Below are 72,089 nucleotides of genomic sequence, written 5' to 3' on the forward strand. Positions count from 1 at the left end.
AAATTTCATCATCAACATAGTAATCAAAATATACTCAAACTTATAAAAAATCAAATCAAACAAACAAGTAATTCAATCAAAATCAAGAATCAAACATGAAATTGCATTAAAGAGTAAAGAATTCTTACAAAACTTTGATCAAAATCAAAGAGGAAGAAGATTGAAAGTAGCATTCATAACATCACCAAGTTTCTCTCTCTAAAATCTAAGAACAAAGTTTCCAAATCAAGAGCTTCTCTCTCTAAAATTCTAGTCAAAATCTAATTCTAATTCCATTCTAATGTCCTTCTCTCTCTAGAAATGAAGGAAATCTATATATAGTAAAACTAACTAAGGAGAATTTAGTTAGACGTCCAAAAGAAACCTCAATTGGCACGGCCTCTCATCCCTAAGCGCAACCGCAACAAAATGGGTACGGAACAGGGGAGAGAGAGCTGCGCGGCTGCTCCTCCCTCGCGTGCGGCTGCGCCAGGGAGCGGGGGAGAAGGCTTCGTGCGCTCGATGATGCTCCCATGCATTCCACATGATGCATGTTGGGGAGGCAGTCACTTAAGGCCTTTATAGTGGGTTCAACACCGTCTTTAATGTCCACGTGGCATGAGAGCGCGGCCTTGAAGACTTGACTCTTGCACTCCAACACCTTTGAGCTTCAAGAGGAAGAACTAGGTTGCATTCTTAGCTTTGTATGCCCCGAGAGAACGCCAATGAGCTTCTTGAACATCACCATTCTCCTAAAATCAAAGAAAAGCAAACAAGTAAAAGAGAAAATGCAAAATAAACTAAAAAATGCAAGAAAGTAAGGAAACAACTAAAGAAAATGCAAAATAGACAAATTACAAGTAAAACTAGAGAAAAGGAGATAAAAGAGATAAAAAAAAGCAATGAAAAATCATCCTAAAAGAAGCTAAATGAGTGCCATAAATGACACTCATCACGCATGCATCTAATTAGTTGGGAAAAAATTCAAAGAAATATGTAGAAATCAAGAAAATCAAAAGATTGCAAAAATCGAAACAAATTGAAGCAAAACCGACTCAATCGGCATCATATATAATAGAAAACCTAACCAAAAGGTCGGGCGAGTGATTGTCAGTCGGAATTACATCCGAAAAAATAAAACAAAAGATCGTTAAATTATATAGAAAGTACTCGGCATGCAGGCCCAAAATAAAGACAGCTCATATAATGGCCAAAGAGAGAAACTAAGGCTACTGAGGTGGAGGGGTTGGCTGGTCTTGGCCGGAGGTAGGCACTCCCTCGGATTAACCAGGTCAGCCGGAGTGGAAGTTTGATTGAAGTCAGTCAAGACCTAGTTGTCCTACTGAGCCACTATCTCTACATCATCCTCCTTTCCATTTTCCTCCCCTTCCTCCTCATCATCTTCTGAGGCAATATTGGCCCATTGTTTGAACGGAGGAGGAGCTGCCTGACCAAGGACTTAGGCGTCAAAAACCTTTGTGGCATATTCATACCGCAACCGGAATTACTGCCAAGCGGTGTTTGGATGAATGATCTGCCAAGCCAAATTCATACGCTCTTCGTAGTCCTTTTCAATCTCCGCCACCAACCGGCTTTGCTTCTTGGTAAGCTAATCCTTGTGCTCATTGCGCATTTGAATCATTTCGTCCTTGAGCCGATCGACGTCTGCCCGAAGTTTGGTGTTTTCGGTGTCAGCTCCCTCCAGCGCTTTGAGGTCAAATTTTGCGCTCTTTAGTTTAGGTCAAGGTCGCTAACCTTCTTGTTGGCCTCCTCAGCCGCAGCCGTCAGAGTCTTGACCAGCTCCTCCTATTTCATCTCTTAAGCTTTAATTTCAATTTGAGAGATGGTATTTTGATATTGAGCAGAGTTGAGAGCATTCTTGGCCCTCTTATTAGCATCATTTACTTCCTCAGACTTCTTCCTAAACGGAGCGTTAAGTCCGTCCACTCTCAACATTGCCTGCAGAGCACAACTAACAAGACAGTGGGTAAGTCAAGACATTAAGAAAGCTCAACAAGCTAAGAAAAAGCTAAGTTACAGCCAGCAGGGAGCAGATACGGTCCAGATTGACCATATGCAGCGCAGGAATCTTCTCCTTCTTCGACCGGGTGATGGTCCTCAGCATTCGCTTTGAATACTGCTGGATGTCTGACCTCTATATGGAGAGATCTGCACCAAAAAGAGTGTATTGTGTAATAGCAGCATAGGTGGCACCTATATTGTGCCAACTGCAAGATGAATCCCCCGATTGAGTAACATGAGATTTGAATTTTTGATACTCAAGCGGCCATGGGAGTTCCGGGCCAGTCGGCACAGTAGAAGCCGTCTGGGTTGTCCCTGTCTTGCTCACTCTAGAACTCCTCCCAGGTTCCCTAACCCTGCCCCGCTTGAGCATTTTGGAGATGGACCTGGGAACGACCTGCTTCCACTCTAAAAAGGAACACAAGGGGGACAATCGGTCAGAACTTGCTTGATAACAGTAAAACTTCACAAGTTAAAGAGTCAGGCGGAGCTTACCCCGTCGTTTTTGGTTTCCAGCTAGGCTTTCCTCTGTTCTAGCAGATCCTTCCGGATCTGAGCAGCCAATTTAGCTGGCGTCTTGTCTGCGTCAACCATCTCTAAACCTTTTGCTGCGAAAGGAAAACAGAAAATTAAAAGACAATAATAAACTTAAATGACGATAAAAGGCTGGTTATGAGACCAAACGTACATCTCTCAAACATGGTGCTAAGCCCACAGGCGGAGAGAAACACCTCATTTTTAAGTCAATCCGGGTTAGGTATCAAGTGCCTGGGGAAGATTATTTCAGTGCCATCGTCAAGGGGCATAGTCGTAGTTTTAAAGAGCTCCGACTCCATTATTTCGTCCCAGGCCGTTTTAAGGATACGTGGACGTGCACATTTCCTTCCCAATAGAGATGGCTCCTTATTATACCGGCAGAGGAAGTGGTTGTGTCGCACAGACGGGGAAGAGATCAAGTAGAACTTGTTTTTCCAGTTGCTCCATTTTGACACTTTATCAAGCGTCATCATATACTCCGGGTATGTAGTCAGAGTATACCAAGCCCCCCAACCGCCTGGCGCGTGGCTTATATAATGCATATGAGTAAACGCCTTGAAGCTAGGCGTCACATTTTGCATCTCGCAGGCGGCTATGTAACATAAAATGCTCACCCACGAGTTTGGTGTGAGCTGCAAGACGCTTAGCTCGTACCCCTTTAAGATTGCTATAATTCCTCTGTGGAGGGGGAAGCGAAGGCTGGCCTTTATTGCTGATGAATAAAAGTTATACCGCAAGTGCACGGTGTCTGTTGTTAGCAGAGACTTAACAAATACGGGTTGAATCCCACAGGGAGACAGTTTCTATTAATTTTTGCCCAATTATTATAAACTATTTCAATAAACGAAGAGTGAATTGATGATCAATTAACTAAACTAGGATGAAAATGAAAATAAGGTTGTTCTCAAATAAATAAAGATCTAGGGCATACGTTCGGTCCACCATGCTTATACCAATCCAAGAAATGCAGAAAATCCATTAATAAATAAACTAGGTTGATTAATTAAAACACTTATTAATCCTACGGTCAGGAATTAACACTTACGAATTAACATATGTAGTTCGGTCGCTAACATAATCAAATTCGCCAATTGTAATTGAGCCTCTAAAGATACGATCTTTCAATTCTAATTTTTATTAGCTAAATAATCAACTCATGATATTGGCCAATTACATGAATCAAATAATAAAGCACAAATCAATTGGAATTATTCAAACCCTAATTCATAAATAATAAAGCACAAATAATCAAGGTATAAACATGGTTTCCCTCACTTAGCCCTAGAAAACGACTACTCACTCATAATTGATATAAAAAAAATAAAAGAGATAAATAAACTTGAATTTATAATTAATAAAATAAAGAACGAAAGATTCAATGAAATACCTCAAAGATTAAATTAATGGAGAGCAATAACTCGGGTTACATAATGGAGAGAAACTCAAAAAGCGTTTAATCTAGCAAAATAAAGCCTTAGAAGCCAAATAAAATCCTCTCAAGTATTTATATTCAAGCCTAATTCTAAGCTAATTAAAATAGAAATAAATAAATAAATACATAAGCTAAAATGTTATTGGACAATAAGCAATGACGTGGAACGTGAGAAGTCAAGGCTACTCGTGGCTCATCACCACTCGACCAAACCTGCGGCTGCAGGGTGGTTCTCGTGCCCTGGCAATAGCGGCAGCAGCCTTCGAGTGGCCGCAGGACAGGCCCGCAGCAAGATCCCGCGGGTGGCTGACTACATTGCTTAAATTCAAACGCTTATAACTTCTGTTCTAGGAAGCTTCTTGGGGAGTGTGACCTATAATTAGAAAGATCTTCAAGTCTAGTTTCCAACGCAACTTGAATCACTTCAATCCGATCTGTAGAACTCGAGTTATGGTCAAAACAGTGAGCAAAGGTAATTTTTGATACCATGCAAGCCTTTGTTTTTCTCCGTTTCTAACTCAAATTCGTTTCCGAAAAGTCCATAGCGACTCTCGTGGATGCCATATTAATTTTCCATGCATAAAATCCTTAGATCCAACATCCACAAGCATGAATCCTACGATTAATGAACTCGATCTATCGATTTCCATTCAAATATCATCCGAATCATTTCCAAACACTTCGAAAGCGTCCAAATGACTATGAAATCACCTGAAACATTAAGAAATACACAAAAGAAGTGTAATAGAGCGATATATGATGACTTATGCAAATATGACCCTAAAATCAACCGAAAAGACTAAGAAAAAGGTATAAAATCTAACATGAACGTGCCTAAGAACCCTATATAAATATGATTCATCAATTGCCGCCTCATAGCAGCCGAAATAGTTGTCGGGGTGATCCAGATCACCCTCCCATATGACAGTCGCCTTTGTAGGCGGCACTATTATCTCCCAGTTTTTCCTTATTGGGTACTTGTCCTTGAAGGCTTTAAAACTAGCCTTAAGAGTTGTTCTATCTTTGGAAGCCATCCAGACTTCTATAGGATTGTCCATAAAGGCCCCTTTGGACGTCTTAGCCTCATCACAGTCGGCATCCGCCTGGTGAGAGCTTGATGCCTCTGACCGTTGAGTGGCTTCCTCACTGTCTTCTGGATCAGGTTCTTTATCATTAGAAGCAGAGACAGACTCTTCACCGATTGACTCCTCTAATATTCTATCACTGGGAGTGGTGGGGGCACCCGGAGGAGAATCTACTTGCTCATCCGACTTTTCATATTATCCGTCTGGGGTAATCTTATCAGCAGACACTTCCAAAGTGTGCCTTCTCCTTCTTGGCTTTGTAGCCGTCTGTTTTACCCTTGCCATTGTATCCTGCACAGACATAGAGACGATGGGATTCGGGGATGAGAAAAGCATGTCCATCCATCCAGAGACGGCACCACCAGTCCTAGACTCAGCCGTACCAGGAAACCGGCTGACCACTGTCCTAGGCTATGTCGTGTATGTTGATAGTGAATGCATTTATTGAAAAACTATATGCACAAACGGAAAGTAGTTTGAAAGAACAGAGAAGAGGAGAGATGGTTACCTTTAGAAAATTTGTTGAAACACGTCTCAAGCGGTGACCCGTTGAGTCAACGTAAAGGCAGACAGAAAATTCACAAAACCTCCTACAGGCGGTGATCAGCGTTTCTCTCTCTAAAAAACTCTCTTTCTCTCTCTAAAATTAGGAAATGGTCAAAGATGAGAGAAGATGAGGGGGGGTAAAAGGTTATTTATAGAGGGGTAAAAAGGGGGCATTCCCATAATTTCCTCAGAAGGTGACACAGTAATAACCGTTCACCAACCCTAGAGTGACGCGTGTCACAGGCGCCACGTGGCACGCCACGTCACCCCTGTGAGGGGAAAATGTTTTGGGTAAAAATACCCTTGTCACGTGGCCCAATAAAAAAGGAACACGTGTCAACCCAGGACAGGTCTAACATGGGGCACTCACATCCTAACACGTGGCATCCCTAGTCAGCAAGTAAATGGCGGCCTTAAGTGCCCAATTTCCTAGAAAGACCTATGGGGCGCATATTCCAATGACCCTATAAATAGGGAGATTTCCCCCATTTCTGGGGCACATTCATTTATTACAATCACCTGAATTCTCTCACATCAGAGAAAACACCTGATCTCGAAATCCGAGAAAATCTCACTTTAACCTTTTCTGCACCTTTTTACATACTCTGTACACGTTCTAATTTGATCGTCGGAGGCAGAGCTCAACCACCTAGAGTCTCCGTTGTTTTGCAAGTACAGGCAGCTGATCCCAGTCTTGGTGTTGTAACTATCCCAAAGGACACAGAAAACCCCAAAACACTAGAGATTCTTAAATAACTTCTGGATCAGTTAATGGTTAGAAATTTATTTTAAAAAACCGTCTCTTTTAAGTTACACTTTTGTCGATCCCCTATTGTATCAAATGTTTTGAAAACGATTATTTGGGCATTGAGTTTTTCAATTCGCTCTGGTTAGATATTAGTTCAATTTGATTTGAAATTTCGCTAAATTATAAAGCCACTAAAAGTTTTAATACCTCCATTTCATATTTTTTACAACTTTGGAATATTTTTCATCTCACAAATAATACTCTAAAGTGGTAAAAAAAATATGAAACGGAGGTACATTAACATTCGACATTTATCCATGGATATAAAAAGGTTCTAATAACAAGTTTACATTTCATTTCATGACCTTATAAAAATATTTATCCATAATAGATTTCATGTTATATTTAGTAATTGCACAAATCCATAACACAATTCCTTCATTTAATTCATCCAATCCCATACCTCATAATCAATACAATTAATATCTACAAACCAAAATGAGATTATTTTAATATTTCATCTGTTTCTAAATAATTGACACATTTAACTTGACACAGAAGTCAATCCACTAGTTTGACCTTAGATATATATTATTAAATGTTAGTAAAAAAAGTATAAAATAATTTGATATTACGTAGTATGAAACTTTATGTTAATATTTATTTAACAACTATTTCATGATAAAATTTATTTATTGTATGTTATTTAAAAAAATAGTTAAAATAGTTATATAAATAATTAAAAAAAAAGTCAAATATGACAATTATTTAGAAACAGCGAGTGTAGGAACTTCATAAGTCATTTCAATTCATAATACATTTATACATCTTGAACATTTTTTTACACATCCTGAACATGAAGCATTGAGGAACCGAAGAACTGATTCTCCAGGCCACACGAATAGGTTTCATAATAATATACTTTTTTTTTAGCAATGTACATATCCTAAAGAATAGGTTTCGAGGTATGTTAAGGTATTCATTTTCTGTAATTTACGATGTTCTCTTTTCTGCATATCTTCGCATGGTAGTTCTCTGAACTCAGCTGTATCTTGCCCCCAATGAATCTAAAGAAGAAGCGCGTATTTATTCTTTAATGTCCCATTTTATATCATCTTTGAAGGGCCCAGATTCACGCAATACCTTCATCACAAGCATCATCTGAGGAATAATCAACAGATCATTAAACCCAGAACATAAATAAGATGATTTCGTTTGGTTGTGGCCATCAATTCTTGTATCTAATAACATAATAAAATTACTACATCCGTTTCATAATAATCGCAATACTTAAACTATATTTTTTTACAATTATAAAAAAAACATTTGTTAGCATGTAAAATATTTTTTGAGCACTGTAGGTATATTTTCATTACGTCAACCTTCTATAATTCTTTCTAATATAGAATTACAAATATTACTGGTCAAAGTTGTACCTTGACATATTTATCAGTCAAAATGTAATGAAAATATCATAATGTTGTGATTATTATTAAACGGAGAAAATATCATTTAAAACCATCAACCCACATTTACCGTTCTACTATTTTTTTATTCTCAGCCTCTTTACTTGGGGGGGGGGGGGGGGGGGCACTTGGTTCAACTCATTCTAAACTCATGCTCCCTCAATATTCTTTTTTTGGCGCCATGGACCCACTTTATGTGAGATTTATTAGTCAAATGGGGCTATAAAAGAGGGATGGAGGGAGTGCTTCATACCTTTACTTAAACCAAATACACCCTTTAAGTACTTGATGGTAAGCAATGGATTACAAAACCCTTCACCCAACCAAGAATACCATAGTAGACTTCTCCAATATGCTCATGGCCAAATTTGCTAAAGGAATACCGGGTACTTTTTTTCAACCATAGTTATTGTGGATAGTTTTAAAAGACAACTCACAGATTAACATTGTTTTAAATCTAATACAGTAACTTTTTTTAAAGATGTTACAACCAATAAATCCTGTAAGAAAATACAGAAACTATGTACACTCCTATCCTCCAAAAGGTAGAAGATAACTTAAATGTTTGGATGGAGAAAATTGGAAGGAAGTGAAGAAAAAAGAAGGGATTTATCCACCCTTTGGATAAAATTTGGTAGGAGGGAAGGGAAGGAAAATGGAAGGATTCATTTTTCCTCCCTCTTTAATAAACTAAATCCTTCCAATGTTGGAAAGATAAAAAGAAAATGTAACCTTATGTTCTCCCTCGTACCTGCCTTCCTTTCCTCCCCTTTTCTTTTTCTTCCCTCCCTTCCCTTTCCCTTTCACTTTTCCATCCAAACCAGTGACAAGGTAATTGGAAGAATATGACCATCCATGGGCTTAATCATGGTTTAAAAAAAAAAGATAGGTAATGATATAGGCTGAGAATAAATGATGCAAGAGTAGCTTTCACATCCAATTTAAACTCCGAGGAACACTTTGTTAACCCACTAACAAAAATGAACCGGTGAAAACTTAAGCTGAGATAAATATATTAAATGTGATAATACCTGGTCTGTTTCCCGCACAAGAAAATCTTTGATAGCTTTTCGAAACTCTTCATCAACAATATAATGGCAGCTGTAAGTTGTTACAGGTAGGTATCCCTGCTGGATTTTGTGCTCACCCTGAGCTCCTGCTTCCACCTTGTCCAAATTGAATTCAATAGCAGCTTCTATTGCCTACAATACCAACAATGTTATGGACAGACTAATTTTAATTACTGAACAAAATGATAGCAACATTATCAATAAGGTTAAATAAAAAAAAGTATAAATCCAATGGTGGCTTAATAAAAAGCGGCTCAACAATTTATTAGATTTATATCTGAACAGTCTAGCAGGCCAATGTAATCAGCCATTGATTGTACAAGTTAAGTTTCATGAAAGAGCAGAAAATTTCCATGCATTGACATCTCTTAGGTATAAGTGATACCATTAACAGCTTCAAGATTTTCTAATGTATTCCCGCTATTGATCCCTATTACAGTAACAAAATCAAATCAATTTCCTTTTCCAACCGTCCCAGATTATTTTTTACACTTCAAATTAGTTTGAAAAAAATCTCAATATCAGTGTGATGAACCTGGTTGGTGGGGCCACCAAATCAGCCACCTATGCAAGTTTACACACAAAGGAGGAGGCACCTTGAGAAACAAGACAAAAAAGGAGCAGCAGCCAACACTAAGTGACAAAGTAGTTTACTGAAGCACTATGACACTATGGATTGCGCCGACACAAAATGTAGGACTGCTTTTGAGTAGAATGTTTGTAATATTAAAATGATAGGGAATTGTAGTAGGATGTTATGTAAATTTTGATGAGAAAACTTTGAGAGAGTTGCAGCTTAAAGCTACGATAGGAGACTGATAGCCTAAAGCTATCCACCATTTGTATCCCCTGTTTCATTGCAATTCCAGAAAATGAAGCTACAAGTATCAATAACTATATACTAAAAAACACACCAGCAATGACACGTGTCATATTCCGGTGCGTCTTTAGTTTTTTTTTTTTTGAAAAAAAAAAATCTATTTAAAAGATTTGATATATCTTTCCATACAAAAAAAAAAAAAAAAAAAAAAAAAAAAAAAAAAAAAATTAAATCTTAACACTATTTGTGACTTATGGACTATTTTTGTAAGAAAGAAATATTTTTTACTACGTTTATCACAACAAGATTATAGAAGAATCTACATGCTTAAACAATGAAATGCGAATATCAAACCAATTAATACTCTATAAGTAAATATGGATACTTCAATACTACTTACCAAGAACGACACATATGAATTATAATTAGTAGATTTTTTCCTGCGATTTTTATTGTTTTCCAACATTCAATAAATATGAACATTACATACGAAAGTAAAAAAAAAAAATAAAAAAAAATAAATAAAAAACTTATATGGTATAAATAATGTGAATTTAAAAAATAGTTATTGAATATTACCGTGCATGCCTACATGGCACGGAATCTAACCTAGTTTCAATAAAAAGAAGTTAAGGTTCCACATTCTAAGAAACAATCCTCACTATCGACTATTGACTTTGTGTGCTATGCATAAATTTATTTTCCACAAATTGTATGTTTTGCAATACTGTAAAGTCTATTAAAGAAACATATGATGAATGTCATTGATTAACAAGGTTCATGGAGGTGTAATTCAAATTAAGCATTTCATCAAATGACAATACAATATATAACAAAGTTGCTTCTTTGATGTTGCTTGCTGCTGACACACTTTGCTTCGGTTGGTTGGTGACAATGTGACACGTAAATTTTAGCTTCTTAGATACTTTTAGTCTTAAAGCTATTATGAGTGTTGAACATATATTATATAACAAAGATGATAATGAAAAGTCTAGGTTACGATTCCATTGGAGGAGGTAGATAAAACTCATGGGATTAATATATTTTACATTCTTGCAAGCTCTCTTCACTCATTTATGATGATAAGAGATGTCGATACTAAAAAAATTCACAACTTCATTGTTGGGAAAATGGGTGTTTAAAAGGGTCATGGGCGCATCACATTACTATATATCTTAATTCCTTCTACAATGTGGTGCATGGGCTCATCACATTACTATTATTTCTTGTGCAGGGCACAGAGAGCTAGCATTAACTCTAGTTAGCAAGAGGAAAAATGTAATAAACCTCTTCATTGTTTAGCTCACTTGTTGAACCAAGGCAAACTCATGTTACGTCTTTTACTAATACATGCCCTCAATTTGTATCTATATTTGTATTGTCTAAAGAATCATTCACATATAGACGATCTTGTGGCTTTTGAAAGTTTATAGTGATCGATGGTTCATATGACTTCTTTAGAGTACGTCTCAAAATGATTAAAATTCTTGTAAAAGAAATGCTTACTAAACTAGCTTAGTTTGGGATGAATATGGTGAGATTTCCCCTTCTTTTTCTTTTAAAAAAGTAAAGGCAAATAAAACTATGTTTGAGGACAGGAAGAGGATACACATCACAAGAGTTAGTGCTTACTTGAAAAGCACGGGATTCGCAGACAGTTTGCGTGCTCTTATACTACACAGCAGAACGAAGTCGCAGAGAAGAAGAGTCGACATCTTATCTTAGCGAAACTGCATGATGAATGCGAAGAATATGGAGCCAGCTGAATGCATGATGACCGAAGCCCATGTCATCAACAGATTGCCTCAAGCGAAACTTGGCTTTCTCTCGCCATACTAGGTTTTGTACAAGAGAAAGCCGACTTTTTCACATTTCATAGTATATGGGGGCGTTTGCTATGTCTTTGTGCCCGACCAGTTGAGGACAAAGTTGGAAAAAAGGGTCTTTAGTCCTTACTTATTCAAGTAAGTGAATAGGAATTACCTTGTAGTCAGAAAGAAGAAAGCCAAACAAGCCGTTTCACCCCTTACTAGAAAGCGTCCCGCGAGGATGCCCTCCATTACACTAGCCTTAAGCTAATGGCAGACATAAGAAAGCATTAGTCTAATAGCAGAAAAGTCATAAAGCTAAGGTCTTCTCCTGTCCTCAATTTTATTAGTCGTTGTCTCCACTAGCTGTAGAGCGAAGCAAGGCATTCCAGCTAAAAGCAGCAGCAACTAGAGCATCCTGTCTGAAGGCCGAGGACAAGAAAGCAAGTCTGCTAGTCTGAAAGGGCTAGCTAAGACAGGCAGCTAGGCGGAAGGCAAGGAAGGCTAGTCCGACAGCCGCTGGCTGTGAACGAAGAAAAGTCAACTAGCAATGCCAGCTTCTAAAAGATTATGATTTGAATCAATATTTCCTTCCAAGGCCAGTTCTTCTGGAGTTCCATTGCATTAATGAATCCGGCTGGAAAGAAAGACCTACACCTACTATCGCTTACAGCGCCTTCTTCATTTTTATTTCATAAAAAAAGTAAGCATGGGTTCCAAACCTTTTGATATGCGGTCTTGCTATTCTTTGTTTGTCTTGTGCCTGCGCTATCAAGTCACGTGCCTAGGTTCCAAAGAATGAATCTTTGAATACGGTAGAGGAGCGAAAGTAGCCGGCGACAGTGTAAAGCTATAAGGTGTGAGCTTTGCTCACACACACCGGCTGATAGAGGGCAAGATCACATTCACTTGCTTGTCGCCCGGCTCCATAGTAAAAAAAAAAAGTAAAAAGTAGGCCCGCTCCCATAACCCCACGGGAGGGTAAGGAATCCAATTAAGGATGGATGATTACGCTTCTTCACCTTTGACGCCTCCATTTGAAAGCAGGTTCCGTAAGTCCAAGCCTAAACAAGGCAAGCCAAAAAGATGATTTTCTTTTCCCTCACATCGGATGTTGTCCTTTATGGGTGCTTTCTCTTGATATAAGCAGATCAAGAGGGCCGAAGAAGACCGAGAGAAAATAGCGTTTATCACCATATTAGGTAGGAGGGCACATTCTGTTACAAGGTGATGCCGTTTGGTCTAAAGAATGCCAGGGCGACGTACCAGCGAGCCATGACTGCGCTCTTTCATGATATGATGAACAGGCAAGGAACTTGTGGGCTTTGATGCTTACTTTTCTTTTTTGAAAAAAAAAGGTAGTTTAAACTCACTTACTTGATAGAGTATGGTAATTCCTATTTGCTTACTTGGGTATGGAAGCTTAATAAAGGAATTTTTTTCCATGGGCGGCGGGAGGGGAAGCTAAAGTAAGCGACTCAGAAAGGTCAGGTGGTTTTACGTTTTACATCTCAGATTGCACATGTAGTCCAAGTGGCAAGGCATTGGTTTTTGGAGTGGAACAAGTGCCTTAGATACGAAGTCCAATCAAATCAGTGACAATCGTTTGAATGCATTCTCGGAAATCGTCGCACCAGATCGTAACGCGGCATCGTAGCTTCTTGCCTCGCGCCAGCCTCGGTCTTGAAAAGCCGGGTGGAGCTACAAATAGGAGGATGGAAAGGGAAGGGACCAAGCTCAAAGTCAGAGGCGAGTTGAGAGACAAAAGCTTGGATGTTGTGATTCCGCCTTTCCAACAGCGAGTGAAACTCCGTGAATGAGCAGAACAGAAAGGGTGTTTAAACCGGGAGTTGAGTAAACCTTCGTCAGGAAGGTTCTCTTTGAGGAATCGCCATTCTTCACTCAAAAAAATTCAGAAGACCTTTGTTCCCCTTTTTGCCTTTTTTATAGCTCGAGACAAGTACAAAGAAGATCAAAACCGGGCAACCCCTTTTAGTCAAGCCTAGTTGAAATGCCAGTCAGGAAAGCTCTCGGAAGGTTAGGAAGGTCAGGCCAAGCTGGCTGACCCTTCCTTGCTTTCAATCTGTCTTGTGCCACTCTAGCTTTCACTCAAGCCATTCTATTCTTTGAAATTTCACTTCTTATCTCGAGCCGAAAATGGAGTATTCCTTGCCTAGAACCCACACCCGTGGAAATAACGATTAACAAAAGATTTTTTCGATGCGAAGAATAGTCCCGCTCCTATAAAAATTATCCACTAAGTCCACGCTTTGAATAGCCTTAGTTTCTAGTAAAAAAGATCCCTCTTTATAATGAAGTTTTAAATAACTCATTGATAGTGGGCATCAAGTGAATGAAAGGGGGACGCCAAAAAGGGAAGGTCGGACACAAAGGAGCGTCTTCAATAAGACCAAGGGCAGTGAGGGCGATCGAAGTGAGAAAAGATGGCATATTTCAAACCAGGAGTTCTTTTTTCACTTTCGAGCGTGATGTAGCTATATGTTATATTAAGCCCATCCATCCGATTCGACATCCTATTGTTTACTTGTGGACTATTCTTGTGTAAGTCATTTTTAGTTTTTGACAAGCGTTTTTTTTTATTTTTTATCCCCTGGTTTTATAGGTCAAAATTTCCCTATTTATGTTAACATATTTGTGCTACATACTTCTTCCGTCTTCTTTAATTTACTCTTTAAGTGGCGTGCCATGGGACTATAGGTCAAGTAAATAATAGAAACGGAGGAAGTAAATACCAACGAATTATGCAACCATTAACTCTTGGCGACAAAAGTGCCTGGTCAAAATATTCTTCACTATCAGGATTATCAGGTTTTAAAATCTTGACAAAAGGATACACCACAAGTGCATTGCCAGAATACTAAAAACTAAGTGGATGACACAGTGATTCTACTATTAGAAAAGAGCTAAGGCAAGCTGAAGAATCAACATTATACTACAAATATGATAAATTGATTACAGGCCTACAATGGAATAAGTATAACATTAACAGGAACATGGGTGGACTTAAACACAAGGGTTCAACGAGGAAGAAATAGATAAACAGAAGAGGAAAAAAAAAAAGGATTCTGAACCGTCCTTAGAGGTCTATGTAATAACAGAACAAATTTCAGTAGCACCGGTAGAAAAGCTGAAAAGGGTAGCATACTCCCCAGACAGAGTAAAAATTAAAAATGACTCGGAAAAAAGTGGCATATTCCCCATTAAGAGTAAAAATTGGAAGTGACTCAGAAAAGGTTGGCATACTCCCATCAACAACAAATCCTAATGCTTGTACAACTAACACATGTATAAGAAAGTAGTAACAGACAAAGATAGTACAATAAAAATTCTTAAATTAACATATATCATTCCTGTAATAGTCTCTACAATGATAATGCACTGATTGGAAGGAGCTGGATGGTTAAAGAAATTCATGCAAAGACTCAGAATCACTATATCACATTATGTCTTTACCTTTGACAAAATTTGAACTTTGATATGGAAAAAAAAAATGCAACCTACAGGATCAATTTCGAAGGGAAATATCACATATTCACATGCCAAGTTAAGTTAAGCAAACCTGGTAGTAACATGCTTCGAAATGCAAACTTGGATAATAAGATTCTGGAAGACAACCCCATAGGCGTCCATATATGGTACCACCACCAATAAGATAGAGCCCCAGCAACAAGCTCATTCTGTTCTTCAGCAGTAACTAGAAGCACTTGATCTCCCATTTTTGATGCCATGTTGTGAAAAAAATCCCTTGTCAAGTAAGGAGTACCCCACCTACATATTAAGTGTAGCATAAAGATGACTTTTCTCCTTATTTGAAGTATAATATTAAATGACTTAAAAGTTAAACCTGCACAAAGTTATTTTAAATAGAAAAGCAATTCCTGTAGGAAAAATGCAAGGCCATGAACTCTACTTGTTGTCAGTAGTATTCTTGTAGAATTGATAGAAGGTGTCCCAGTGTTTTGCCTGAAAAATGCAGATTTCAAAATCAGATAAAGTAACTTAAAGCAACCTGCAATAACAGCAAAGGAGAATATATTAGTTATTGCATGCATGGCATGATAAAACTTAAATGCTACCACAATAGTTGAGTGTCCTAGTTTTCTGGAAAATTAACACTTATCTCCCTCCATTCATTGACACTTTGACGGAATAAAGCCATAGTAAGGATTCATGAATTAGAAAATAACCCAAAAAAAAAAAAAAAATTCATCAGGTCCCACCATGATGATGTTTTCAGCTTTTGAAGAGCCCAAAAAAAAATCTAATGAAGAGGACAAACAGAGATAAATAGTGGCTGAAAGTTCCATACTTCTAAGGCTTTTTTTACCTCACTCATGTGCACCCAGGAGAATTTTTTAATAAGAAACCACCCATCCTAAGGCCAAGTTATGCATGCTTAAATTGACAACCTAGGTTGCACGAGAACGGGTACTGATACGGGTACGAAATGGATGCGTAAAAACATCAACCCCAAAAAAGGGGACACGGGTACGTGATGTTAAAATTCATATACATGACCTATACTTAAAATCATAAGTGGAAATATAACAAAATTATCAAATTAATCAGCATAAAATACTTGCCTAATTGACTTGTTTTTCCTCTCTAGTTCTATATTACCATTTGATCCCCTCATTAGATCACACTATATCATATTAACAATATCATAATACTCTTAGTTCACATATAACAACGTGCTTATATGAAGACACCCCTATTTTAACTATTACCTTATTTACTTAAAATAGCTTAGTTTATTAAAAATAATCTTGTAAAGACAATTTACCTCTAATTGGGATGTTACATTAAAAGGTCAAAATAAAGCTCAATGGAACAAATTCTGATTTAGGCTTTGTTCTCTCCACCCATTCTTATTACTTGTTCAAGTAAAAAACAGACCATATTAGAAAATTTTAGACATGGTATAAAAATGCAGCTGTTACGTCGCAAACCGGCCGGTTTGTAACGGATTTTGAACATACCGATCCGATATTTCCCGTTTTAGCACGGCGTTTTCCAAAAGGCCGAGATTTCGGTCGATACACTCGATACGAAATGAATCTCGGCCGCATCGACGTTGTTGACTTAAAATTTGGTTATTTTCCATAAGAATTATTCACTTTATAGACTAAAAGAAAGGGAAAAAAGAATATAAATGGAGAGACTCCATTAAAACCGACGAGTTTCTTAAATCAGAACCAAGGAAACAGTGAGAAAGTAATAAGTGGGACAGCTGTAAAGAGGTTTTCACGCGTAATTTGAAGTAAATAGTACAGAGTAATGGGAATGAGTTTGGTAGGCTTTATTAATTTTATCTATACTATGTATTAAAAGGCGTTCCTTTTAAAGGAACGATGCCACGTGGCATTCTTCAAATTATGTGTGCTATATCACAATGTCACGTCATCATCCAAAGTATATGCACCACGTAAGCTAGCCACTTCATTTAACAAAATAAAAATAAAATATGCTTTGAACAAGATTTGAACCCATAACCTCCAATACATGTAGGTAATACATTTACCATATCAACCAACTATTATTAATGCTTCAAGTTTCATATAATATTATATATCCCTTTTATTTATTAAGTAAAATGGAGGTAATATAATTCATCTATTTTTCACAAGAATAGAATATAAATACATATGATGTAAAAAAAAAAGTGACATCTGAGGCAACGCTCGAACCACCACTGCACACACTAACTATACAAATAGTTGAACATAATTGCTAAATTAAAGCAAGAAGTATACAAACTAGCAACCCGGGGTACACTCTAGTTGTATAGTAATAAGTTGGTGGGACAATAGTGGGCCAATGGTCACTTGCTATAAGCCTATGACAGGTGGCCTTTTATGTTATTTGTTTTTAATAAATTGTTGTCACTGGGTAAATAATAGGCAAAACAAGCTTTGGAGTAATGCGGACGTATGTTTTATGGTTTAAAGGTCATAAAGTGTAATAATTCAATTTAAAGCCCATATAAAAATAATTAAAAAATCCTAAATTATTATTTAGATTAATAAATTTTAAATAAATTTCTACCGCTACAACCGCGAGCCGATCCACGATCAACGCATCAGTACCACCGTTACCGTGATACCGCGACCGTTCCCCCAATCGCGACCAAAACTCTCGACATAATAACAATCCACCACCACCCACTTTCTGCCACCCCTGAGGTGAGCACACCGCCGCCGCCGTAAACCACCATAGAAGCACCTCTGTTCGATTCATAGACCCGAACCCAAACCTCATTCGAGCCTTCTCATACTCCCCTTTTTCATTCCTCCTCTTCATCCTCAACACCCTTGACCACTCTCTCACCGCAAATCACTCTAACACCGCCGTGACTGGCTTTACACCCACGTCGTCCCTTTCTACCTCGCCGACACCTTTCTCGCCTATTGCAACATCCATGTTGCGCTTCACGAAGGGACGGGAATGGGTTTGGGAATTGGGTTTAGGGATTGGGGGTTGGTTTAGGGACGGGAATGAGGAAAGGGAGGTGAGGGGATGGGGTAGCCGACAACAAAGGAGGGAGGAGATAGACAGCCACCAGCCGCTGGATGGGGGAGGGGGTTGGTAGTGGGTGGTGGCTGGGATTTTTCATTATTTTTTTTTTTTTTTAGTTTTTATTTTGTTTTATTTATTTTGATGTAATAATTTAATTGTAAATTGAATTTTTTTTTTAAATAATCAATCAAAAAAATCTTTATTATTTTTTTTTAAAAAAAAAGACCAATCACGTAATGACACGTGTCATACTTTACCTTGACAACTAAGTTTGGTCAGTTGTGAAGTTGTTACGGTTGTTAGGAAACTATAACAGAATAGTAATTAGTTAGATTACTTCCTGATAATCAAACTATAAATAAGCTAGCTTGTATATTGTATTGATCATCCAATCATTAATACAATCTTCTTTCTCTCTCTTATCCTTCTCTCTAATCTTTCTCTCTCTCCTACCTTCCCTGTTTTCTAATGTTAGTTACAGTTGAGCAAAGCTCCTGCAACATTGGTATCAGAGTCATTTCTGCTGCCACTCTACCCTTTTCACCATTGTTGAAGAAACACAGAAGCTCAGCTCATGCACTTAAGGTGCTTGTTGAAATGCTTGAGTGAGTTTTCAAGAATTAAACCCAGAAATTTTTCTCAAAATTGTTCAAGGCCTAGTTCGTTTCATTGTAAAGAATTGCAGTTCTGGCTCCTGCAATGTCTAAGAAAGTGACTGCAATGGAGGAACAATTACAGTTGCAAGAACAAAGGTGGGAAACTCAACAATCTCATAACAAGATGCTGGAAGAATCTATTCAGAAGATGATGCAGTCATTCAATGAGATGAATGAGAAATTGAAGATAGCTGAATTGAAGAGGAATTCTGCAAAGTCTCCAAGAAGGTTAGAATCTCCCAAATCTTTTGATGATGGATTCAATCCAACCAGAATCCAAGGGTATGTTCCTAAACTCGAATTTCCTAAGTCTAATGGAACAAATCCAAGAATGTGGATTAAGAAGTGTAACAAGTACTTTAGTTTGTGTAAAATTGTTGATCAGAAAGTTGATTTGGCTTGTTTGAATATGATAGACAAAGCTGAAAATTGGGTTTCTAGCTATTTGGCTATGAGAAAAAATGTTGATTGGCCTGAGTTTATAATTGATTTGTCGGCAAGATTTCGGGATGAAAGTGGAGTAAATGTAGTAGAGAAATTTAATAAGCTTCAGCAAAATGGTTCCATTGAAGAATATATTGATGATTTTGAAAATATGAAATCCCTGATGTTGCAACAAAATCATGTGTTACCTGATTCATACTTTCTTGATAGTTTCATTGGTGGACTAAAGGCTAGTGTGAAACCTTTTGTGAGAGCTTTTAAGCCACATTTAGTTGCTGATGCTATTGAATATGCTAGATTACAGGAGGAATCTTTGAGCATTAATCAAAATAAGCCATACAAATCTTCTCCTGCAGCTTTTGTTTCTCCCAAAACTCAAAATTATGTAGCGCCATCCAACCCCTGCTAACAATCAAAACACATATAAAAGACCCTACAAATATATTCCTGCTGATGTGAGGCAAGAAAAGATACCTAAGGGTTTATGCTACTATTGAGATCAGCCTTATGATAGAAATCATAAGTGTAATTTCAAGGAGCCTCAACTTTTACCGTTGAGATTCCCGAGTGTGACGGGTTTTCTGATGATTCCAGTGAAGATGATGAGTTTGATGAGAATAATTCTCTTAAAGAAGCTGCTGTAGTGTTGACGGAACCTTTTATTTCGGTCAATGCTCTTTCCAGTAACCAAAATTTTCATACCCTGAGAATTAAAGGCCTGGTACAGGGTAAGCCTCTGCATGTTCTCATTGTTTCTAGAAGTACTCACAACTTCTTGGATCTATCTTTAGCTCAAAAGTTAGGATGTAATTTGCCGTCCATGTCTCCTGTTGCAGATGGTAATTATATAGCTTGTCAGCACAAGTGTGATGGGTTTAAGTGGGAGATGCAAGGTGAGTATTTTAGCACAGATGTAATGTTGATTTCTTTGGGGAGTTGCGATATGATGTTAGGGATTCAGTGGTTGACTACTTTACGTCCAATTAATTGGGACTTTAAGAAGCTATTAATAGAGTTTTCTCTAGGGAATAAGAAGTTGAAGCTTAAGGGTATCCCTCTTGCAAAATTGAGAGTAGTGGAGGGAACACCATCGGATAAACTTCTGCAATATGCTGCTCAGTTATGTCTTTTACAAGTCAGAGCTACTTCAGATTCTTCTGTAAAAGAACAAATTAAACTGCAGCATGTCCAGGGTGCAGATCAGATTGAACATCCTAAATTGGTAAAGCTCAAGCAAGATTTTGTCATAGTGGTTGAGGAACCAGCTGAATTACCTCCTTCCAGAGTCATTTTTTATCATAAGATTCCACTTGAAGTTGGTGTTGGTCCTGTAAACATTAGACCATATAGATATTCTTTGAAACAAAGGGATATCATTGAGCAGTTGATCCAAGAAATGATGGAAAGAGGCATTATTCAAAATAGCTCAAGTCCATTTTCTTCTCCTGTGGTGTTGGTGGGAAAGAAAGATGGTACGTGGAGGTTGTGTGTGGATTATAGAGAATTGAATAGAAGAACTGAAAAAGAGAAATTCCCTATTCCTATGATTGAGGAGCTAATTGATGAATTAGTCTGGCAGCAGTGTTTACTAAGCAGTGTTTACTAAGCTTGACCTTAGGGCAGGATATCATCAGTTGAGAGTGCATGATGATGATGTATTCAAGACGGCTTTTAAAACTCATACTGGTCACTATGAATTTCTGACCAATGCTCCTGCCTCTTTTCAGGGATGGATGAATAAATACTGTCTTCAAGCCACTTTTGAGAAAATGTGTCTTAGTTTTTTTTGATGATATATTGGTATATAGTCGGGATTTAATTGAACATTGAAAGCATTTGGCTTTGGTATTTAGTTTGATGCAGCAAAATATGATGTATGCCAAGGCTAGTAAGTGATGCAGCCGACAAGGTAGAGTATTTGGGTCACTTTATCTCTGCTAGAGGTGTTGAAACTGATCCAAAGAAAATATCTGCTATTGCAAGCTGGCCAGTCCCTTCTACAGTCAAAGAGTTGAGGAGCTTCTTAGGACTTTCTGGTTATTATAGAAAATTTGTTCGAAATTATGCTGTCATTAGCAAGGCATTGACAAATATTCTTAAAGAAGGAGCTTTTGTTTGGAGTGAAGAGGCTCAGGAATCTTTTGAAGCTCTCAAATTAGCCTTAACTACTGCTCCTGTTTTGGCTGTTCCAGACTTTGCCGTACCTTTTGTGCTGGAAACCAATGCTTCTAAAGTGGGTATTGGTGCTGTTCTCATGCAAAAAGGTCACCCTCTTGCTTTTATCAGAAGATCCTTGGGTCCAAGCTGGCAGAAATTGTCAGTTTATGAAAAGGAACTGTTAGCTATTGTGTTTGCTGTTAAAAAATGGGAGCAATATCTGATTGCTGGTCATTTTATAATTAGAACAGATCAGAAAAGCTTAAAATGGTTGCTGCAACAAAAGATTTCAGCTCCATTTCAATAGTTTTGGCTATCGAAGTTGATGGGATTTGATCACGAGATTCAATACAAGAGTGGCAAAGAAAATGTAGCTGCAGATGCACTTTCAAGAGTTCAAGGAGCAGAGATGTTATACATGTCAATTTCTGTAGTTTCATCTGATGTGGTAGAATTAATCAAAGCAAGTTACCAGCTAGAACCCAACTTGGTGTCTATTTTGCAGCAATTACAAAGCTGTGAATGGGTTCAAAATTTCAGAATACAAGACCAGATGTTGCGAAGAAAAGACAAGATATTGGTTGGACCAGATGAGAATCTCAGAGGAAAACTTTTGCAATGGTTACATGCCTCACCAGAATCTGGTTACTCAGGGAGGGAAGTAACTCTCAAGAGAATCAAAAGATTATTTTATTAGAAGGGCCTTACTAAGGATGTTAGAAGATTTGTGAGAAAATGTCCAATTTGTCAAACTTTTTAGTATGATAATGCTGCAAAACCAGGGTTGTTACAACCTTTGCCTGTTCCCGAGGAAGTCTGGATGGATATCTCTATGGATTTCATCAGTGGCTTGCCTAAGTCTTTGGGTAAAGAGGTGCTTTTAAGTGGTGCTTTTTGTAGTAGTGGATAGACTGAGAAAGTATGCTCATTTTATTCCTTTACCTCATCCTTTTACAGCAATACAGGTTGCTGAAACTTATTTAGACAAGGTTTTCAAGTTACATGGGTGGCCGAGAAGCATCGTCAGTGACAGGGATGCTATTTTTTTAGCCAATTCTGGAAAGGGTTGTTCTCCTTACATGGTACAGAATTTATGATATCTTCAGCTTACCATCCAGACAGAAGTGGTGAATAGGTGTCTGAAACTTATTTGAGATGCACGTCTGGTATCAAAGCCGACCTTCGTAGTGGTGGCCCACGGAGTTTGTGGCCCATGGAATTGGTGGCCTAGAAGAAGCCAGCCGTGACCAACAAGGACGTCGGTCCTTTAAAGAGGGACGAATGTTATAGGGCTGTCCATTGAAAAGTATAGGACTTGAGTCCCACATCGGTCATATGGGGGGCTGATGTGGGGTTTATATAGGTCAATGGGCTCTCCTCCCCTTGAGCTAGCTTTTGGGGTGGCTCTCCCATTGTCCAATATCAAAAACACCAGATCTCGAAATCCGAAAAGATCTACTTTTACTTTCCGGACTTTTTACCTCACTTCGACCGTTTCTAACTTGATCGTCGGAGGCGGAACTCCGCACAACCGGAGCTTCCGTTATTTTGCAGGCGAAGGGGGTGACACAAAAAACCCCGAAACAGAAAGATTGACTTATTTTGAGCTAGTCATGCAAAAGTTGACTTATTCTTGACAAATTTTCCTTTTTCTTATACATTGATATACAATTAAAGTCAAAGTTTAGTCAAATTAAACAATCAACTCATACCAAACCTTAATTAACTTCATATTGCAGTCATTTTTATCACAAATGCCCCTTTGACTACAGACTAATGAAAGAGTATAAAAGTGATGTAGAAGGGTAAATTTTAATGTGGGTAATGGTAAGATGAGTATTTGGTGTGCTAACACAAAAAAAAGTGTTTAAAAACATACCTAAAAAGGAAATGATGCAATTAATAAACAACTTCTTAAAAATGAATATGGTGCAAATAAAAAAAAATGGAGGAAATATTATTCTTAGATCAAAATGACCGACTTTCATCCCATTCGAAACCTTAAGGTATGGTAGCATGTAAATTGTGGTTTTCTTCAATTTATATGATTTTTCAAAATTCGAACTTGGTTAATGTTGCAAATAGTTATGGATTATGATTTTGGGGTAAAAATCGAGTAAAACCAAGGAGGTGGATGGTATGAAGCTCATGTCGCATTATAGATTACGTTTACTGAGTTTTGGGTTTAAATTCATCATAAGAGGGGTTTTGGATCTCTTTATAATTGAAAATCAAACAAAAAGGGAGGAAAAAAAAAACACGGAAAGTGGGTCCTACGTGGTCGGAATTTGGCCAGAAAATGATCTTAGGTAGAAAAACTTCGCGAATTAAAAAAAAAAAAAAAAAAAAAAAAAAAAAAAAAAAAGAAAGTACTAAAAAAAGTTACAAAGGTAGTAAATCCTATAGAGTAATATTTAAAAGGTTGTTAAAATCAAAACATCCTATATTTTATATCAATTGTAGTCGATTTTTTCAAATTTGTTGTTCATATAATATATTTGTTACATTTCCCAAGTCCCCAAATTAAAAAATAAGAAAATATCCCCACTTTAATTATATCCACAAACACCACAAATAAATCTTTAGAATTTCTTGTATATAAGGATAAGCAAGAGCAAATAACACCTATAATGGAAAATATATAACAATTGCATTGAAACAGTTGTTGCTAACATATAACAAATGTTAGTACCTTTAAGACAAAGATTCAATTTTGAGGACATGGTAAGCATAAGGAGGGAGAAATGGTGGCGCAATGCTTCTATGACAACAGGGACGGATCTAGGGGGGTTCATTGAACCCACAGATTTTTTGAAAGAAAATTATAACTTTTAATTTATTTTTTTTTAAAATAAAAGAAAAAAAAAAGGTTAAAACAAATTTTTGTGAGGTAAATAATCAAATGTGTAAGTTTGGTGTATTGGTAAGGGAGTGATTTATAGAGTGGCGAGGCTCCTCTTAGGTCCTGGGTTCGATTCCAGCCGCCCTCATTTTTTGGTTTTTCTTTTCGAGTTCTTCCGTTCTTCGTGAGTCCTTGTTGGTTGTACTTGTACTGCTTCAAAATAGTGGGTTGTGCATGCATGAGAAGTTAGCTATAATTTAGGAAGTTGTCCATAGTTGGATCAGTAATTTTAGGAGTATTATGTTGGTCATTCTATTGAGTTAGAGAGTCAAATGAATTTAGAAGTTAATGGGTTTGTTAGTGGGTTTAATCATGGCATTATGTTTCCACTTTTTTAGCTTATTATTTGTTGTTTGTTAGCCTATATATATGGCTCTTATATTTCGTGAGTTAAGCATGAAGAAATATTATTGAGTTCCTAATTTTACTTGCTTCATACTTATCTAACATTATTTTTTTTATCCTTTAGTATTAGTTTTATCAGTCCTCTTATTCCTTTACTCCTCTTAATTCTTAAATCTTTATTTGTTTGTAAATTAGTGATAATTAGATTAATTACTGATTTGTTTAATTAGTTTTAATATATTGTTGAATACTTGAATTGTTGACAAATTGAATTGTAGAAACTTAGAATTTAAAATTTTTACTTGGTCTTTTAATTGATGATTAGAAGAAGTTTACATCGTCAAATTTGTGTTTATTGGGGACTTGGAATTTTTGTTTTATGTGTAATAATATTAATTTTTTGCAATAGAATTATAGATTTATAGAAGTAGTAATGTATTAGCACGCTTTCAAAGTATGAAAACTCGAAGAATGCTTTTGTAGGTTTTTTTTTTTAACTGTGTAATCCATCCATTTGTAATAAAAAATTTGAACTTATGTATTGAATATTTAATTAATATATGACCATCGTTTGTTTTTTAAGATTCCGAACCCACTATTCGGAATTCTTGGATACGCCACTGTATGACAATCATGTGGTCTGAGTGGCTGGAGTAGAATTCTAGGATATTCTTAGAAGTCTCTTTGTCTTTTTAAAAGCTACTTATTTAGCTTTGTTATTAGATAAGGTGGCTGGGGTTTTTAAAAGTTACTCAATTAGGCAGATTTAAAAACACTAGGTTAATATGCAATTTTATTTCTAATGAGTACCTTAATCTCATATCCTCGAAGACGCTTCATAGTCAAATTTTGTGCAGAAATCTGTAACAAATAGAAACAAGAAGTTAAAATATTTCAATTTTCATAATCATATTAAACAATTCAGTTATAAGCATTCTCCTCAACATAGTTTTATTTAAACAAAATACTACGTCTATTTCATTTTATTTATAACTTTGAAGGGCACACATACTCCTAGGCAAAATTTGTTTGTGACTGTGTTACACCCAAAATTCAGAATTTTGACCTTTTATCGACTTTCTTGACTTTAACAAGTAAAATGGGTCTTAGAGTCGGCAAAAGCCTTTGGGATGAACTAGTAGAGGTATAACAGGAATTTGGAATAATATCATACAAAGGCCCAATGCTAAAGCCGGTTTGGAGACAAGTGATATTTTAAATTTTAAAGAGAGTTGGCGCCAAGAACATAATCGCACAACAGTTATGGGAGTCGGCCATAACTGCTCCATTTTGCCTATAAATAGAAGCGTGAAGATCAAAGGAAGAGATCAATAAACAACTAAACAACAAACATTTCATTTCTTTTAAGTTTTCTTCTTAGCTTTCGTAGTTACCCCTAGCCAAGCGATAGTGTAGTTTATCATCTAGAATGTATTGAAGAGCGTTCGTCTTTTCCAATTGTATGATCATGGAGGTAATCTCTCCTTCTACAATTTGTTATATACACCTGAGTGTACCATACACTCAACTATCCTAAAGTTAGATTTTGTTCTTCATTTCATGATAAAATGAAAAACAATCATCAAAATAAGAACAAGTACTCATGGGTGTACAGTACACCAAGGTGTATATAACAACCTCTCCTCTCCTTAAACCTGTACAATGGTAGACTTGACTCTATCCTTTCATTAATGGAATGCATTTGTATCTTTGGTTATATGTTTATCTATTCGTTTCTTTGAGCAATCTAACTTATTTTACTTCTTTTAGGAAAGCTTCCTTATTTGTTTGTTTTACGTTAGCAAGGTTTTTAGCGCATTGTTTTGTTTTTTTTTTTTTTTTTTTTTTTTTGATAAAATCTGAATAGTCATTTTAGCTTAGATATTTTTAATAATAAAGTATGAAATTGTTTATGTAAAATGTCACAATTACCTTTCACCATAACCATTATATGCTTAAGTTAGCTCCTAAATTATAGGCTTGTAGCTCCTAAATGTAGCTTTATCATTAAGAGTAATCTAGCTAGTTGTACATTCTCTAGGCTAAAACTACGTAACTAACTCATGAATATAAAAACACATATGCATCATGTAAAGGCATTATATCATCTTTCATTTACAAATACTCTATCACGAAGGGGAGATTTGATTAAAATTCTCAACAAAAAAATTGTTAAGTTCATTTTCACCCTCAATTCTTCAAGTAAGTACATACACTTGATGAGTGACATTTATGTCACTCTTAGGGAGTAGTTTTAGAGTTATTTTCGGACTCGATTTCTCTTATTTTTCTTTTTATTCTATTGTTTCCTCTTGAATAAAGTTTCTATTTTATTTTGTTAATTTTAGAGTGTTTTAGTTTAATTTCTTTATTTAATTAGTTGTAGTTTATTTCGTATTTTATTTGCTTTGGATTTGTTTTATTTTGTTCTTTATTTTTCCTTGAAAGTATTCTAGTTTACTTTTATTTATTTTTATTAGTTTTGAGTCTATTTCATAGTTTTATTTGTCTGTGTTTTATTTAAATTTTGCTAGCTTTAGTTTTATTCCTCTTATTTTCTATTTTATTTTATCTACTTCCATTTTTATTTATTTTATTTTATTTTTCTCGATTTCTCCCACCGGTTTTGTTTGTGTAGGGGTCGTAGGAGCTCGACGAATGTGATTCAAGGTGTGTTCGTGTTGAGGCACGCAGTTAAAAAAGTTCAAGCAAGGCTCGATTATGATGTTGCTACTGCTGCCCCGCACCTACCCTCCAAACTGCTATCACATTAACCTTCACCACACTCCCCCTCTCTATTTACCTCATCCTTCACCCCACCAAACCACGCATCTCTTCTCCCTCTCATACAACAACACCCCACTCCTTCACCACTCCGCTGCTCCAGTTCACACCCACCAATTAACCTCACGTTTAGTCCCACATTCCACCACCAATCACAAGCAACACCAACCCGTTGCAACCCAGACCACCTCCAATCGCCACCAATAAACCCGTCCAGCCACGCTAAGCACCAGCCACAACCGCAACTAACAGCAGTAGCCCATCTCTCCCTCTCGCAACCATAAACAGCCACGTGCTACGCCCCCTCACTCACACACCAATTTCAGCCACCCTCACCTCGCAACAGTCAACATCACAGGCCACAGAAACCGTCACACTCCACGCTGCTGCTCACCCTCCGCCAATTCACACAAGAAATAGCCCCAAAATTAGTGCAAATTCAATATCAATCAAGTTCGGGCAAACCGTTTAAGAGTTCGGTCGAAGTGCCAAAAGAGTCAGGGACATTGGAAATTTTCTAATTTGAAGAGGTGTGATCGAACACACCCATGGTTCGACCGAACCAATCCATAGTTCGGTCGAACCTACCCTCGGTTCGATTGAACCATTGCACGAGCTTCGCGCATGGCATTAGTGAGATCGAACGGTAGAGAGCGAAGATGAAAGATGATGCTTGATGATTACCGTTGATGATTGTTGTTGATGGTTGATGAACGGTGGTGATGAAAGTTGAGAGCAGCCAAATATCGAAGAGGAAGAGGATTTAATTTGGGGTCTGACGTTTTGGTTTTTGGGTCGGATTTGTTTTCTTTTTCCTTTTCCTTTTATTTATTTATTTCCTTTTCCTCTTATTTTATTTTTCCTTTTCTTAATTCTTTTCTCATTTATTTTTCTTTTGTCTCCTCTTTATTTCTCATTTTCTATTATTCTCTTATTTTTATTATTTGGTTTTTCTACCTTAGTTTAAATACCCATCTTTTGGGGTAATTAGAGGGGGGGGGATTAACAATTATTCATTTTCTCTTAATTAGTTTTAGGAGAGCTTCTCTCTCTAGGTTTAGATTAGGGTTAGAGTAATTTAGAGAGAGATAGTGAGGGTTTCTCCATTGTTGAACTTGGATTTTGAAGAAGAAACTTAATCAACCTCTTTGTAGACCTTCAACTTCAATCAATGAGAATCTCCTTACTCTTTTCTCTTTATCTTGCTATTTAATTCTTGTTTTAGTTGTTAGTATTGCTTGTTAATCATGTTGATGCTTGGTTAGTTGTTAATTAATCTTGTTGTTGGTATGATTAGTGAGTAATTTCCCCATTAAGGGAATGGTTGTGATTTAGTTGGATCTTGAGCATATTTTAGGGTTTGGAGTTGATTTGTTTGTTATTAAAGTCTTTATATGCTTGATGTTCTTCAATCTACTTGCAAAATGCATGTTGTTAGTTGATTGAGGGTGAATTATTGCTTGATGATGCGAGAGCGGACCTAGCATCATTTGTATCGATTGCTACTTGATTGCACCTCCTAGTATATGGTTCTAATGTGAGAACATAGAGGCTATGTTAGGAGAAGCCAATTGACACCGAAAGGTGGCTAGATTGGACCCCTTGTATCGATATTCATGCATATTTAGTTCATGATTAATTCAACTTCTATGGCTTTGTTTATGTTTGAGTGAATGTTATACCTAAACCATTTCCCTTAATGTTTTATTTCTTGTTTTAGCATTTTTAGACTTCAGTTTACTTATCTCCTATTCCGGACTAGCTTAGTAGTTAATAACATTTGGTGGTGTTTATTCGTTCCCTGTGGTTCGACCCCTATGCTTGCCTTGTACTCGTATTAGGTTTGTTTAGGTTGTATAAATTTTATTTGATTTAGAATTAGGCACTTGACGACGTGTTTATATCCTTTGTCAACACTTTCATATAATTTTATAAAAATTTGAAAGTTTTTCTATTTATAATTAGTAGTTTCTTTGTAATTATCACCTTCACCCATGTATATAGGATTATTGTTAATTTACAGGTTTACTTATTAGTTTACAATAATTATATAACTAGGTATTAAATTAGCACATACACCAATTTATCAAAATGTATCTTGGTTGTCAATTTTCATTTGCAATTCAATGACATGTATTGATATATGAATTCGTGATGACAAAATGGAGTAAAATTTCCAAATTCTTTAAAATATTACCTGTCAAATTTCTCGTATGTCTTTGTGATTCAAGTATAATAGATTTGATGGTACAACGACCTGAATAATTGTAGTAGTCATGTTTCGATATAAAATTTTAATTTATTTATAATATATCTTTATTAATACTACTAGTATATATTGATAGAGATTAGTGAGCAAAATTAGAATTCGAATATTTAAGCACATTTTAATAATTTTCAATATATTTCAAATTAATCTTTGTTAATTACTAAAATATTAATAGAGATTAACAAACAAAACTAGTATTCTAACATTTAAGCAATGAGTACAATACCATGCTATTTAGGGATGTGTAATTGTGTATTACTGTGGTCTATAAAAGCTATATATACTGACTTGTAAGCTAGCATAGGGGGCTAATAGCTCATTTTTCATTAAAGTTTAAACATAATAATCTGCAAAGTTTTTTAGCATAGATGGAATGCATTATGTAAACCGATATTAGGACTAGTATAGTTTATATTACAGAGTAATTACCAAAGACGTTTGTTTAGCCTAGCTAATACAATAAGAACCTCATTTTATGTTAAAGTAATCTTATTGTCTGCCATTTTGTGCTAAACAGTGAAGAGTTTAAGTCCTCATTGGTTAGCCAATAATCAATATCATAAACTGACAAATTAAGGAGTGAATTGCTGAGTTTATCAAAAAGGAAAAAGATGTGCTAGCACTCTCTAGCAGTAGTATCAATTTAGCTACTCCATAATTAAATTTGACCAAAATTGAATTTGAATACGAGTATATGCACTTGAATTAATATTCCTATTGTTTTAATCTCCCAATTTGTTGATAATACTTGTGTCTGAAATTATATGCAATATGTGCGTACATTTAGCCAAAGACAATGCCCCCTAAGGAAAGGGCTACATGGACCCCTAAAGTGACGGAGAGATTTTGGATTTCTTCCCTGAAAGCAAAAGCATTGGTATTGCTAAGTTTGATTGGGATATTGTCACAACCACTTTGGCCGACCGAGGCATAAGCGTTGACCAACCCGCATAGGCATGCAAGGCCTTCGGGATACCACTTGCCCACAAAGGCATTCAGATGCTCAGTTTAAGGAGAACGAGCCAAGTGAGGCCAAAGTGACTCATACTCATTTCTTTGAGAGGTTATATGGTACTAAACTAATTGGCATCTACAACTACTGAATAATTTGCCAACGGAAGAGAAGCAATTGCTTGGAAGCCTCACCATTGAAATCCAACGTTGAACCATGAATGACGCTATTTGACATTTTTTTTTATTAAATCAATTTTTTTATAGCCTAGGAGAATGAGAGAGGATATCCCAAGTATCATGGGTCTGACCTTTTTACGCTCCTGGCGAATATTTTTTCTTTTGCTTTGCTTCAAATCCATCAAAAATCCATCAAAACTGTTGCCAATGAAAAACAATTGAACCCGCATCAGAGCTAAGAATTCAATGCAATGTAAAATTATTTTTACAAGAAATGTAGACACAATTAGTTAGGTCAGGGGAAATCTAATATTTGGAAGTTTCACTTCTAGGATAACCTTTATAGTCTTTAAGGCCAATGCATATAGTGGGTTTACTTTGATTATAGGTCCGCCAATTGCAATATTTACCACTTAAGCCAATCCTATGCTCCACCAATTGTCAGAATATCACAACTACATCCTTTGTTCTATTTTCTTGGTTAGATGTATAGTTGAGGGATGCATATAGTAGTAATTGTATCAAGTATGCTTCACTTACTTCTTGTAATTCCGATTTTTCCAGTGGTATTGCATGCCTATTCTCTGAAGGAAGCCCTTCTCTTTCATCCTCTGCCACTGACTTTCATTCGAAAAAGTAACATGCATTGATGAGACCTGGAACTGGAAAAAGAAATATAGAATTAATGACACTAGGCATAAAAATCAACACTTTGGGTACTCATTAGTGGCCTCTTGAGTAAAATTGCTTGTACTCATCAAATCCAAATTCATCGATTATTTTCAGGTCTAGTTTAGTGATTCCATTTTTCCCCTTTCAATTTTTCAAACCCCCACCCCAAGATTCAAGTTCCTCCTTGGAAAAAAAAAGAATACAAAAGGATAACCAAATTATAAAAAACTTATTAAAAAAAAAAGTGCCACTTCCAAACTTAGAACTGCTAAGGCACCAAGCCCAACCTAAACACCAAAACCATCCTAGCCAACAATAACAGTCACATCTCACTCACCACCACCAGTCCACCACAACCAACACCACCATTTCAGCCACTATCAACACGTTCACAACAGTGAACTTGCTTTGAACCACCAACTGCCCCCACTGAGTAGGTGACAACTATGATTCCTCTGTAAACACCATCATCCCTAAATCTCATCTTCCAGCACAGCCGACACCATCCCCTCCACTCAACCACAATGACAATTTGATGTCCTGCCATAAAACATCTCTACCTCATACTCACCACAATATCACTGCTCCTTTGATTTCTGAAAAAACCACAATAGCCAACAAAATCCAGTGACATATAAGAAGCAAAGGGGTGTATCTCTTGTCAATTCCCTTTTCTTGAAGTAAACCAAGAGTAATCTTCATTACTTTCCAAATAATGAAATTCAATAAACAGAATTAAAGGTATAGATTTCCTGTATTTATGATTAAAATCAGGACTCAACCAGTGAGCCACTTTTCCACAGTTTCAAAACCAACCTCAAAAGACCATAACGTCAAGCCTTTTGAGTTTCTTCAATAACTCCTTCCAGTACAAGAAAGAAAGATTTCTGGTGTTCTAGTTTCAGAACCTTTTCTTTTCTGTGTTTCCTTACTAGCAGGTAATTTTTTACAAGTCTTTGAGGAACAGCCCCTTTTTCACTAGGCTTGGCAGGTTATCAGAATTCAGTAAGGCTCGGCACATAGGAAGAACACTGGCCACTGGCAGGATCCCTACTTAGTGTTGTCATGGTCTACTGGGTACACAACAAAGAGGTTTTCCTTTGGCAAGTCGCCAAAAGTAGTCTTTTAAGACAGATAGTTCTCAGATAAGACAGTTAATATGCATTGAAGGGTAAAATATCATAGTAACAGCTAATAATGCGCTATTACTTATATCAATTTGCAAAATTTTCAAAAAGTAGTCATCTCAAAACACTAGTATTTCAGTTTAGCGAATGTCAGAAAAAATGGTATCTATATGAGACCATGTTTTTCAGTTTGATTCCCCCACTTAAGCATACAATTAAGTTAACTTCAAACTTGGTACTCCGTATCTAGTATGGCACACAAATTTTTCTTCCTTAATGGTTTTCTACAAGGAAAGTGTGGTAAGCTTGGTGGGATAGACATTGTAAAGATAAGTAAGCACAGGAAATTTTATGCTTCCTAACAAGTCAATATTCAATATTTATATATATATATATATATATATATATATATATATATATATATATATATATATATATATATATATATATATATTAACTGTACCACTATTGACTGCATATATACATCATACAGACATGTACCTTCGTCGTTAGATCTTTTAATGCTGAGACAATAATATCAAAAATCTCATCTTTGCAGGCTGTATTACGAAGTAAGATTCTTGGACCAGTAACTGGAGTGAATGGAACACAACTTTGTAACTTGGGATAATACCTCGAACCATAACTATAGTAAGCATTGGCCCATGAATGATCAAAAACATATTCACCGTAGGAATGACTGCACTCCCATTCAAGGAACAAACAAATCAAAGTGACTACGTCAGCCAAAGAATCAATTGAGAAATTCTCCTTTTTCAACAGCTTTGCATGTTACTACCTTTTAAGGTATAGTGGAACAACACCAATGACATTGTCAACTTCATCCTTAGCAATAATGTGCTTTGGTGCCCATCCTGTTTCCTGAATAATTTTTAGTTATAAGTACAAGTTCAATGAGATACTTATGCAAATCTAGATCAGCTATCGATAAGTATTTAGAAGACAGCACAACGCAAAAGATGAAAAGAGGGTGGAAAATAAGTATTAACTTGTAAAATGAAAGCATTCAAGTCTATCTTATGATAAAAAGCCCATCCATTGAATGACACTTAAGAATAAGTAGCAAAAAAAATACAAAAACATACACTTCTTTATTTTAAAGGAAAACCCACACTTTGAAGAATTGGCATGTAAAATCCCAGAAAACATGACCGTAAGAATTTTTTTAATCTAGCTTGCACAATAAACCCTTCAGATAATCAAAAATGAAGGAAGTCTTAATTGACTTTGTGGATCAAATCCATATTTTTAGTGGAATTTGATGTGTAAAGTAATATTCTTGGGATTAGTGGTTGTACATAATTTTGGAGGTGCCAGATAATGTGGGAGCATCCATGAAACCTATGGATTAAGAGCTTAAACTCAAATGTCTTTGTGTTTAATTTTGATTTGAGATCATCCTTTGTGCTTGATTTTGTTCAATATAGTTCTTAAATTATTTGAATCAAGTTCATAACTTTGATTTTTGTTCAAAACCACAATATTCACCCACAAAAAATAAGTACATTAAAATAAATAAAACGGATTTTTCACCAAATGTCCCTGAGTTATTTTTTTATTCACCATATACCCATGAAAATTTTCAAATTCACCATATACACTTGAGTTTCAAAAAAATGTCACCAAACGCCCAAATGACTAACGGACGTTAACTCCGTTAGTCATTAAGGGGTGAATTTGCCACGTCTAAACCCCCATCCCTGCGCTGCCGAGCAAAAACCGTCGCTCCCCCGCTATCTCCACCCCTGAAAGCCTAAAATAAAAGAACCCCTTAATCAAAACCCTAGATTTTGATTTTTAGGGTTTCGATTTTTGGGGTTTTAGGGTTTTTAGGTGGTGGTTTTTGGCTAAGGTGAGTTGCGGCGACGTGAGGGAGGGTACCTGGCTGCTGGCGAAGGGGTATTGTGGTGGTTACCTGACGTTCGGCTATGGTGAAAAGGTAGGGAGGGGTTTTTACGGTTCAAGAGGAGGGAGGAGGTATGGCGGTTGAGGGAAATGGGCGAGCACTGGTTCAGGGGAATGGTGCCGCTGGTGTCGGCGCGGTGAGGAGGGGGTCTAAGTGCCAGCGGCAGGAGGTCTTTGGGTGGCGGTTGTTGGCGGTGGCTACTAAGTGGCTGGCTGGTGGGGGGTTAGAGATGGTGTTTAATTTTTATTTTTTAAAAAAAAAAAATTTAAACATTTTTGCATAAGAACTAATTAATTAATTTAAACAATAACCAATAACATGTTACTATGTGTCATAATTAACCCTAATGACAAACGGAATTAACTGTCGTTAGTCATTAAGGGCATTTGGTGACATTTTTGTGAAACTCGAGTGTATATGGTGAATTTGAAAATTTTCAAGGGTAATGGGTATATAGTGAATAAAACTATAACCAAGGGGCATTTGGTGAAAAATCCGTAAATAAAAACTACTACTCAACAAAATTGAAATTTCCCCGTTTTACACAAAGCTACAAAATTTCTAGCCTCTATGAAAGTGATGGATGAGAAAAGAAAACAGAGCCTTATGAATGGGTAACAAAAAGGAGCACTTGTACTTCTTTCATGCGAAGTGAAAGTGAAGGGATGAGAAAAGAGAACAGAGCCTTATGAATAAGTAATGAAAAGGAGCACTCGTACTTAACTCATAAAGCTTTACTTTGCATAAAAGAAGCAACACGGAATTAACAAATAAATAGGGCATTCACTTTAGGATAAATTATAGTATTCAAGATATTGCCAGACCTTCACAGAACAACGAGACTCCTCTAAGCTTGAAAGAAAACCATGAGAAAGAAATGGATTTAACTTTTCAGGTCCATTCATATCTACAGCACATGCATCCCATTCTTCTGATGAAACCTCAGAGATAGATGAGATAGCAGATATAGAAACCTTCTTGGGTAATAATGAATTAGTTTCAGCACTCTGTCAGCAATGAGACAGAAACAGAATCAGATGTCGAAGTCTGAAGTGCTTTTCAGATTCAGAGATCATATTGTTCTACTTTCACAATGAAAAGACCTCAAATAACACATATAAAAGACCAAAACACAAAACACCTCTGAGCCTGACCCTGTCAAAGAGAATTCTCCTAGTGAAAGAGATGTATCAAATTCCTCGACTGCCTTCTTGGATCCCCAAAAAAGAGCATTAATTTTTGGTCTGCATCTATAGTTCTGTGCCATGTACTGAAATGGTTTTTTTTTCCTACATTTGCATTCAAGATCACAATCAAACAGCATTTAGTATCTATGCTGATAATGTAACAGACACAACAGAATGGACGAGATGAAGCACAGCAACACCAAGCAGAACTATTACTGATCTGGGAATTTGCAAATTGTAACCTAATTTAATGGACTATAGGAAATAATAAGAATGCACTCATTTCCAATAAATGTCTCATCTTTCGCTCTGGATCCACAATACTACTTTGTTCTTTCCAATGGCTATTCACCTCATTCAAAGCTTTATCCTTCTTTCAATTAAGAATATAAAAATGAAAAGAGATCTTGGAAAAAGGAGGGAGATAATAGTAATGCAACACAATGGCAAATTACCTGGTTGAAAGAAAGGTTAAAGGTGTAATAATATAAAATGTCAAGTCATTTTAGCGTAAATAAATTATGCGTCTAATACACTTAAATTAGGAATGGATATATGTATAGTACTATAGTATTTGACTATATTCTCCTTTTTAACACATATTTGTTCTAAATTTGTAATATCAACTCCTTAGATCACGAAATTAATTATTCAACAACTAAAACATATAATCTCTCAGCTACCAAAAATCATATATATCACCAAAAAAAAAAAAAAAAAAAAAAAAAAAAAAAAAAGAAAGAAAGAAAGAAAGATTTAACGAAGTTCATATTAAAATATCATAATTAAGTAAAAAGAAAAGTTAGCCAAGCACTGTGAATGCACCATAGCAAGATGCGTTTAGCGTTGTGTCGTTGTATATATGTACCTTTTTTGTTAACTTCATTGTTGAAAATTCCCCGATTTCTAAAAACCAATTTGGTGCAGCAACACTATAGAGGAAACCCTAGTCATGCTATACAAAAGGTATTAACTGCATAATATAATACAATTGCCTGTAGCCTATTAATAAACAGGTGTTGCAGAGCATGACCAACAAAATGAATGAGATTAATGATTGGTTGTTGCTATAAACTGCTTATAGTATACTATGGCTTTGTCCTCTTATCCATATTATTAATTCTTCACTTAATTTTATTACTTCGTACTACATATCATTGTTAAAATCAGATTACTAATCATTGATTGATTGAATGAATGTTACAATCAGATCAAACTGGATTGCGTCAGAAAATTTCAGACCACACGAAGTGAATTCAACCTTAACATAAAAATGAGGCCAGGCAAGACTAGAACTTCCAAATTTCAAATTAGAGAATATAGACTAGGAACACTAGATCATTCTCTTTAGACTTGAACAATCAAATTGAAAGCTTGGTTGAGCTTGACTAGAGCTGGAGCTCATGTATTATCTATTAAGCCAAGCTCGAACAAACTAAAATTTTGCTCGTCTCAGCTTGTTGACATCCCTATCAGTTGACAAAAAAAAAAAAACATTTGTAAGGTCATCGAAACAATTTAAATTCTCAAATAGAACTCCTTCAAAGATAACCTTATCAAACCCAAAATTCAGACACAAAAATTAATTCTAGAATTTAGTCTATAGTAGTACCTCTCGCAAAAATTATAGGCCATATTCAACATTTGTATCAGCACAATTTTAAGCAAATTACATTATGTTCTGCAATTTTATGCAAGTTTTCAGATAGTCTCACTTTTCATTTCAATGCATATAGCAATTGCATCTCTAAATTATAAACAAACTTGCAAATTTCATGAATTTCACCAATAAATTTGTGCCAATCTCACTTCAATATAAAGTTTATCCAATAGCTTAGCCAAAGAAACGACCACAAAATGGCTAGAACTAATTGAAATTAATAATCTTGACAAGATAATTCAAATAATAAGTTAATCAGCAGCATAAAGTTAATTTGGGCTTACGATAAAAGAAAGAGTTCGACCCAGAAATTGCGAAGGTTGAAGCTCGAGTGGGTAGTAGCTGCATACTGCTGCCATAGCTGCCTGATTTGTTTGCTTGAAGGTTTTTTCTCTCAGTTCGCTCAACCCAGTTAGTCTGTAGAAGTGACAAGTGACGAATAACGAGCGATGACAGTAAGGGCTGTGCACCGGTCCAAAACCGGAACCCAGAATCGACTTTTTTCGAGGACTGGGACTGGACCGTAATTAACCGGACAGGGATCAGGATCGGACCGTAATTAACCGGTCCGGACCTGTTCATTCCGGTCCGAACCGTTTATACTTTTTTTTTTTTTTTTTTTTGCATTTTAAGTATCTTAATATATACATACATTTTTAACGTCTTGTTTTTGTTTGCGTTCTTTTCTATTCTACACCTAAAATTTATAAATTACAACTTTTGTACCTAAATTTTTTAGAAAACTAAACATTAAATTTAATATTTTTACCCAAAATATTACAAAAACACACTTTCAGGTCCGAATCGGAATATTCCAATTTTTACCCGGACCGGAAACTCGGAATCGCCAATTTGTGAGGACCGAAGATCGACCCGGAATCCCCTGGTCAGGTTCGGTCCAGACCGGTAGGTCCATTTCTGCACACCTCTAATGACAAGTATACAACTGAATTATAACCGCAGGGAATATCTACACGTCAAGAAGAGAGCATTACTTGATTTCAATTACGAAGTAGATTAAATTGTTAGGAATTATTCGCTTGATAGGTCAATTTGTCAACAACTAGTCGCTAAAAAGTTTTATAAAAAAAAACTACCCTAAATTTAGCACTACCCTTTTTCATTTCCCGGCAACTAAATCCGGCGAATGGGACTTATTTGTTACTTCCTCCGTTGTTTTTTAGTCGACACCGTTTGACTTTTACACTATTCACACAACACGTTTTGACTCGCTTTTGTGCTTTAGAGATACAATAAAATATATTCACGTGGGATCTTGTTTGAATCGTTTCAATGTATATTTTATTAATATCTATTTTTTTTTATAATTTTACAATGTTGATAATTAGAGATATTAATCGTTAAAAACATGTGTTGGCAAACGTGATAATAGAAAGGTATCAACTAAAAAAAACATAGGAAGTATTTTTCTTCCAAAAAATCATTTTCACCCAAGTATATATTAACCAACCTCCTTTTCTTAGCAAAAATTTAACCCAAAAAACCAAATAGCCTATATATAAAGTGAAAGGGGATTTTGGGTGATAAATTTCACTTTTCCAAAATACCCTTCTTAATTTTGTCTTTTTTTAAAAAAAAAAACAAAAAACTACAATTCTTTACAAAAATAAAAAAAATAAAAACTATCTAAACAAACAAACTACCATCTAAAAAAACTACCATCTGAAAAGAAAAGGAAAAAAAAAAACCTTCCATTGAAAAGAAAAAACAAAGAATCGAGCCTGATATATTCACACACACGAATTTTCGTGTGTAGCTTAGCTTGTTCGTGTAAACCAAATCGTTTTTTCTCCTTTAATTGACAATTTTTACAAAAATTTGGTTTTTTTGGATTGAGTTTTTGCAAAGAATAAGATGATTGGTTAATATACAAAAGGGTGATGATGTTTTTTTGGAGAAAAAATAACAAATTGGCACCTTTCGCAAGATTTTGTTGCCAGAAAATGAAAAAGGGTAGTTGTTCCAGGATGTCCTGTGTCCCTCGGGAGAGTTACGTCACCAAGACTGAATTCTGGCGCTTGTACCTACAAAACAACGAGGACTTCGGTCGGTAGGAGCTCCGCCTCCAATGATCAAGTTAGAATGTGTTCGGAGAATGTAAAAAGGTGCGGAACGACGATCAAGTTAGAACGTGTTCGGAGATTGTAAAAAGGTGCGGAAAAGGTAAAATGAGATCTTCTCGAATTCCGAGATCGGGTGTTTTCTCTAATGTGATAGAATTCAGTGTTTGTAATAAATGAACGTGTCCCAATAATGGGGGGAATCTCCCTATTTTTAGGATCCTCGGGATTTGTGCCCCTGTCTAGGTTACGGAAACCTAAGATTGTGGGCTGCATTGTTTTTCAACTGTCTCCGGGATTGGGCCTTGAAACCCGCAATTCCCTAATGGGGTATTTGCCTGCCACGTGTCATGTCCCAGTTGTTCTACTTTGGACTCTTCCTAGGGTGACACGTGTCACGCTCTGAGAGTTCCACGTGGCAGGGTAAAAATACCCAAAAACAGTAGTACTAGCTAAACTTTTTAAATTTGAGGGGTTGTTTTTTAGACAAAAATTTTTAAGTAGTAGTTCTTCATAAATTGGCATGTTAAGCGAGTAGTTCCTAACAATTTTTCCTTTCAATTATAACACGAGGGTATCTAAGTTTATCTCCTTAATAAACCAATTTTGTTTATCAAATGACAGTGTTGTCATTTTTTGCATCTGGTGTTGTGCCAAATTAATAAATAATTTTTTAAAAAGAAAAAAATGTGCTAATATTTTAATTGTCGTTGAACTAATAACGTTAGAGTGAATTAGAAGATTTTCCCCAAAGTTAGAAAGTTGATAAAGTTAATATTGTCTCAAACATAAACCAAATTGTGAATTAAAAGATTTTTCTAGAAATTAAAAGCTTCTTGATTATTTGAAGTTTGAGATTAATGGAAATGGTGAAATTGAATGAAAGGGGGTCTTGGGTTGTACACGAGTTGCCATAAAAACCTTAAAAATGGTGGAGATTATTCTTCTATGAAAACCTCAAAAATGGGAATAAGGAGGAGAGAGAGGAGAAATATACCCCAACCCCGCCATCACTACCACTGGTAATAACAATATGCCGATCACTTTTCCGTCAAATTTAAAGAAAACCCTAAGAAAAAAATATGTAAATAAGGGGAATGGTCAACCCTAATAAAATAGGCCATGATTCCCGTTTAGAAGGTCAGTGGCTAGATGGGTCGGGGAATCAATGGTGGAGGTGTTTAATGGTGGAGGAAGATATGACGATTCCTCACAAACGCCATTTAACTCTATTAGTTGTACTATACTTGTCAATTACACTTTATACCCCTCATTATACACATGATGTACTATATTACCCCTAAAGTTTATCCATATTATACATTTGGATTTTCTCATTATAACACTTGATCAGCATATAACTTTTGAAAAATTACTGGGAATAATCCCACCTTTTTGAGCGTCCGAGGTAAATAATCCCACCTTTAGGATATTTTTGAATAATCCAACCTTTGATATCAATCCGCGTTAAATGGTCCCAACTAGTCATGTAACTTGGTAAGTTACTTGACACGTGGCGGTCTATGATTGGTAAAAAAAATTAAAAAAAAATTAAATTTTTAACAAAAAATTATTTTTTTAAAAGGAAAATAAAAATAAATTATTAATATTTAAGAAAACCACCCAAGCCACCGCCGGAGTCCCCTGCTTCGCGGCTCCGGCCACCAGAACCTAACCCCAGCACCGGCAACCAATCAAGTGGCTCCGGCTGCTCCCGATCCCCCTTCCTGAACCACAACCCCTCCTTAAACGGCTGATACAAAACCCCTCAACCCATCCCTCTCTCTGAACCAGAACCCCTCAACCCGATTTTGACCCAATCCCCTCCCCGTCGATTTCGTCCTAATCCCCTTCCCCGTCGATTTCGTCCCAATCGCCTCCCCTATAGCATTTCCCGGCCTCCTCCCCTTACCCTCGCCTTGATTTTGACCCCATCTTCTTCCCTCATCCTATTTCCAGCCCCATCCCCTTCCAACACATTCGTCGCGTGCGATCTGAGATCTGGTTTGGGCTCGGCAACGTGTCTTGGCTAATAGTGTGGGCTCAATGACGTGTCTGGGCTAATGGTGTGGGCTTACCGACGTGACTGGGATGATGGTCTGGGCTCGGCGACGAGTCTGGTTTGGGCTAATGGTGGCGGTGGGGAGGTGGTTGGGGATGGTGGTGGTTGTTTTAAAGTAATTATTTAAAATAAATAATAATTAATTAAAATTAAAACTTATTTTCTTACCAACCACATGGTGACACGTGTAAATTAAACTCAATAAAAAAATTACCTACTCAACCGGTTATAGGTTACTTAGGATCATTTTGAGCGGATTGGGTATAAAGGTGGGATTATTAAAAAAAATCCTAATGGTGGGATTATTTATCGCGGATGCTCAAAAGGTGGGATCATTTTCAGCAATTTTTCCTATAATTTTAGGTGATTTAATTGTCATTAATATAACGTTTATGTTAGGGCTTGTTGTGGTGTTAAGATTTGGTGGTTCAAAGGGAGGTGTTTCATGGTGTTTTGGATGTCCCTCATGAAAGTTACAGCACTAAATATGTTTCGCTCGTTTCTTACACCTGCAGATGAGGTTGGTGCACGAAAATCAGGAAAAAAAGGTGGGGAAAACCGTGGAGATATAAAGAAATTAAGAGAGAATTTTGTGAGGTTTTGATGTGAGTTTTTGCGCTAGAATAAGGGCGTATTTATATGGTCAAATATGTATGAATTACAATATTTTGTAGGAAGAATTAAGGAAAGATTAATTGTTGATAATTAATTAAATAAAAGAATATGACAAGTTTGTATTTCATGCTTCATCATGATATAAAAGAAGGTAAGAAGGCTTTCTTGGAGAATAATAAAAAGGAATTTAAGGTAAGGTAATGCATGTTCATATATTTGAAAGATTGGAATAAGAGAATTTAGGAAAATAAGAAGATTTAAGGAAGATAATTAAATCACAAAATTTAACAAAATAATTAATCTTGTTTAACATAGGTGGCCGAAATCATGAGCTTATTTAAGCTTAATATTTTTGAATCTTTTATGCTAATTGGGATCATTTTTTTTTTTTTTAAATTTTCAAGACCCAATAATGGGTGTGTAAATAACTGAATAATTCATTTTGTAGAAAAATAATTAGAAAGTCTTTACTATAAAGTAACCTAATTAACTAAATAAAACCAATTTTCTACCTTGAGAAATTACGATAATTTATAGCTAACTAGGATTAAGAATATTCAGATCTTTTAATTAAAATAGGTATGTAATTCCAAATTGGGCTCATATGAAACACATTATGAACCCTTTTCAATTCATTGGGAAAGTCCAACTTGTATGCCACTTTTCCGTCTTTCATGCGTGCAATCTTCAACACTTTTTTGCGGTTCTAGGCTGCCTTAATCTTTTCCTAGATCAACTTTACTTGTTTCACCATATCTTCAATCATCTCAGACCTAAGTACCATAGTCTCACTTATATCATCATTCCAAGAAATTGGGCTTCTACTCTTCCTACCATATAGGGATTCATATAGCGCTATATTGATACTTGTGTGATGGCTGTTGTTGTAAGAAAACTAGATCAAATCCAAGTGATCTTCCTAAGATCCTTGGTACTCCATCACACAGGCTATCAACATGTCTTCCAATGTCTAAATCGTCCTATAATTAGTTTGCCTTTCTGTGGCAGGATGAAATGTTGTACTTATTGGCAACTTCGTTCCCATCACCTTTTGCAAACTTTGCCAAAAGTTAAACAGGATTCTTGAATATCTATCTGAAATAATATCCTTGGGTACTCCATGGTACTTCTCCACAAACTTCACAAACGCTTTTCCTAATCAACTAATCCATAGTCCAAGTACTTCTGATGGGTATAATTATTGCTGGCTTCGTCAATCGATCCACAATTACCCAAATAATATAGTATCATTTCAAGCCTTTGTCTTTGACAATGCCCCACTAAAGTGTGTAGAAATCGAATCCTACTTCCTACCTTCTAAGGATTGGACTTTTCCTTAAGGCCTACGATACTCAATCTTCACTTTCTAGCATGTTAAACATTTTGCACAAAGTCAACCACTTCTTTCTTCATATCGGGCCACCAAAACGTGTTTTTAAAGTCCTTATACAACTTATCCCCTCAAGGACGTACTGAATAAGGAGAATTATGGGTGATATGTGACTTTTATGTCACTTTTAGGGTATTTTTAAGCTCATTTTTAGGTTTATTTTTCAATAATCTCCCTAGTTTTAGGCCCTTTTTCTCTCGTTTTCTTATTATATTTATTTAATCTATAGTTTGAGTAGTTTTTTAGTTTTTAATAGTTTAATTTATAGTTAATAATTACTCACTTATCTCTTTTTCTTATTTATTTTAGTTTAGTATTTTATTTTACTTTATCTTATTTTATATTTTCGCTTCTCCTCGTCTTTTGCTTTGTTTGTATATGTATTCGGGGTCGTGGTGTGTGTTTTAAGTTCATTTACAAGTAAGCTCGTGTTTCAAGTTTGGATTCAAAGTTGGATTTTGGATTAAAGTGGAACATACTACCAACTCCTACATGTTTCCCCTGCTACTACTCACTATCCTACACCCCAATACCTCCCCTGCCCCTCTCCATTACCCATGTAGCACCTACAAACAGTAGCAAGCTCTCCAACATTCCCCCGCTCCCAATTCCCCTTCAAACCAGCCCATTCCACCATTACCAAGTTGATATGTCTATTTTATATAGTGATTTACCCCCGTCCCTTGGTCATATTTAGGAGTATTTTTGGCTCCTTAGAGCCACTTTCATTGCTAATGTGTGCTTTCTAGTGTTTTCGTAGTTTTGGTAGAATTTTGTAGGAAATTGCACTTTAGGAGCATTTTCTAGGGATTATTTGGAGCAACTACGAGCATTGGAGGAGTAAGACCATCTCTTGTAGCCCAGGGCCGGTTGGAGTCATCGAACCGGTGATTAAGGGCTCGACATGTGAGAAGCTGAGGCTTTGGACCGAGTATTCAAGTCCCGAAGTAGAAATCCGGATTGAGCTTAGGATTAAAAGCCCAATCGAAGTGCCAACCATATTCCAAGGAAGAGCCCAAGGCTTCGCCCGTCCGGATGGGGCCCTTGCTCGAAGGCGCGCCCGGCCGGGCGGGGCAGAAGACCTTCACCCTGTCTTGCGCCCGGCCGGGCGCGAGAGATGGACACTTGATGAAAAAGGCGGGCCTGGCTGAGCGACGACCCACCCGACCGGGCGCGTGTCTTGGAGCGTATTTTGACGATTTTCTTACTTATATTTTAATTAGGATGTTTATGTTTTTGTATAAATACATTTTAGTTGCTTTTGATATAATTACTGTATCTCTCTTTCATTAGTTTAATCTTCTCTCAAGCTAAAACTTCTCTCTTGTTTCTCTCTCTACAACTCTTGGTTTAATCCAATTCATTATTTCCATTAACTTTGGTAATAATTTATTCCCTTTTTATTTCAGTAATTTATCTGAGTTGTTCATCATGTTTTTCTTAATTGATTTGATTAGTTTAGATTTAATTATGAGTGAGTAGATTATTTTCTAGGGTTGTGGGGATCCATAAATAATATGAAAGGGTAATTTATTATTGTTGATTGTCAATGTTTGATTAATTTCCTATTGATTGATTTAATGCTTTGCAATCAGATTAGGTTTGGTTAAATTGTATGAGTTTAGCAATATTGATTCGAGATTCGACAGATGAAAATTGATGTTTAGGCTTAGTTTCAATTAGGAGGTTAATTTATAAATGGTTAAGTCAAGATTCGACATATGCAATTTAATACCGGTAGATTAATTTTGTGATTGTAATACGTAGAGAAAGCCCTTTATGATCTGATTAATTGATGCATTGATGATTGATTATTGTTTTTTACCCTGGAATATTATTTATTGGTGAACCTATACCCTAGGCTTTTATTAATTGATTTCTCCCTACTTTCATCTCCCTTAGTTTAATTTATCATATCTATAATTTAGTTACTTAATAATTTAGATTATTTAATTTAATTAGGAATAAATTAATTCGTTTCCCTGTGGTTCGACCCTTCTTCCCTATCTGCATAGTTAGTGGACTTAGGAATTATTTTTGACTAGGTGATACGACTTTATCCTGTCAAAATTTGGCGTCGTTGCCGGGGAAACGGTTTTATTTTTATTTCTGATTGTTTTTGTAGTCTAGATTACTTTCTCCAGTCTCAGAGAACGCAAGTTCTTTGAGACAAATTTCTCATATTTGTTTGTTTAGTTTTGTGTTTATGCCCAGGGATTCTAGATCAGGTTACATTCCATTCGATCCTGAAATCGAACGATCTTTTCATAGATAGATGAACCTTTACAGACAGGTACGAGACACTTCTGAAGGTAATCCACCTTTGGAACCCCCATCTGATTCTAGCTATTCGGAAGTTTCTTCAGAACCTGAATCGGAGATGACAGCACCACCACCTCCTCCAGGTTGCAAGCTTAGCGATTATTCGCAACCGTCCCTGACGAATTTTCCACATCTTACTCCTACTCCGGCTCTTGATGGAGTGCAATTCGAGATCAAGCCCCAATTTATCACGATGATTGAAAGAAAGCAATTCAGTGGAGCTAAGGGTGAAGATCCTAATCTTCACATTGCAGATTTCTGTCAGTATTGCAATACCATTAGGTAAGCTGGGGTCACTCAAGACCAAATCAGGGAGATTCTTTTTCCCTTTTCTTTATGTGGAAAAGCTCAACTGTGGTTTAATGGTTTGGATAGAACTGCACTTGGTATTACTGACTGGGAAACTCTTGCTGTAAATTTTTATAATAAAATTTACCCTGCAGAAAGAACAGCTTTACTAAGGAGTGCAGTTCAAAACTTTGCCCAAGAGCCAGATGAAACTCTATATGAGGCTTGGGAAAGGTTCAAGGATCTGCGGAGAGAATGCCCTCACCATAATGTAGCACAATGGCAGTTGATTCAAGCTTTTTACAATGGGCTTGGAAATACGTCTAGAACAATTCTAGATTCTGAAGCTAGTGGGAGGTTTATGAATCTTAATGTTGATAATGCAGGTTAAGTTATCGAAGATATGACAATTCACAATTCCCAATATGGGAATCCCAGAGGGTTTACTAACAAAGGGAAACATAATGTTGATTCCGTATCCTTTGTTTAGGCTCAATTAACATCTATTTGCCAGAAATTAGATAATCTTAGTACTGTTATTCCTAATTCTTTAGCTAATGTTTCTGCTGTCAATAATACTAATGAAGCTTTTTGTGAAAATTGTGGAATTATAGGACATTGGGAGCAAGATTGTAGGAGTTTCATGGAGTAAGTTAATGCCTTCCAAACCTATAGGCAAAATAACCCATACTCCAACACTTATAATCCTGGCCTCCGGAACCATCCATATATTTCCTACCGGAGTACCAATGTACACAATCCTCCACCTCCACAACAACCACAACAACAACCACCACCACAGCAAAAATATTACCATCCTAACTCCGGCCAAAAATCCCAATCACAACCCTCCTCATCTTCTGACCCTGCTTTGTCAGAAATTAGAGCGATGCTATCAAGTATGCAAAAGCACATGGAGAGTAGGGATGCACAAATTGATTTGATTCTAGCTTATAATAAAATTATGGATAATCAAATTGCGCAGATTTCATCTACCCTAAAAACCCGCCAGTAGGGAGCCCAACAATCGCAACCAATCCACCCTACGGATCATGCTAATGCAATTACTCTAAGGAGTGGTTCACACTATGATGGGCCTCCTATGCCCAAGGATGATGAACCTATTGCTAATCCTGATTCCCTTGTACCAAGTGCTAATGTTACAAACCCTGCAGGGCTACAAGAGAAAACTAATCCGTCTAATGTTTCTTTGTAGGGTAAATCTCAAGACAAGGGTGGAGATGTACAGGGTTTAGTCATCAAACTTCCATTCCCAAATAGACATTTGAAGAGTAAGTTTGATAAGTGATGAGTGGCATTTATGCCACTATTTTATCCTTTTTTCACTAAGAATTCTCCTTTCATTTGCGCTTGTTTGAGCCTTTTCAAAGTGCTTTATCTTCGTTTTTGTGATGTTTTGTCTTTCCTAGTGTTTCCTCCCTTTTTCTTCTTTCTTTATCTCTTTCCACCGTTTCTTTGCTTATGTTGTGTATGAGTATTTGAGCAGGTTGAATGAAAGGCGTACATTACCTTTCTCGAGACTTCGCTGATGCTTTGGAATGCCTTGGAAGAGATGAAGAGTCCAGAATGAAGAAACTTTAAAGCTTCGGATCAGACTGCTGGAGCGGCCGATCAGACTGCTAGAGCGGCCGCTCACACTTGAAGGAGCGCCCGCTCCCACCTTAAGGTGCGCCCGCTCCCACCTGTAGGAGAGCCCGCTCCTATCAGGGTGAGCGCCCGCTCCCCTGGGTCGTTGATTATGTTGACCCTGTAGAGCGCACGCTCCCCCACACCCCCGATGGAGCGGCCGCTCCACTGGGTATTCCGTACTCTTTTATTTCTTTTTCTAGACTTAATTTAGGGAAATGAGGGGGGGTATAAATACCCTTATGGATGTAATGAGAGTATTATTCAGATTTCAACCCTAATCTAGAGAGAGAAAGTAGCTTATTCTTCAAGTTTTCTTCATTGTATTGAAGATTTTGTTCAAGCTAATTTCAATGCAAAAGTTTCAAGCTTTCATCTTTAATCAAGTTCCTCTTTAGTAATCTCTTATCCTTTCTTTTAGTTTAATTTATTTGCTTTGTTATTGCTTATTTTATCTATCTCTTTAGTTGAACTTGTTGGTATTGTTTTTATTAGTTTTCAATCATGTTTAGTTTTGTGTTTATTGAATCCTTATTTAGTTTTGCTATAATGGTCAGTTTCTCTTTCCTAGGCTATGTTTTTAGCTAGGGGAAGGGGGTGGAAAACATGTGTTAATGTTGAGGATTGATGATGACTTGATTGAAATCATGCCATAAATTTATGAAAGATATAATTTTTAACAGCTTAAGATTATTAGTCGCACATTATTTGATGTTCCCTAATCTAAATGCATGAGAATGATTTGGATTAGACTAAGATCACCTTTATTTTGATGATTGCATGAAAATGAATTATCTAAGAAGAGTTTTATGTATTGTGCACTCCTAATCTCTTGCCTTTATTGGTGACTAATTGGATGCATGAAAATGATTCGATTAGAACAAGACTTAGTTAATTGATTTGCTTAAGCAATTGCATGAAAGTGAGTTGTTTGAGTAGAACTTAGCATTCTATGGCATGCTATTCATGATAATCATCATTGTTCATCTATGTTCGATCATGTTTGACACCCCCATACCCCTAGCATTTGTTTATCTTTGGTTAATCCTTTTTGTCTTCCTTTCTTAATTGCTTTTGTTTACTTAATCAAGAAAACCGACAAAAATATTCTCTCATTTACTCTTGCATTAGTGGATTTGGTGTAAAAACTCGTGTGCTTCCTTTGGGTTCGATCCTTTTCTTACCCCTATAATTGTATTAGGGTAGTAAAGTGTTTATAAATTTATAATTTGATTAGGGTAGTAGTCCCAACGACCTATTAACCCGTGATCAAATTTTGGCGCCGTTGCCGGGGAAGCGGCTTGTTTTGCAAGTATTTTTTCTATTGTTAGAGTCATTTTATTTGCCTTTCTTTTTTGTTTTGTTCGCTTTATCCTACTTGTCATTGCTAATTGTTCGCTTAGCTTTGGTGGATGCTTAGGAGATCTCAAGGTCCGCCCACACATAACATTGACCACGAGATCGACCGCACATTGAGACAAGTCCGTAGGCTTTATCGAGAAGAGGGAAGAGGTCTTGGTTCTATTGTTGATAGTGGGAGTGACTCTTGTTCTTCAAGTGCTCAAAGTGAGACAATAGCGGGAGAAGATGATGAAGTTTTGTTTCGTGAGTTCGGAAATTCGAAGGATTATGAGCTCACGGGAGGGATCTTGCTTCCCGTCACGGAAACCAACTTTACCATTCATCCCCAATACACAAGGATGGTACAAGGGGAGCAGTTTTTGGGTTCTCCAAGTGAAGATCCCATTGAGCACCTTGATAGATTTCTCGAGCTATGTGCCATGATTCAAACCAACCAAGTTTCTCAAGAGTACATTCGAATGCATCTATTTCGCCAATCTCTTTCGGGTAGAGCTAAGAAGTGGCTCAAGCAGGTAAGGCCAAATTCTCTCACAACATGGAGAGAGATAATCAAGGCATTTTTGAAGAGATTCATTTCCAAGGAAAAGACCGCCGAGATGAGAAGGAAGATTGCATCATTTGAACAATAAACGGATGAGAGTCTTAGTATGCCGATATAGCCCATGGTATGCCGATATAGCAAATTTTCTTGCTTGTGGGGTCATTCCCCCGGAACTCTCTTCTCAACAAAAGAATCGGTTTTTCAAGGAGGCGAAGAGGTATTTTTGGAATGACCCATACCTTTTCAAACAATGTGGAGATTGCCTTTTTCGTAAATGTGTGCCGGATCATGAAATTAATGGAGTTCTTGAGCATTGCCACTCGTTGTCATGTGGAGGTCATGGCGGAGTTGACAAAACAGTGGCGATGTTTTCCCAATCCCTCTTGTGGTGGCCGACGATGCATAAGGATGCTCGCAAGTTTGTGTTGAGATGCGTTAGGTGTCAAAGAAGTGGTGGCATAACCAAGAGAGATGAAATGCCTCAACAAAACATTTTGGAAGTTGAGCCTTTTGATGTGTGGGGTGTCGACTTTATGGGGCCTTTTGTTTCCTCTTGTGGGAATTTATATATCTTGGTAGCGGTTGGTTTCGTAACTAAGTGGATTGAAACCATACCTTCTCCTACCAATGATCATAAGGTTGTGCTAAAGTTTCAAAAGAAGTTCATTTTTCCTCGATTTGGGGTTCCAAGGGTGTTAATTAGTGATGGAGGCTCCCATTTCGCCAAAAAGCAATTTGAAGCTCTTCTCAAGAGATATGGAGTTCATCACAAAGTTGGTCTTCCCTATCATCCTCAAACTCAATGGCAAGTGGAGGTGTCGAATCGAGAAATCAAGAACCTCCTTGAAAGGATGGTAAACAAATCGAGGAAAGATTGGTCGCTCAAACTCGATGACACGCTATGGGCTCTTAGAATGGCATATAAGACTCCTATTGGTACGACCCCTTATCGGTTGGTCTATGGGAAGCCTTGTCATTTGCCGGTGGAATTGGAATATAAATCTTGGTGGGCTATTAAGGAGCTAAACATGGATATGTCGTTGGTCGGAGAAAAGAGATTGCTCAAGCTCAATGAACTTGAGGAGCTTAGATATGATGCATATGAAAACTCAAGGCTTTATAAGAAGGAGACCAAAAAGTGGCACAACCAACATATAAGAAACAAGAGCTTTAAGGTTGGAGATAAGGTGTTGCTTTTCAACTCAAGGCTTCATTTGTTTTCGGGAAAACTCAAGTCCAAATGGTCGGGGCCTTTTGTGGTATCAAAGACTACTCCTTATGGTTCTTTTGAGTTAGATGCGGACAGAAACAAGTTTATGGTTAATGGTCATCGATTGAAGCACTATTTTTGCAAGGAAGAAGTTAGTCTCATTGAATTTTTAAGGCTTGATCCTTTGGATCCCAAGCCCCCTCCTTGATGAAACTTTTCTCATGGTCAAGCTAGTGACCTCATAAAGAAGCGCTTCTCGGGAGGCAACCCGAGTTTCTTTTCCTTTTTATTTTTGTGTTTTAATGGTTTGGATTAATTTTGGAATTTGAATATATGAAGTTTGTGTTTTTTGCTTTTGTAGGGTGGAAGTTGAATTGAGAAATGTGGCTAAGTGAAGGAAAATGATCGAATTTCACTCCTCAAAACAGCCTAGAGGAGTGCCCGCTCCATACAGGTGAAGCGCCCGCTCCACCAAGTAACTTTTTTTTTTCATATTTTCGGCAGACCGCTGGAGCGGTCGCTCCTAATGTGAGGAGCGCCTGCTCCGTATCAGGAGGAGCGGTCGCTCCTAATATGAGGAGCGCCTGCTCCATGCGATTTCAGCTAAAAAATCGAATTTAAAGGCCGATTTCCCCTCTTTCCCCTCATTTCCTCACTTTTCTTTCTCACTCAAACCCTAACCTCCCTCTATCTACCTTCATTCCTCACACTTTCTTCACAAATTTCTTGCAAATTCACATTAATTCCATCAATTTACACCTTATTTCATCACCAACTTGCTACTTTCCTCCATTGTTGACGAAATCGGCAAATTTCCATCCAAGTGGGTCTTCAATTTTTGCTCTCTTTTGGAGCAATTTGGTATGATTTACTTATTCTTCTTCACTTTAATGTTGATTTTGTGAGTATAATTAGCCATATTGTTGTTTAATTTATGAATTGAAGATTTTTCTTTCATGGATTATATGACAACTTCTTAGTTTCATTTACTACTTATGTGAGAATACTTGAATGAAGCTAAAATTGTGTAGTATGTGATTAGTTTGTCATATTTGGATTACTTTGCTTGTTGGATGATGTTTAGAGGAAATTTCCCTTGCAATTGTTCATACTAATATTGTTGAGTTTGGTTTGGTTTGGAAATGTGATAGTAGTATGACATTATTCAAGGTGAATTAGTTTGATGGTGAATTGGCCTTTTCTGTTAGTGGAATTCGGTTTAGTTTGTTACATTTTGTAATATTATGGTGTTCATGTCTCTTTAATCACTTGATTTTTGTATGATAAATCCTTGGAAGTGATTTGAACTTACTCATGTGTTCGCAATTTTCCTAAAATTATTTATGAAGTAGTTCTTATGACACCATATAATGCCTTATTTGGGTGGTTGATGTGAATTTAGCAAATTGAGATTGTGAGATGAATTTTTGAAGTTGGATTTTTGGTTGTTGTAGGTACTTGTTCTACGGAAAACATTTGGATAAGTTGTTTGTTGTTGCTATAATCATGTCTCGCCAATTCAGAGATTTGTTGCCGGGTTCTTCTTCTCGAAAGTCTCAAAAAGCCTCTTCTTCCCAAGCACCATCCAAGTCTACTTCAACGCCCAACCCTCGCCAACCATACACAGTCCAATTCGGTTCTCAATTTCAAAGCAAATGCTATGAGGAACTGTCTAAGCGCCATGTTTGCTCCACAAGATTCTACGACAAGTCCTGTAGTCAAACATTGGGTTTTGACGTGGACATCCTAGACATGGCGAAATCTTTGGGTTGGGATTCATTCCTCTTTATCACGGTTCCTTCAGGATTCACCAATACTCCTGAGGACGAACCTAAGCCTCCTTGCACCTACCGTGAACTTACATTGGAGTTCCTCTCTTCTTTTCAACTCCAAACTACAGAGAGACGAGGTGTGAAGGAGCTCGAGCTCCATTTTTGAATATTTAACAAGCAAAGGAAGGTCACCTTGAAGGAGTTAAACAACATGTTTAGGTGGGATCTGGAGAGTCCCGTTCATAGGATGAATGATAGAATTTGGGAAGGGTATGTAGAACAAGATTGGTGGAACACCATCACCCAAGGGACTACAAAATTTCGCTCATGCTCGGCAAAGGCATCGGAAATCATCCATCCGGCCCTTCGCTACTTTCACAGGATGATGGTGTACGCTCTTTTCTCACGACAAGAGCTTGGAAAGGTTAACCAAGAGGAGCTCATAATGCTATGTTGGCCACCGATGGATATCTTAACTATGATCCAAAGGTCAATTTCGGTGCCATCCTTGCCGACCGGTTCCATTAAACAAAGTTGTGGACTTCCCTTACCGGCGATATTCAGTGCGGCGGTATGATCACGTGGATAGCATATAAGCTCGGCTTTGGAGAGGAGTTGGCTAAGCTAACCCCAGTCGATGAGGTTCCTTACTTGAACCTTGGAGCTCTCAAACAAGCCGGGATGATACGCGAGGTTGCTTGTCGTGTTGGTGGTGTAGATGCGCGGATTTGGATGGTCCGCGATATATCATGGTGCGCACTACCCAATTCTTTCATCTCCAACGAGCAGCCGGATGACGTGAATCAATGGCAAGTTCCCCGCTACAACATTAGTGAGCTCTTTTGGACTCCAAGGGAGCAAGATCCCCAACATTCTCATCACCAACAACAACATCAGCAACAACAACATTAGCAGCAACAAAAACAATAGCAACAACAACATCAGCAAGATCATCATCAACAACATTTTGAGCATCATCAGTTTCAATTTGGGGAAGGATCCCGACCTTTGCACGTCCCCTCCTTTAGTGAGGGAGGTATGAATTCTTCCACTTCCCCTTTTAATATTGAAACTACTTTTCAAAATCTTAGCTTACAAGTAAGCCGGTTGGCGGAGGCCGCCGATGGTCACGGGGTTTACAATGCCAATATTTATGATTGGCTTGTAAACCAAGGGCATTTCGACCCTCCCGTGAACTATCCCTATTTTCCGCCCCAACAAGGGCCGGTTCCTTCTTATGAGAAACCACATATCGACGGGACTCCCTGTCAACCAACTTGGCCTTATTGGGAAGGGCCATCCTCTTAAGGTGGCCCTCGTGTAGATTATCCCACCTCGGAGGGGTATGACTTTCGGGCCTCGGGCGGGTGTGATTATCGTGGGGATCCCAATTACCCCATGTACACCCCGAAGCCCATAGTGATTCCCCCTCCTTTTAACCCTCTTCAGGATTGGCAACAAGAGCTACACCGGAACCGTGGTTTTCCACCGGGTTATGCCGATGGATGGGAACCCCATGGCCCTCCTATCGACGTTGACTACGAATGGCGTCTGAGTGGAGAAGGATTTAGCTCCCACATGGAGGACTAGAGCCTTCGGGCCTAATTTTGCCCTTTCCCCCCCCACCCCCCTTTTTACCCATTTTGTTCAAACCGAGGACGGTTTTCCGTTCAAGTGTGGAGGGGGGGGTGTTCCATTATTGTTTTATTCTAAGGGCATGTTTTATAGGGTATATTCATTGCCAATGAGCGCTCATTGCAAGTTTTTCTCCTCTTTGTTGATGCTCACTTCCTTTCTTTTTCTCTAAAATCAATGTTTTGATGATGGTTTCATTGTGTTGGCTCCCAATGCGAAAAATCCAAATTCCCTTTTAATTCAAACCCTTTTTATTTTCTTTGTTTCTCTTTAGTAGTTTCTTACTTTGTTTTTTTTCTTTCTTTTATTTATTTACTTTGATCTTTTGTACATAACTCTTGCTACTAACTAAATATTTTCCGAGTTGTTTTGGATTATGTCACTTGTGTAGGGCTTATTGGTGAAATTCCCGGGGTAATATAAGCATTGGAGCTTCATTTGATATGGAAATGCAATCTTATGCGCTTTTGGGTGACAAATTTCCTTCTTAACTCTTTAAATATTTGGATTGGTTGTTTAGTCTAGGTTAGTGTAGGTTGGAGTTGATTGTTCGAGGTTGTATGCATTTTGATTCTACGGAATTTGGTGAATGTTGGTATGATGCCGAATGATTTTTGTTTGTCGATTGGGAATTAAATGTTTACTTGCCTCCTATGCTTTTATTCTCCATGCCTCTAAAAAAAAAACGATTTTATTGTTTCAAGGCAAACCATGAAAACCTTAGTTGTTTCATTTTCATTTTGAGCATAATAAAAGACAACTTGTGTGATTGAATGTCTTTCTTACCAAGTGTTAAAAGTTTGCATGCTTCGGTATTGCCACCGGTTGACTTTAGGATAGATTCATGCTAAGGTAGCCAGTCTAGAACTCGTAAGGCCCATTGAACCCAATTTCACTTGTTTGTGGTAAGAAGGTGTTGCTCTCATTAGGGGATTTGAAGCCCTAGAGGTAGTTTTTGTAACCCGATGTGAGTTTCATTATTCAAGCCTCCAACATTTCTTTGTATGAGCAGCGTAGGATCCTTACCAAGGCATGTTTGAATCTAGAAAATGGCGTCTAACTCCCAAGATCGCGACTGAACTAATTTAAGGATGATAAAGAACATTTTTTTTCATTTAGTGACTATTTTGTTTTCTAGGTCTAGATTTCATCTTATTGTATTTTTGGTTGCATTTGCCCCTTTTGCTTCCCATGTTGAGCCTTTCCCCTCCTTGATTTTAGCACATTATAAGCCCATGGCCTTTTATTTTACTTTCACCCTTAGGATTGTGAAATTCAAGCCTCGAAAGCTTATACATGTTTTGATTGGAAATGTGTAGGATAGTGGCTCTTAATGGAAAGTGAGGTTGTGATGTTGTGAATATTTGTTCAATAAAAGCAAGTGCAAATCTTAGAAAAAGCCATCCTTAGTTATAAAAGGCGAGGACCTAAAAAAAAAAAATGAAAAGTTTGGAAAATGAAAAATAGAATAAAGAGTTGTTAAATGATGATGAAAGGAAAAGATGAAAGTTCAAAATGTTTGGCAATGTGATTCAAAGTTGTGGCAATATAGTTTGAAGATTGGTAGAGGTGTAATTTTGAAAAAGAGGCTTGATCACCCTTCATTTCATGATTAGGTTAAGCACCAATTTCCAAATTTTTCCACACCCTTACCCCCTAGCCAACGCTACAACCCTTTCAATGTTCTTTTGACCTAGGTTGGTTGAGTCTTTAGTCGGTGGCGGGAGGAGATTTCAAGTATAGTGAAGGGCATGTGTAGGGAATATTTCAAGCATCCCACAGTTGAGCCCCATTGTGATCATACACTTAAGCATGGTGGCATCCAAAGGGAAGGAAGCTAGAGTAAAAGAGTCACCAACAAGTTTTAGGAACTTGTAAACCGTTCACAGGGTGAAGGTTACACCCCTTAACGATCCAGGAGATCGTTAACTCTAATAGGTCTGGAACCATGACTAGAAGTTCGGGGATGAAGGTACAAATCCAACCTAAAAGAGATTGAACCTGCCCTAAATAGGCCTCTACTTTATTCTTCTCGTATTCATGTGCGCTTTCTGAATAACATACAATCGATAGATTAACCCTAACCCTGTTTAATCTATGTTGGTTGAATTTAATGCACAAACAAAACTATTATTGGTGATCACTTGAATTATAATCATATTAGCCTAAACAAGATTATTAATTATCTTATTAAGCGTGATTACAAGTACAAATTCCCTTTAAACCTGCAAGAGAGGGCGTGATCAAGCAATAACAATATAATATCAAGCAACATAATAATCACAATCACAATCATCATCATCATAATCTCAATCTCATGAAAGCATGATAATATTAGCAAGATCCTAGGCATGATACTAACAAGATTAATAATAAACCCTAGCATGTCACTAAACATTAAAGATCAAAGCTTTATCCCTAATATGATACTAACATGATAGAAGGAAAGAAATAGGAAGCATCATAAACATTCATAATATCAGAAATATTAGTTAACCCTAAACATGATACTAGGAAGCAACAAAACATCCTAACATGATACTAGGAATTAACAAAATAATCTAAGCATGATTTCTATATCAAAAAGAGTAATTAAATTACTTACTTCGATGCTCCGTATCTCTTTCTAATAACAAAATACACGCGTTAGTAACTTCAAGGAAAATAATAAATCAAACAATTAATTTAAATAATTGAAATAGAGATTTGGGACCAAACCCTCAGAAATATTAACCTTTCACGTCTAGGGCGAAGGCAACTTCGAACTTGGCTAGGTGTGTCTAGAACTCGCGAATGTGGAATTTTGTAAGAGGGAAGTTTAGAAAAAGAAGAGAAAGCTTCTAGCTTTTAGAGAGAAAATAGAAAGAGATGATTGGTGATTGTGAATTTTTTATTCTTGATGATGGAAAACGGAGGAGATACGACCCCTATTTATAAGAAACAGTCCGAAAACGATAGAAAATACTTCAAGTTTTACAGGGAATAAAACTGGAATCTGTCGCCGGGCGACAGATATCAGCGCCAGGCGACAGATGTTAGCCCCAGGCGACAGACTTTTTCGTTTAGCGCTAATTAAAAGATAAAACGCATTTGTACGCAGAATCATCTTCTTAATATGATTAAGCAGCAAAATTCCGTGTTTATCAAATTAAAATCAGGTTTATCATAAAACACTTATTTTATTCCAAATAAAATTCTTTAAAATATAATTAGCAATCCTAATCTTATTCGAATTAAAAAGAACCTTATAAATATTCTAGAAGATTAAAATTAATCCTAATAACCTTAGAAATAATAATTAATAGGCCCTCCTCTAGATCATCAGGCCGCATATAAAATTACTTCGGGCCCAAATTTAGTTTAAGCCATAACTTCCTCATTATTCATCGGAATTAGGCTTATAATATATCGTTGAAAAGCTCTTTTCGAACCCAATCTAAATACACTATTATTGGGCCTTTATCATGGACCGAACCAAATTGGCCTAGCTATTTTCATAAATAGAGTAAGAGAAGAAATGTTTTCAAAAACAGAAAGAGAGATATTTTAATAAAAACATCCACATCACTAGACTTTTCACACTTTCACTTCGTTCGATAATCAAATGACGTGAAAGATATTCATCACTGGGTTTGGTTTTGGGGAGACACATTTGGGTGTCTACAACATGACTTGGTAAGATGTCGGGTTTCCCCACTTTATATTGATTTGATTTTTGTTCCGGCTCCTTCGAGGAGTCATGAGATGCTACCTCCAAGGGTGGATTTGAATCTACATGAGGGAACGCGGTAAGAATGTATGGATTGCGGGGGGGAGTAGCGCATGTTAGAGTTCTCTATGCTTAGCATGGTTTATCTTTCAATCAATTATTGGCATCCCCTTGCATGCTCTCTTTTACTACTTAGAAAGCTTGCCATCCACTTGTGGTTGTTGTCTCTAAAAGCTTGACTTGATTATGATTTTCATGTGCTTATTGATTCATCATCTTGTTTTCTCCTTTTTGGTTTGTCTTGAACGCAATTTTGTGAGAGTTTTGGGGTGAACTCTTTGGGAACCCTCACGAGATCACAACTCATCCTCATTGGCGACCTTGAGGTTCAAATGGCTTGTGGTTCAAATGGCTTCTTTCTTATGCTAAAAGCAAATTCGGTGTTTTCTTTATTAGCTTTAACTCTTCTAGTTTTATTTGCTTGAGAACAAGCAAAAGGCAAGTGTGGGAGATTTTGATGAGTGACATTTATGCCACTCTTTTATCCTTTTTTCACTAAGAATTCTCCCCTTATTTGCGCTTGTGTGAGCCTTTTCAAAGCTCTTTATCTTCGTTTTTGTGATGTGTTGTCTTTCCTAGTGTTTCCTCCCTTTTTCTTCTTTCTTTATCTCTTTCCTCCGTTTCTTTGCTTATGTTGTGTATGAGTATTTGAGCAGGTTGAATGAAAGGCGTACATTACCTTTCTCGAGACTTTGCTGATGCTTTAGAATGCCTTGGAAGAGATGAAGAGTCCAGAATGAAGAAACTTTGAAGCTTCGGATCAGACTGCTGGAGCGGTCGCTCCCACTTGAAGGAGCGCCCGCTCCCACCTGTAGGAGCCCGCTCCTATCAGGGTGAGCGCCCGCTCCCCTGGGTCGTTGATTATGTTTTGACCCTGTAGAGCGCGCGTGATCGGGCTAGGATAGGTCGTTAAACTATTAACCCTAATCAAATTAACTATTTATAAAACCTAGACTTCACACTAAACTAGTTAGTGGCAAGCAAGGGTCGATCCACTGAGGAAGCTTTCTCATTTAATATCAAAATCACCATGCGAGAGTAAGAAAGGGGTATATTTTATTGGAATTTGGAATGTAGACACTAGAACTATAAATAAACAAGTAAAAGGGTGATTAAATCAAGGAATAACAATGCTAGGGATTAGGGGGTTTCAAACATGATTAGAATGAAGGAAAACAATGATAAGCATCATGATTAACATGCCAAAGAATATAAAATTCTACCCAAACAACTCATTTTCATGCAATAGTTTAGGCAAACCAATGAAAGTGGTCTAAGCTGATTAGGATCATTTTCATGCATCCCATTAGGCACAAGCTAACCCAAGAATAAAGAGGCACAATACATGGAACTCTATTTTAACAACTCATTCTCATGCAATCATTAAAATAGAGGTGATCTAAATCTAGTTCAAATCATTTTCATGCATTTAAACTAGAAGGCAATCAAATAAAGTACTACAATAATCTCAAGTCAATAAAAATCATATCTTTCATCAATTTAAGGCATGTAATCAATCCACTATCATCATTCATCCATCATTCAATACATATTTTACACCCCCTTCCCCTAGCTAAGAGATTAGCCTAGAAAAGGGGGACTAGACATGATAACAAAACTAGATGAAAACACAATAAACATGAAAGCAAACATGATAAAAAACAATGAAAATACCAAAATATATTAATCCACAAAATAGATAGAAATAAACAACTAGAGTGCAAATAAACAAGACTAATAGAAAGGATTAGAGATTACTAAGTAGGCAATAATAGAAAGATTAAAACTTGCAAAGTTGCTTGATGGATTGAAATGAAACTTGAGCCAAAGTTGCATACATGGAAATAACTTGAGTAATACTACACTTTCTCTCTCTAAGATTAGGGTTTAATTGTTTCTAAGATAATGCTAGATGATCCACTAATTCACCCTACGGCCTATATATATAGGTCCACTAAAAAGATAAAAGAATTCGAAATAAAAAAAAACTCAAACCCAGCGGTGCGCGCCCGCGCATATACACTGCGCGCCCGCACAGCTCCCATGCGTGCGCCCTCTCCGATCTTGTGCGCCCGCAGATCTGTGGGTACTGAGGAATTAGACCCATGGATGCGCGCCTTCTCCCAGCTACTGCGCGCTCGCGCATGATGAGTGCGCGCCCGCACACATGTCGCACATGTGGCGCGTACAACTCTCTGTTTTGGCTCTGCTTCTGCTGCTATCTCGTGCAGGTTCTCACAGGGCTGCGCGCCCGCACAGTTCAAAGGCACGCGCCCGCGCATAAGCCGTGCACAAGGCGCACAAAACCTTTTGTTTCTGTTCTGCTCTTGAGGCAATCTTGCGCGGGTTCTCACATTGCTGCGCGCCTGCACACAGGGGATGTGAGGATGAATTGCTCTTCTTCCAATGCCTTGATTCCTACAAAATGAAAACAAAGAAAACAAGGAGAATGGCAAACAAAGAAAAGAAGAACAAAAAGGTGAGAAAAAAAGGGGGAAAACAAGCTACAAGTGGGAGGAAAAACCCGTAAAATGAGCACTAAATCGTGGTATAAATGCCACTCATCAGCGCGCTCCCCCTCGCCCCCTGATGGAGCGGCCGCTCCACTGGGTATTCCGTACTATTTTATTTCTTTTTCTAGACTTAACTTAGGGAAATGAGGGGGGGTATAAATACCCTTATGAATGTAATGAGAGTATTATTCAGATTTCAACCCTAATCTAGAGAGAGAAAGTAGCTTATTCTTCAAGTTTTCTTCATTGTATTGAAGATTTTGTTCAAGCTAATTTCAATGCAAAAGTTTCAAGCTTTCATCTTTAATCAAGTTCCTCTTTAGTAATATCTTATCCTTTCTTTTAGTTTGATTTATTTGCTTTGTTATTGCTTATTTTATCTATCTATTTAGTTGAACTTGTTGGTATTGTTTTTATTAGTTTTCAATCATGTTTAGTTTTGTGTTTATTGAATCCTTATTTAGTTTTGCTATAATGGTCAGTTTCTCTTTCCTAGGCTATGTTTTTAGCTAGGGGAAGGGGGTGGAAAACATGTGTTAATGTTGAGGATTGATGATGACTTGATTGAAATCATGCCATAAATTGATGAAAGATATAATTTTTAACAGCTTAAGATTATTAGTCGCACATTATTTGATGTTCCCTAATCTAAATGCATGAGAATGATTTGGATTAGACTAAGATCACCTTTATTTTGATGATTGCATGAAAATGAATTATCTAAGAAGAGTTTTATGTATTGTGCACTCCTAATCTCTTGCCTTTATTGGTGACTAATTGGATGCATGAAAATGATTCGATTAGAACAAGACTTAGTTAATTGATTTGCTTAAGCAATTGCATGAAAGTGAGTTGTTTGAGTAGAACTTAGCATTCTATGGCATGCTATTCATGATAATCATCATTGTTCATCTATGTTCGATCATGTTTGACACCCCCATACCCCTAGCATTTGTTTATCTTTGGTTAATCCTTTTTGTCTTCCTTTCTTAATTGCTTTTGTTTACTTAATCAAGAAAACCGACAAAAATATTCTCTCATTTACTCTTGCATTAGTGGATTTGGTGTAAAAACTCGTGTGCTTCCTTTGGGTTCGATCCTTTTCTTACCCCTATAATTGTATTAGGGTAGTAAAGTGTTTATAAATTTATAATTTGATTAGGGTAGTAGTCCCAACGACCTATTAACCCGTGATCAAATTTTGGCGCCGTTGCCGGGGAAGCGGCTTGTTTTGCAAGTATTTTTTCTATTGTTAGAGTCATTTTATTTGCCTTTCTTTTTTGTTTTGTTCGCTTTATCCTACTTGTCATTGCTAATTGTTTGCTTAGCTTTGGTGGATGCTTAGGAGATCACAAGGTCCGCCCACACATAACATTGACCACGAGATCAACCGAACATTGAGACAAGTCCGTAGGCTTTATCGAGAAGAGGGAAGAGGTCCTTGTTCTATTGTTGATAGTGGGAGTGACTCTTGTTCTTCAAGTGCTCAAAGTGAGACAATAGCGGGAGAAGAGGATGAAGTTTTGTTTCGTGAGTTCGGAAATCCGGAGGATTATTAGCTCACGGGAGGGATCTTGCTTCCCGTCACGGAAACCAACTTTACCATTCATCCCCAATACACAAGGATGGTACAAGGGGAGCAGTTTTTGGGTTCTCCAAGTGAAGATCCCATTGAGCACCTTGATAGATTTCTCGAGCTATGTGCCATGATTCAAACCAATCAAGTTTCTCAAGAGTACATCCGAATGCATCTATTTCGCCAATCTCTTTCGGGTAGAGCTAAGAAGTGGCTCAAGCAAGTGAGGCCAAATTCTCTCACAACATGGAGAGAGATAGTCTAGGCATTTTTGAAGAGATTCATTTTCGAGGAAAAGACCGCCGAGATGAGAAGGAAGATTACATCATTTGAACAAGAAATGGATGAGAGTCTTAGTAAAGCATGGGAAAGATTCAAGCAGTTGGTACAAGCATGTCCTCACCATGAATACAATCAAAGCTTCCTCATGCTATTCTTCTATGATGGATTGGAACCCATGTCTAGAGCTAACTTGGATGCGGGGGCGGGTGGACAATTGATCATGATCCCCCAAAACCAAGTTGAGGCAATGATCGAAGAAGTAGCGAAGAACTACTCTTGGGGTGGTAGAAGGAGGAGTGCACCGAAGAAAAGTGGGGTGTATGAATTAGTGAAGGTTGATCAATTGCAACATCAAATAGAGCTTTTGATCAAGGGGCTTGCAAAGTTTAACACAAGTGTTAATAGTGGGGCAAGCTCCTCTTAAGTCAATTCCTTCTCATGTCAAAATTGTGGTGGTACAAACCACGATACATCTTATTGTGGAGGCTTGAGCCCCGAACATGTTGCGGCTTACAACTCAAGGCAAGATGGATTTAGGGGAAGTGGTGGAGGAGTAGCTTGGAGACAACCACCACCTGGATTTGCACCTCAACCTCAACAATGGGGGAAACAAGCTCAACCATCATACAATTCCAACCCGCAATATCAAAACCCACCCCCACCTCAAAACCAAAACCCAAGGGGTAACTACCCAAGAAACAACCAATACAACAACCAAAACCAATACAACAATCAAAATCAAGGGTCGCAAAGGAGTCAAGATCAAGCATCTCAATCCGATTCCACACAAACAACTCCAAGCCATGAATCAACAACTCCAAGCCACTCATCAAAAATGCAAGAAGTCAAAGCTCATAACAAGATGGTTGATTCACAATTAGCTCAATTGGCCAAGGGAGTACCTTTCAACTCACCTTCTACCTTACCCGGGAAACCACAACCTAACCCCTCTCACAACTTGAAACCCGATTCTTGCAAGGCAATTACATTGAGATCAAGCACATCCTATGAAGGGCCTAAAGAGGGAGAAGAGGAAGAAAGTGTGAGGGTGGAGAAGAGAGTTGAAGAAGACAAAGGTGTTGGGAAAGAAGAGAATGTAGAGAAAAAGAAGCACAATGATGAGAAAACAACCTCAATTCCTAGTAAGACTAAGAATCTAGATTAGGCGGTTCCTTTTCCCGGGAGGCTTGTGGAGAGAAAGTTGAATGATAAATCCGCAAAATTCCTTAGTGTAATGAAGAACTTACACATAAGTCTCCTTTCATCGAGGTTGTTACCCAAATGCCTTCCTACTCCAAATTTTTCAAGGATATCTTAACCAACAAGAGGAAGATCAATGACGAGCTCATTACCCTCCCTCATCAAATTTCTTAGGTATGATGAGGGTAAGGATTCTCTACCTATAGATGATTCTTTCCCTAATGACCACCTGTATGTAGTTGTAGAGCAACATCCTTGGTATGCCGACTTTGCAAATTATTTGGTGGGCAGTACTCTACCTTTTAACTTATCCTACCAACAGAAAAAGAAATTCCTTTCTGATGTCAAACATTATTTTTGGGATGATCCTTTTTTATTTCGTAAGTGTGCAGATGGATTATTTCGCAGGTGTGTTCCCGAATGGGAAGTTCACGGTGTTCTTACTAGATGCCATAACTCACTTTATGGAGGACATCATGGTCCCACCAAAATGGTGGCTAAGATCAATGAGTCAGGATTTTACTGGCCCACCATGTTCAAGGATGCTAACTCTTTTGTGTAGGCTTGTGACTCTTGCCAGAGGACTAGCAACATTTTGCGGCGGCATGAGATGCCTCAAATAGGTATATTGGAAGTTGAAATTTTCGATGTTTGGGGTGATGATTACATGGGACCTTTTCCTTATTCACGAGGGAATCGATATATACTTGTCGCGCCCGTTGATTATGTATCCAAGTGGGTTGAAGCCATTGCCACACCTACCAATGATGCCAAGGTGGTCCATAGGCTTTTTAAGAAAACCATCTTTCCTGGATTTGGAGTACCTAGAGCGATAATTAGTGATGGAGGATCTCAATTTCATGAGCGAAAGTTAGACACCCTTCTCAAGAAGTATAGTGTATACCATAGGACAGGTTTAGCCTACCACCCCCAAACTAGTGGCCAAGTTGAAGTTTCTAACCGTGAGATCAAGGCCATTCTAGAGAAGGTGGTAGCAAAATCTAGGAAAGATTGGAGTGATAAGTTGGATGACACCCTTTAGGCGTATAGAACCGCTTTTAAGACCCCAATTGGTACTATTCCCTTTAGACTTGTGTATGATAAAGCATGTCACCTCCTGGTGGAATTAGAGTACAAGGCATATTGGGCTATCAAAGAGCTCAATTTGGATGCTAAGCTAGCAGGAGAAAAGAGGCTCCTACAACTTAATCAGTTAGATGAGTTTAGGTTGATGGCTTATTATAGTGCACGCGTCTACAAGGAGAAGTCCAAGAGATGGCATGAAAAGATGATCCTTCCAAGAAAGTTCAAAGAGGGTGATAAGGTTTTATTATCCAACTCTAGACTTAAACTTTTTCCAGAAAAGTTGAGGTCAAGTTGGTCGGGTCTTTTACAGTAAAAAGGGCAAATAAGTTCGGTTATGTGGAATTATACGATGATCATAGTAGGGTATTCAAGATAAACGGTCAAAGACTCAAGCTATACCACGAGGGGGCTACGATTGGTGCAGTTGAATTACTTCACCTAATCGATTCTGTCCCATCTTGATAAACATATGGTAAGAAGGTTGTGCGGGACCTAGATAAACCAGCGCTTAGCGGGAGGCAACCCGTATTTTTCTTTTTCTTATGCGCTTTTAGTTTAGTTTTATTTCTCTCTTTTTCTTGTAAGAGGAGAGTGGAGGGAATTTAATGAGTTTCAGAGTTTTTGTACAGGTTTGGAGAAAATGAGTTAGCCAAATTTGGAGTCCAGAAGAACAAAAATCGGACCCTCTTTGCTGTAGCGCGCCCGACTGGGCGCGAGAGGAAGCCAAGAAAAGAAGAATTTTCGCTCGACCGGGCGCGAGAAGAAGGTCAAATTTTCAAGTGATTTCGCCTGACCGGGTGAAGGCGCCCCCGACCGGGCACGAGAGTTGATGAGTACGGACCACTTTATTTGCTCGATCGGGCGAAGGCGCGCCCGACTGGGCGCGAGAGTCGACAAATTTCAAAGGTGATGGTTCGCCCGATTGAGCGAGCTGGCGCCTGACCGGGCGCGAGAGCGGCGAACAATTTTCACATAGATTCGACCTTTCATGGATATGGCCAAGACATTTCCTTATGGGGGCCTCCGGGGGGGGACTTATAACCCTAACTATTTTGGTGGTAGTTCTTCTGGTGGTGCAGGTGGCAGGGGCAGAGGATTTGACCTGGTGGATGAGGATGAGGATTAGCCGTGCTGGGCTAATTCCCGAGCTAATGAGGACATTGTCTAATCTTGGCTTGGGGGAGATTTTTGGATATTGGTATTTTTCTTCTTCTTTTTGTTTTATTTTTGGTATTTTTGGTGTGTTTAGTATAGTTTATTTCTTTTTAGTATAGATTTTATTGCTTTGAAAAAAAAATTGAAAAATACAAAGAAATTAGAAAAATACAAAAATATGATCCAATGAATGATAAATCATGCTTCCCTGTACCCCATACATATGAAAATGGTTTTGATTCTTGGTATATGATGATGAGTATTGTGGATAGGCTAGCTATGATTTGATGTTTGACTGCTTGGATGCCTTAACATGCGTCAATTTTTTCCAACTACTTGTGAATATAGTGCTTGACTAGTAGATTTGGTAAGGAATTGTGTGTTAGTTCCTGGTATGTCACTGAATTTAAGTATTGGTTTGCAACTTTGAGTAATGTTTGTATGACTCATTATTATGCACATTAAGGAGGACGAAGGCATTTGTTCTTTTACGTAGCCTTCAGAATAATTTAAATACATTTGTTCCCTTCTTGCTACCCATGTTGTTGCCTTGACTATTTGTTGTTTATTAGCCACATTACAAGCCGATTTCGCCCCATTGATTACTAGTCCCAAGCTTGGCTTGGGGGAGCTATTAGTGAGTGAGGTGAGGGAGTTTGTAGTGTGCTTGTTATTTGCACAATTTGGGTGGTTATGAGAAGTTGTTTTGTTCTTGATTGTGTTTTATTTTTAATGGTTTTGAAAGTTGAAATTCTTGAGAAAAATAACAAAGCATGATAGTGGAAAAAAAAAGAGTAAAAAAGAAGTGAACTTCAAAGAAAAAGAGCAAAAGGAAAAAATATTTCAATGTTCAAGTGTTCTAATTGAAGGTGGCTCGAGAAAGAAAAAAAAAAAGGTTTCAAAGAAAAAAAAAATCAAAAAAGAAAAAAAAAATTCAAGTTCAAGTTTGGAAAAAAGAAAAGTTTGTTCATTCAAGTTCTATATTATTATATTTTTATGAGTGAGATCGTAAGTGCTGGGAATGTTTGATATGATTGGATTATTGTTTGATTTGTTGGAGATGATTTGGTCATTATATATCTTTGGCCTTGGTTTTATTACGATTATGGCTCCTTTAAGCATGGCTTTACTCTCACGTTTTCCCAAATTTATCCTACCCTCTACCCTAGCCTTACATTACAAGCTTTAAAGACCTTCCGACCTTTGTGCATAGAGTTGAGTGAATGTGAAATTAGTTGTTTATCAATGCAAAGGATGATTTGACATATTTCAGGTTGACTATTTAGGTTGAGTGCATGTCTTTTAAATAAACGAGTGTTATGAGTTGGGAGGGCATTGTTCACATAAAGGGGTTGGGATGGAGAGCGATCAGATACATTTTATATCCGCCACATAAATGAGATTTCAGTGCGTGAGCACTAGTCTTGAATTCTATATGCTCTTGTGGTTTGCTTTATTTGACAATTGTTAGGGAGGATGAGTGATTGGATGGATTTAATTGGTTGGTTTTGATGCATACTTGTTGGATTTGCCTTGAATTGGTTATACTTGTTTTTTTATTGATTTGGGGTGAGGTATGTTTTATTTGTTCATTGATGAGCTCTTTGCTTTGGGACAAGCAAAGGTTTGGCTTGGGGGAGTTTGATATGTCTATTTTATATAGTGATTTACCCTCGTCCCTTGGTCATATTTAGGAGTATTTTTAGCTCTTTAGAGCCACTTTTATTGCTAAGGTGTGCTTTCTAGTGTTTTCGTAGTTTTGGTAGCATTTTGTAGGAAATTGCACTTTTGGAGCATTTTCCAGGGATTATTTGGAGCAACTACGAGCATTGGAGGAGTACGACCATCTCTTGTAGCCTAAGGCCGACTGGAGTCATCAAACCGGTGATTAAGGGCTCGACATGTGAGAAGCCGAGGCTTTGGATTGAGTATTCAAGTCCCAAAGTTGAAATCCGGATTGGGCTTAGGATTAAAAGCCCAATCAAAGTGCCAACCATAGTCCAAGGAAGAGCCCAAGGCTTTGCTCGTCCGAATGGGGTCCTCGCCCGAAGGCGTGCCCGGCCGGGCGGGGAAGAAGGGTTAAAGCAGCAGCCCCTCGCCCTGTCTCGCACCCGGCCGGGTGCGAGAGATGCACACTTGATGAAAAAGGAGGGCCCAGCCGGGCGACGACCCGCCCGACCGGGCGCGTGTCTTGGAGCGTATTTTCGGCGATTATCTTACTTAGATTTTAATTAGGATTTTTATGTTTTTGTATAAATACGTTTTAGTTGCTTTTGATACAATTACCTCTTTTTCATTAGTTTAATCTTCTCTTAAGCTAAAACTTCTCTCTTGTTTCTCTCTCTACAACTCTTGGTTTAATTCAATTCATTATTTCCGTTAACTTTGGTAACAATTTCTTCCCTTTTTATTTCAGTAATTTATCTGCTTTGTTCATCATGTTTTGCTTAATTGCTTTGATTAGTTTAGATTTAATTATGAGTGAGTAGATTATTTTCTAGGGTTGTGGGGATCCATAAATAATATGAAAGGGTAACTTATTATTGTTGATTGTCAATGCTTGATTAATTTCCTATTGATTGATTAATACTTTGCAATTAGATTAGGCCTGTTTTAATTGTATGAGTTTAGCCATATTGATTCGAGATTCGACAGATGAGAATTGATGTTTAAGCTTAGTTTCAATAGGCAGGTTAATTTATAAATGGTTAAGTCAAGATTCGACTGATGCGATTTAATACCGGTAGATTAATTCTATTGTAATACGTAGCGAAAGCCCTTTATGAGCTGATTAATTGATGCATTGATGATTGATTATTGTGTTTTACCTTGGAATATTATTTATTGGTGAACCTATACCCTAGGCTTTTATTAATTGATTTCTCCCTACTTTCATCTCCCTTAGTTTAATTTATCGTATCTATAATTTAGTTACTTAATAATTTAGATTATTTAATTTAATTAGGAATAAATTAATTCGTTTCCCTGTGGTTCGACCCTTCTTCCCTATCTGCATATTTAGTGGACCGTAGGGGATCCTTCTCCTCTATGCCCATGACCCTTTAAAAAGCTTAGGACTTTACACTTTTGAGGGTGTATTAGGTTTTGAATTCCTGACTGTTTGGAAGTCCTTTGAATTAGAGTTGATACTATCATTATGCTTTTTTGTGAGAAACTAGTAAGGAGTCGCCAATGAGTTTTAGGAAATCTGATAAACATCGTTCATGCATTTCTCTCAAGTATATTTCAAGGGATATTTAGCATGAATCATAAGTTTACCAATGCCTGTTTCGGGGTTTTCTGTGTCCTTCGGGAGAGTTACGTCACTAAGACTAGAATCTGTTGTCTGTACCTACAAAACAAAGAAGACTCCGGTTGGTTGAAGTTCCGCTGTAATACCCTGAAAATTCCCTTCTTTTAAAATACACTTTTTATTCTAAATAAAACTCTTTTAAGGAAATAACCAAAATATTACCACCACCGTGATAACGGCTAAGGCTATAATACTTCAAAGTCACACAGTGGAAGTCTAAATTAAAAACCAATTTTCAAAGTAAAACTTGAGTTCACAACCTCAAAATAAAATAGAAATAAATAATCCACAAGTTGAAACCAATTCAAACATGGCCCTCTCTAAAAATCCAACTTAAATTAAACACAACAAAGTTAGTCCATAATCAATAACTCAAAATATAAAACTAGGAAAGCATAACAAATAACTCTCGACACTCATTCCCATCATGCTTCAAGTACCTGTCACTTTCTCTTTATTTCAACCCTCTACTCACAATATAAATGGGTCATAGTAGGGTCAACCAAAGGAAAGCCAAACACAAACACAAGTACGAATCAGCAAAAGCTGAGTACATATACACCACACTAATATGAATATCTTATCAATAATAAAAATAATAAAACATGCTTGCCATACAATCACAAGTCAACTTATCTTTAACTCATAACTAGCAGTATTAGTTATTAAATAATAGCTTTGGATTAGGCATCGAACTGGTTTCCTTCCCTAAAAATAGCCCATTTAAAAATGGAGCTTCCAATCAAGGAGCTACCCCAATTGGCACCTAATATGTCACACTTGGTGATGGAATTCCAGCGTATAAATAATAAAAGAGAGTACAACGTTCTGTACCCCTGTAGAAATTATGCTCAAATATAAAGTCACATAACTCCCCCCATATGTTCATACTTAAGGTATATACGTTCCAAGAGTTTTGGTGCGTATCCTCTTACACTTTACGTGATTTATCAATTTAACATGTGAAGAATCCAACCAACCAATTAAGAATAAACAAAATAACATTCAACACATACTTCCAATTCATTCTTGAATTAATTAGTGAGCACATAATATTTAGTTTAATTAAGGTTCCTTGCCTAGTTTTGCGCACAAAATTACACGATTACTACCTTGGTGCATAGAATGCACTTATAAACTTCCTTAACTCAATCTCAACTTACTTGAGTGAGTAATTAAATAAACTAACTTCCTTGACTCAACACTAATAATAAATGGATGAGAATAAAATTCATGAATCATGCTCTATAATTCTAATCATGGGAAAATGTGCCCTTTATTAGGTCATTCCGACGTAAGTTTGATGGGCTGTGCCGTATTACGACTTTCTTGGGATTTGGGCCAGGAAGACAGCCTTTTCTCCCATTTGTTTGGAGGGACACGTATCATTAGGTGAAAGATCCAGTTGGACCTCTCTAGAGTGGACACGTGTCAGCTTCTGATAGGGCTATGCGTCTTGGGTAATTTTACCTAAGACAGTGGTGGTTAAAAGGGAGAAGCAATAGCAATCACTGACCAGGGAACGGTCATACGACCTCCATCCCCAGCCGGCTGGTGAACACATTGATATCACCCTGGATAACAGTCGTCTAGAGCGTACTGTAAAGGTGGGGACGGTTACTTTTGTGAAGTTGGGTGCAGACTTGCACCTTCTGTTGAAAGAATTCAAGGACATGTTTGCCTTTGAAGTGGTTAAGATGCCAGACATCAGCCCGGATCTTGTTATCCCATGGATGAAAATTTTGGCCTCTCTCTTTTTATGGCTGTAACAAAGTTGAAACCCTATTTCTTGGCACATCCGATAGTGGTCAATACCGACCAACTGTTCAAGCGGCTAATGTCAACCTTGGAATCGTCGGGCTGAATGCTCAAATAGGCTAATGCAAAGTCTCAAAATCACTTACGAACCAAGGAAGGTGAAAAAGGGTCAGGCATTCGCCGACTTTATCGTCGAAATGATAAGGCTGGCTGGACCAGAAAACACCGTTCAGGTTTGGAAAGTGTATGTGGACGGGAGCTCCACTACGAACGGCTGTGGTGCAAGGGTTATATATCAGTCTCCTGAAGTAGACAAGTACGAGTATGCACTACGGTTCATGTTCCAGGCCTCAAATAATGCGGCAGAATACGAAGCCCTGCTAGTCGATATCCGCATGTGCAAGGCGGCAGGGGCAACTAATATTGACGCCTGCTTTGATTCTCTGTTGGTCGTTAGCCAATAGCATGGTGACTATAAGGCCACCCATCTCGCTATGATCAAATATTTGCAGGCGGTCAAACCTGAGGCCGGGACACTTGAAGAATTTAATCTGAGTCAAGTGCCCCGATCCAAAAATAATCAGGTGGATGCTCTCTCTAAGCTGGCATCATCCGCCTCATGCGATACACCTCGGTCAGTCTTCTGGGAAGTTATGGAAAAGAGAAGCATTAAAGAAGATCCCATTGGAGTTCTTGACCGAACATCTACTTGAATGGATAACATCCTGGCATATCTGCTAGACGGCACACTACTAGACTCAGCTCTAGAAGCAGCCGCACTGATTAAGCGTGTGGCTAACTTTGAGATTCACAAAGGAGGTCTTTTTAAGAAAAGGTTTCTACAATCAGGTGGGCGGCGGTATATCCTTGTTGCCTTGGATTACTTCACTAAATGGGTGGAGGCAGAGGCGGTAAAAAACATCGAGGCAAAGGACGTCATCTCCTTCATTTTGAAGAACATCATCACTTGATTTGGGGTGCCTAGTTTAAACACCTCAGCTCAAGACTTGGTTGGGAGATAAAGGGATCTCACACTGTTTTGCATCATTTGGCTGACCCCAAGCAAACGGCCAGGTCAAAGCCTTCAACAAGCTAATCTCAGACGGCATAAAAAAGAAAATTAAAAGAGCTGGCGGGCCATGGGCGGATGAGTTACCTCACGTCCTATGGGCCATCAGAACAACAGCAAAAGGGGCAA

At 37.5% G+C, this 72,089-nt stretch overlaps 2 non-coding genes and 1 pseudogene across 3 annotated transcripts; all 3 read right to left on the bottom strand.

The window, feature by feature from the left end:
* Window positions 1-7,134: 7,134 nt before the first annotated feature.
* Window positions 7,135-37,732, bottom strand: LOC145563901 (uncharacterized; annotated as a pseudogene). Its single transcript, XR_014094667.1, has 12 exons — window positions 37,599-37,732; window positions 35,609-35,756; window positions 35,292-35,474; window positions 33,340-33,422; window positions 33,042-33,240; window positions 31,282-31,403; window positions 30,873-30,939; window positions 25,368-25,418; window positions 15,445-15,497; window positions 15,094-15,302; window positions 8,847-9,017; window positions 7,135-7,510 (listed from the first exon to the last, which is right to left on the bottom strand). The product of XR_014094667.1 is annotated as an uncharacterized LOC145563901 (transcript).
* Window positions 37,733-46,238: 8,506 nt separating this feature from the next.
* Window positions 46,239-46,345, bottom strand: LOC145565924 (small nucleolar RNA R71). Its single transcript, XR_014095274.1, has one exon. It is a non-coding gene; the product is annotated as a small nucleolar RNA R71 (small nucleolar RNA).
* A 16,057-nt stretch (window positions 46,346-62,402) lies between these two features.
* LOC145565821 (small nucleolar RNA R71) lies at window positions 62,403-62,507 on the bottom strand. Its single transcript, XR_014095192.1, has one exon. It is a non-coding gene; the product is annotated as a small nucleolar RNA R71 (small nucleolar RNA).
* Window positions 62,508-72,089: the final 9,582 nt, after the last annotated feature.

The sequence above is a fragment of the Chenopodium album genome, chromosome 10 (assembly GCF_948465745.1).
Source record: "Chenopodium album chromosome 10, dcCheAlbu1.1, whole genome shotgun sequence".
NCBI lineage: Eukaryota > Viridiplantae > Streptophyta > Magnoliopsida > Caryophyllales > Amaranthaceae > Chenopodium > Chenopodium album.